The sequence below is a fragment of the Toxotes jaculatrix genome, chromosome 22 (genome assembly GCF_017976425.1).
Source record: "Toxotes jaculatrix isolate fToxJac2 chromosome 22, fToxJac2.pri, whole genome shotgun sequence".
Lineage (NCBI taxonomy): Eukaryota > Metazoa > Chordata > Actinopteri > Toxotidae > Toxotes > Toxotes jaculatrix.
Genome location: NC_054415.1, coordinates 2,658,124 through 2,713,854, shown reverse-complemented (window position 1 = coordinate 2,713,854; position 55,731 = coordinate 2,658,124). Strand labels below are relative to the sequence as shown.

The 55,731-nt window shown below is 41.0% G+C and overlaps 1 protein-coding gene across 3 annotated transcripts; it reads right to left on the bottom strand.

Annotated features, from left to right (window-relative positions):
• Positions 1-16,132: 16,132 nt before the first annotated feature.
• On the bottom strand, positions 16,133-55,469 carry sfmbt2 (Scm like with four mbt domains 2). Of its 3 annotated transcripts, none has more exons than XM_041030331.1 (21): positions 55,341-55,469; positions 49,267-49,440; positions 47,486-47,580; positions 43,299-43,539; positions 40,717-40,737; positions 31,462-31,550; positions 30,943-31,192; positions 30,480-30,577; positions 29,128-29,229; positions 28,477-28,707; positions 28,025-28,151; positions 27,738-27,851; positions 27,612-27,654; positions 26,069-26,136; positions 22,495-22,634; positions 21,907-22,016; positions 20,031-20,206; positions 19,704-19,873; positions 17,901-18,173; positions 17,578-17,700; positions 16,133-17,198 (listed from the first exon to the last, which is right to left on the bottom strand). In XM_041030331.1, the coding sequence occupies exons 2-21, from the start codon at positions 49,355-49,357 to the stop codon at positions 17,058-17,060; spliced, it is 2,703 nt and encodes a 900-aa protein (XP_040886265.1). In that variant the 5' UTR covers positions 49,358-49,440; positions 55,341-55,469; the 3' UTR covers positions 16,133-17,057. The 3 variants fall into 3 exon arrangements, with proteins under 3 accessions (XP_040886265.1, XP_040886266.1, XP_040886267.1); XM_041030332.1 differs by lacking the exon at positions 55,341-55,469 and adding an exon at positions 55,066-55,087; XM_041030333.1 differs by lacking the exon at positions 40,717-40,737.
• Positions 55,470-55,731: the final 262 nt, after the last annotated feature.

The following is a 55,731-nucleotide window of genomic DNA, read 5'->3' as shown; positions in this document are numbered from 1 at the left end:
ATTGTGACATTAGGCCATCTGCTGAATTAGGTCATTCTGAGAAAACAACAACAAACAAACAACTACCATCAACCAACTACCAACCTATCAGCAGGTGATTAAAATGTTTCCCTTCTTAGTCGTATGATAGTTTTGGTATCTACCCAGTTATAAGTAGGAAGTTGGCAGAGTTAATCTTCCCTGCTGAATCATACATGACATATGATCTTTCTAAAACCAGCTGTGAGAAAAACTCATTTTCTTCCTTTTGTTCGGCTGAAAACAGAATTTTTCACCCTAGAAATGATGGAGTGGACACAATAACAGTAGCAACATACAGTCGGTGTATGAGGCTGAGAAACTTCACAGTGTGCAGCATAAAAATAACCTGAATCTTGAATGTGACTTTATAGACTTTTGCTTTTTATTATGTTGTTAAAATGTTCTAGCCCGTAAACTGATAAGTGGCATGCAATAGTACAAAATGTGTTTTGTTTTCAGAACTTATTTTTCATAAATCAAGGAAATTTCAATTTCACTATGGGGAATTTTCCAGAAATGAGTTTTAGTTTTTTTCAGGACAAAAAGACAAAAAAATTGCTGCACTAATGAAGAGAAAATGGCCCAGACGCCTGAAAATAACTTGATTTGAACTAAAAACAGGTGAAGTCATCTCAGCCACACTGGCAATGTTGCCTTTATCTTTTTTATCTTATTTGATTGACAGTTGATTATTCAGCTGGGAATTGAAAGTCCTTTACATGAGACATGGAAAGCGTCGAGAAAAGAGACACAAAGCAATATGAAAAGAGGATTTGATTGGATATAAGGCAGTGGCAGACAGAATACACAGTAGACATACTTGTTTGTATTTTGTCCACCAGGAGGTGCCAGTGTTCATTTGGCTTTGCAGCATGCAGGGAAACACTTTGAGGTGGATGATGTTGGAGAAAGCAGTGAGAGAAGCTTATTAATACCTGGGGAACAAGAACAGTTTGACCCGATCAGTATCAGAACGTCCCACAATTGAAAGCAATGTATATTTAATCTATGTTTATAATAGAGGACTGGGTCTAGTTTTCTCGGCATCCATTTATCTCTCCATCTATCCATGCACTCCTCCATCCGTCCATCCTGTTCGGAGGCAGAGAGAGCAGTCCGCCTCCACAGCCAATCACAGATCAGGAGATTAGATCCTCCAAGTGCACATAACACAGCAGCAGATGCCAAACACCCATACTCCTCTTTTCAGTTTTTACCACACGTCCGTCACGTTTGTCACTACACTAATTAACGGAGCTTGATTTTAATTTTTTTTACATTTAAAACAGTCGTGTGTGCGTCTGTTAATTGTGTTGCTGAGGTCGCACTTCCTTTGCATAGCTGTGGAGTGTTTAGCACCTTTAAGTGTTTTTCAGTCAGTGTATTTGTTCTGACAATGCTACACACACACACACACACACACACACACACACATAGAAAAACACTCATAATTAGTAATTACAGCTCGCACAGAGAAGAATTATGATACACTCAATATGGATTAAGCAGAAACACAGAGGAAAACCCCAGATGGCCATGTTAGTCCTATTAGTGTGTGTAGCGTTGGATTTACTGTACACATACTGGGAGTCATAAATTGTGCTGTCATTTACTGTGCTGAACTGTCCTCTCATGCAATGCACTGTCCTTAATTATGTTATAGTGCATTTTACTGTATTGCTCCCGTCCTTCACTATGATATACTGTCCTCCAAAGTCCTTTATTAAGTTCTCCTGTCCTTTATCGTCCAGTGTGTTAGTATATTTCACTGTATTGTGCTGTCATTAACTGTCCCATTCTGTCTTCTATAATACCGTATCATCCTGTCCCGTGTGTCGTGGTATTGTTTACTCGTTCTGTCCTCCCCTGCAGTGGGTCGGTACCTCCAAAGGGGATAAATGAGATAAATCTCAGCTGATTAACAACATATGAAAGAAAGAGGAAAAACATTTCTGCTATAAAATGGTGTTTATTCTTTATGGCAGGGGGTGAGGTGATTCATAAGATAGAAAATAAGAGAAATAACGTCTGTGGTGGACAAATGATCTCTTTTCTTTAACTTTTCTCCAGTTTTTGAGTTTCTCCATATGAAGCACTGAAGAGTTTTATCACCTCAGGCCCATAAGAACTGTTAAAATGACTTTATGTGAGAAGGGAACATATTTTTCTTACTGCTCACAGACTCAGAGACATAAGGACTTTCAGGTACAGTCAGCATTGCTCTGCTTTAAAGGTAAACTGTTGGCAGAAGGTTCTCTGCTCTGCTGTGTTGTACTGTCCTTGACGGTCTCCAACTGGTCTGTCTCCAGTTGTCCTTTCCTGTTCTTTTTATTAACTTCTTGTAGGAACTTGTTGGAACTTTTTTGTCCCATACTGTTTTTGACTGTCCTATAATGTCCTCCTCTGTTTTTTACTGTACTGTGCTAACGTGTACTGTCCTTTATAGTCCATTAATGTCTTTAATACTTGACTTTAATGTCCTGTCCCAGTCTCTTATACTCTGCTGTGTTGTAGCTGTGGGCCTGAAGCAGCGTTTCGTGGGAGCTGTGTTTCCCTGTGCAGAACACAAGTTCCTTAAACAGCCAAATGTTGTTCTTGGCGTGCAGCCCGTCGTGTAATAGTTTGTTTGAAAACCTAAACTCTGAGCTGAGAAGAACTTTTGGGACTAAAATAATCTTAAGTAATTATTAAATGATGTTTTTTTATGCCACTGCATTGGCGACATCTGTGGCCAGAGGCTTGGTGTTTCCAGGTTTTCCGTCCATCTGTCCCGTTCTCACGAACACGATATGTCAGGAACGCCTTGAGGGATTTTCTTCAAATTTGGCACAAACATTCACTCGGACTTAACAGTGAACTGATTAGAATTTGGTGGTCAGAGGTCAAAGGTCATGGTGACCTCACAAGACACTTTTTGGACATAACTCAAGAATTTTGACAGTAGTTATGGCAGAAATTCAGACAGCTGTTTAATAGGATTTTAAACTGCAACTTGATTGGTTGGCAGAGTTATACATCAGCAGTGTGGTCGTTGTAGTTTGTGGTTTTAGCCATTTGCTGATATTAAAGGAAAATCCCTTCTGAATAATGTTGGCAGTGAATGTAGCGCAGGTGTCTACTGTACAACATGAAGCCTCAGTCTACAATCTATGTGCTGGCCGCTCTTACATTTCCCTCAAACTGTGTGCTGCTAATTCAAAGTAGTGATGAACATGACTGTAAACAGGAAAAGAACAACTTCCCTAAAATTTGTATAAGTTGTCTCTGTTCTGTGCCTGTGCTTGTATTTCTCAGAATTAAGTCCCCATTACCCATGAATCCCCTGGTTTCTGCCCCTCATTGCCTGTCTGTCTGTTTATTGGTCTTATTCATTCAACTGTTCTACATTTAAATTTAAATTTTATATGTCAAATTTTTATATGACAAATAAAAAAAAACTTTCATTCAAATTGATACCAGGTAATTTAAAAAAATGCAAGATGTAATGAAGAAAACCTAAAAATACCAAAATTTCCATGAAGAACATTCACAGTAAGATAAATCTTTTTATCCACACACACAGCATCACATAGTCTTTTATAGTGTCTACCTTTTAACGAACATATTGTAAGATACACTGCTGATTTAGGTAAACTTGAAATGTTTTTTGCATCGTACAGTGAGACAAAACATTTTTTTCTGACATTCACAGTTGCGTCTTTGGAAGAGTTTGGGTTCTTGTCTCTACAGCGTGAGTTTATAAAGCAGGTCATTCAATCTGACTAAAAAAAAAAATCAGTGATTTCAACACAAATCATCAATCATCATGGCTTTGTCAGCAGAGACAATATTACTTTTGGCTGCAGGCTTCACCACGACTTGACATCATTTCCTCGGATACTTTGCACTGTAGGTGTAGGTTCACAAAAATGCTGAACTATTTTTGTGAGTAGAACCACAAGACTCCTTTGGTGGGTTTCCCCGTGCATTGCACTAATTTAATCCTCCTGCGAGAGCTCAACGTGAGCAGCAGCAGCAGCAAATCCAGCAAAGGGGTTTTTTCCCGTCTAATCAGTCCTCTTTCTGTGCACAATGTGAATTTGCATGAGGAGATCAGTTGAAAGAAAATCTCCTTATTCTGATTTAGATTGGAGATGAGTGTCCATATATTGTCTGTTCATAAAACGTCTTCCATTTTTGTTGTTTTTTTTTTTTTAATATCAGTTTGAGTCAGGAAGGCAGACGGAGAGTGGAGGGCATGTGATTGTAAAACGTTATTCTTTTGTACAGAGCATCGATACGGGACTGAGGGACGGAGCCTGTACTCTTTTTACACACGTTGCCATGGAAACCAGCCCAGCAGCCAACCAGCTGCTGCAGTAACCCCTCCACCCCCACCCCCAAGCCATTTCTTTATACACACACGACCCCCCCCCCCTCCACCACCCTTCTCTTTTCTGCACATTCATATTGCATACCAGCACACAGATTTTTATACGCCGACCACTGAGTGTCTTCACAATAAAAAACCTACAAATTAAACTAAAAAAGGAAACACACACACACACTCACCTTGTACCTGAGTACAAAACACACACACACACACCTAAGTACACACTTGCAGTGCAGCGAGCTGATGCATAACTAAACTGTGACATGGTTGTGCTGCAGTTGATGATACCGAATGGAGGAAGGAAATGAGTCAGCTGTTTGAGAACACACACACACACACACACAAAAAAAAAAAAAATAACCACAATATTTAAAAGCAGGTAAAGTGAAATCAGCCAAAGCCTAAAAAATTATTGCAGGTGCAAGATGAGAGAGGCAAAATCAGCCAGTTTACAACCACAAAAACGCGTGCACACAAATAGAGCGCGGTAATTGCAATGCTTTGCATTAAACATCTGGGCAGAGTGCTCGATGTGTGCAACACAATACCACACAATACACAGCAGGAGGTGGTGGTGGTGTGATGAGGAGCGAGGATGTGTGTGTGCAACAGAAAAAAAAAGAAAGCAAAAGAATGTGAGTCAAAATGAAGTGTTTTAGTTAAATCTTATATTATTGTAATTATTATTGATGCATTGATTGCTAATTTGAGCTACATACTGTCATGTTTATACTGTATTAAACACAGCTGCCAAAAAATAACATGCAACATAACATTTTCCTTTGGAATATAGCATAGTTCCTCAGCATTGTGTTTCATTGCACTAATTGTATGTTAGTACAAAGTAAATGCACTTTACATTTCTTTCCTCCACTGTTTGCACAATATCATATAACTAACAAACAGTCCTGTATGCACTTCTCTATAGGTTCACTGTCTCTTGTTTGCTTTGAATGTAAACACCCAACCAAGTCAATAGAAAACAATAAAACACACTGAATGTGGAATTCCTGCTCGAGTGTAGCAGCGTCACTTCACAGTCACCTCTTCTGTACGGTGCACACTGTACCTCTGTTTTTACTTTGACTTTTGCTCATAATGAAAATGAATCATGATTCTATAAAATGACTCTAAAAAATTATTATTTGAAGCTTTTATTGTCATCAATATAAATATAATTACTTTGAGCTTTTAATTTAATCTGTACCAGCATGAAGAGTTAAATACCAAAGAAAGTCTTAGGGCAATGAAGGAAAACGTCTTTTCAGGTTTTACAGGTTAATTCTCAGTTTTGTTCAGTGTCATATCAGTTGATGACAGTGGCGGTCAGCTATGTGATATCGGATAAAAGTTCAGGATCAGCCCGATATATCGGCCCCGTCTTAGTTTGTTATGTGCGCTAATGTGTCGTCTGTGACTCCGGCGAGGTTTTGAATTTCCCTGACTCAGCAAGGAGGAGGAGAGCTGTGTTTAATCGACCTTCCAGAGATGGACAACCCCCCCCCCCCAACACCGACCATCAACATGAGTCTGGTCTCACATTACTGACAGGCCTGCCGCTCAGGGCCGAGCTCACACACACACACTCACAGTGTGAGTGTGTGTGTGCCCCCTCTGTGGTGCCATTTTCTATGACAGAGCGACACGAGATTACTGTCCCTGAAACTGTTGAAGTGGTTGATGGCTTCACTTCAAACATCTCACTGCATGAAGTGAAGTCAGACTGTGGCTTTGTGTTGGTTCAGTGATTGTTTGGGTTCAGAGGTGGAAAAAGGATCTTAAATTTCAAAAAAACAAGATTTTTACTTTTCCTTTACTTTGGTGCTGCTGTACTACACCTATGATTAAGAACTTTAATTCAACAATATCTGGGAGCAGTTTGATCTTTGACTGACACCAGATTTGTAATCAGCCAGTGTCATCCACCTCTGAGATGATGGATATGAGGCAGTTTGATTGATTACACACTGTAGGTATCATATGGATCAGTGATACGCTGGAAGACAAAGGGAAAACCTTAAGCCGGAGTCAGTTCTTATTGGAAATTTCAGTTCAGTTTATTTTATATTAAGTATCAGAGTGAACCTTAGATTTTCTTTTGTGGCCCAAGGCGAGATTTTTTACATCCATCTAAGTCTTAAAGACCAAATTAACATAGTGAGAAATAAAAAGCTCTGACTGGCAACGTCTCAGCTGCCCTCTGCTGTACTTACATTTCACACACAGTATCTGCTGCTGCGATGGTCAGGTTTATATCCAGATCGTTTTCAAGCGCTTATTGTCTGTTTTGAGCAGATGTTACAAAGTTGATCCACGGTGGATTAAGATGATAGTTTTCCTGGCAGCTTCCTCTCCTCAGACTTGATTATGGATGCAACCTTGGAAACAACCTTGAGAAAAAATAAGTTGCAGGTCTGAAGGGTGGGTATGTAGGCAGACAACAAGCCAGCCCAAATTATTATAATCCGTATTTTTTAAAACCTCCTTCAGGGTTTATGTGGAGTTCAGCGTCCCGTGTTCTAAGTCTGCATTTAATACATTTTTTTACCCTTTTATGTTTGAATTAAAAAAAAAAACAAATTCCCAGGAGGCAGTCAAGATGTCATATGAATCTGAGTATGGCTTTACTTTCAACCTTCATTTTACAAAAGAAAATTTAATCTATTTTCTATCACAAACTATGTCTCTGTCTACACATGCAGCCACCTCACATGGAGAAGCTGTGCTGAAAATTTGGTTAATTTACCAGAATGATCAAACTCTACAGGAACACTGAAACTCAGTTAGTGGATTTCTATTTTTTGCATGAATATGATAAATTCACAGTTAGTTCCTAAAATTAAGCTCAAAGTAGCTGCCGTTCCATTGCTTCATTTTCTGGTTTATTAAAGGTTTTGCCTACGTTTTGTTTTTATCAGTGGAAATGAAGATAAAGGTCTTAATAAATGACAAAACCAACGTTTAAATTTGAAAATGAAAACGTCTGTGAATCTTTTTTTAGCATTTCCTGTGTCAAATTATTCAATGTGAATTCCCATGTAGGCAGACTGCTCGGCCAACTCCTAATTATACATTTCTCTCTCTTTCTTTTTTAAATTCTCTCCCATGCCGCCCACCCGCAGCACTCAAACACACGTCTTTCTTCCCACACCAGTCCTGTTGTGTCCCAGTACTCTGCTGTCTCTGTTCAAAGCAGCAATTTATTTCCATTTTTATCATTTCATCCATTCCCCCAATGATAACATCAATGAATGCATTACCTTTTGAAAGAGAGATGAAGGGGAGCAAAAAGAGATGAATTTATACTCTCCCTCTGCTTCCCTCTCACCCGCTCTCCACATATCAGATGTATGCCTCACTTGGTCGAGCCAGGCATATGGAAATGGAGCTGTAGCAGATGGGAGGGAGTCCCACAGGCAGTCCAGATGACTAATGAATAATGAACAATAGAGAGGAAACCGCTCTGTCGTATAAACATAGGTGTGATGTTCAAGATAGGCCACCGTTCAGCCCCTGCTAAACATTAATCAATACTGAATCATGTCTCAGTGTCTGAATCACATGAGCACGGCATCAATTTGCCTCCACTCAGACGTCTATTAGCTTATCAAAAGCTCAGGCAGCGCATAATTTATGAGACATGCCTTGCTGGATTCAGATTGCGATCTGTTGATGCAGGGGATACATGCATCTCTCAGTGCAATTCATTAGAAATAAAGACAGATTATTCCCAGAGGGCAGGAATGTGGAGAAGTTTGGAGCAGTGGAAACTGTCCATGCAGAGCAGGTTATTTAAAACTGCTGCCGACGCACTTTGAATTTCTGGGACCTTTTTTTTTTTTTTTTAAAAACAAATTGTTTTTATTATTCCTGTGCATACTGGCCAAATGTGGAAGATCACGTGGAGAGATTCCATCACAGATATTGAATTATAGACTTTGCTCAGAATCTGCGGTCAAACAGCAGTAGACGTGATGTTTTTCCGTCTGTCCCTCAGCAGAAGACAGTCATCAAAAAAAAAACTGTAATGTTTTGCAACATCCCTTCTGCAAATTTTTGCAGAAACTGCAAAGGCCTTTTTTTTAAAGAGGAAAAAAGTAAAACAGAACCCATGAAACCACGTTAGTTAACCAACCTCTTTCTATCATTTGACCTAATCTGTCTACATTTGTTGAATGAAGACAATGAAATGTGTTTGAAAGCTCTGACTTTATTATTTATGTTTTCTCACTGTATATAGTTCCCAAAAACAAAAGTAGTTTCAACACTCAAACACATTATTCTTCTAAACTCTGTGTAAGTTTTAGGCTAATTTATCAGTTTCCTTTGCACTGTCTTTATGGATGTGATAAGATTACATAGCCGTCCAGGTTCTAGTAATTACCTAGTGACACTGCTGATTTTTTTTCATTCTTCATTTTAGTTTTTTGGGATTTCCAGTGGAGGCCTACAACAGTGAACAGCAGCATAACATGAACTTTGTCTGCAGAGGAAAAAGCAGAAGCAAAAGCAGGTGCATCATCAAGTTGTATTAAAAATGAAGTTTTAGCAGCCTCAATCAATTTTCTTTATTTAATATGTAGTATTTGTTCTTTTAACACCAAATTTATGGTTTTCTCACTCAGGTTTTTCTTCTTATTAAGATACACTTAAATAGAAGAGGTGTTGAAAACGTACCTACTCACTTGTATGTTGTGCTTACTTTTCAGTTTTCTGACCATTATTCCCACTTATACACTCCAGGTGTATATAAACTGCCACTAGGGGGCCACCAAACAAACAAATTTCTTTCATTTTTTCTTCATACTTCATGTATTTGCTAGACTATTATTGTCCCACATTTGGACTGTTTTCGCATTTGCGCTTTCTTCAGGAAGCCCATGTCTCTGTTTCCATGATTTCTGCGGCACGAATTTGTGACGTTGATCGTCCAGTTCGCTGTGGAAAAATCTTTTTCAAATATTTTTAATAGAAATGGGAGAACATGTTTTGATCTGGATGTTCAGTTTCCACCCGGGACTCAGTCCAACTTAGCCTGATCAGCTTTTGTTTTAAAAATGCAGATATAAAACCGTATCATCAGCATAAAAATCTTCACGTTTGACCAGCGATCGTCTTTTTCTAAGCTGGAAAAATGTGCTCTTCTCTTGCCGTGTCTCTGCTCACACTTCTAACCCACAGCTCACTGAAAGTACTTCACACATTTTCTCTCTTGTGCTACAAAGCATCAAGTCGTATCAAAGACGAGGCAGGTTGAGGGAAACTGGCTACAACACAGGAGAGAAAAACAAAAAAAAGAAAAAAAATTGTAAAAGGCTGTGAGAAGTGAAACACTGATAAAATCTAACAGTGTTTTTACCGAGCGTGAATTTAGTGAAGTCTTAGTTTGAAGTAGTTTAGTGGTGAACTGAGATCGAGCCTCGTCTTCGTCACATCTGATTGTTCTCTTTCTCTCTGTTGAACCTTTAAACACTGTGTGTATATGTGTGTATATGTGTGTATATGTGTGTATATGTGTGTATATGTGTGTGTGTGTGTGTGTGTGTGTGTTTCCATGACCTAGATTTCAAGTCTGCAGTGCAATGCAAGTGATGGTTTGTGTGTCTGTGTGAAAGAGACAGCTCAGTCTATGGTTAACCATACACCTTTGCCTTCCCCCACATCCACACACACACACACACACACACACACACACACACACACACACACACACACACACACACACAGTGAAATTACCTTCATACATCTGGGTCCTTTCACACACTCTGGGTTATTGGTGTAATTGGTGTAATTTGTGTTTTGCTTCGTTGTGTCCTGAATATTATTTATTATCATTTTTATTATTATTATTTATTTTTGTTTTTTATTTTCAGCCATGACTGATTAGAGCTTAAACTTTCTGATTGGTTCGAGATGGACGACAGTTTGGATTCGATGCCTTTGTTCCAAAGATATTGAGAGTTGACAGTTTATTGTTGTTCTCCCCATGGTGTGTTCGTTACCTGTGTGTTTTGAATTAACTGGTTTTTATTAATATTTGTCCGAGACAAGTTTTTCTCTCATGTTAATCTCCAAGGTTTTATTGGTTGTCGCTCCCTTTGGCTGTCCCATACAGATGATGTTGTTTACTTGTTTATGGCTGGAGGTGTGTGGGAATTCATTAACTTTCATTTGCAGTGCCAGTGTGTTGACACTTGAGGTTGTTTATATGTTAATTACTCTAAACGAGTTTTACCTGGTGTGACAAGTTTTAATAAAGTCTAAAAGGAAGCAGCAGTCCATGGTTAGAAAATAACGATCCTGTTAATCTGTTTTTTTTGTTTTTTCCATTTTTTGACCAACAGTTCCAAACTTAAATATTAAATTTACCATGATGTGAAACAGAGAAAAGAGATGCAAACTTCTGGTCTGTGATTTTGGGCAGTGAATGAAGTGAAACTAACTTGACTTCACACCTCCACGGTGTTGTTCTGCCATGGCCACATATCAGAGAATAAAAGCAGGTCCGTGTTTGACACATCACCTGTTTTAAAGCGTGTCTGTAGTCAGTTTAACACCTGCGTCTTCAGCATGGTTAGCTTCAGCCTGCTGAGTTAGGTGATGATGTTGAATGGAGCATAAGCGTAGTGTCACTCACAGGTTAGTGTACCGTGCAGACTGATTTAGACCTGAGATTAAACTGTTATCTGAGGTGTCCCGGCCCCCCCCATGGATGATTCAGTGTTTCCTGTGGCCACAGTTTAATAAGTTTTAACAGGCTTTTAACACATTTCAGTGGGTTTAATGGGGAGTTAGAGCAGATAAGAGGAGAGTAGTTAAAATGTGTCTTACTGCTGTTAATGTGAGACTCGTTTTAATGTTGTTTGATTGCACTAATCTAACAAATTAAATAAATTCAAGTACAAATGCACCTGTAGATTTATGTTGGCTAGCTTTGTGTTTGCCACTGAGTCATATGAAATGATACTGATCATGGTCTCTGCATGTATTGATTATTACATAAAGGACAGTGACATCATGTCCTGAATCCCTGGTAATGTTGTGGAAATTTGTGTCAGGAGAAAAGTGAAAGCAGAGGACAGTGAGACTGGAGGCCAACACGACCAAAACATCTGTAATCAATCAAAGCAAATCATGTGCATCATAGTTTAATGTAACGTATAATGTATTTTCTGTTCTGGTTTATTTGTATATAAACATAATTCTTAGGAGACAGGCTTGCTTGTTTGCCCTGGATCTTTTCAGCTTATCAAAGTTGAATGAAGAGTGGTCGAATGAGTGAACATTGAGATGAGATTGTTCTGTCAGCAGCTGAAACAGTTATTGACTTTAGGTTTAGGATTAGATAGTTGGGACTTCAGGAATCTCTCAGTTCCTCTTGTGCAAAAATGTTAAATGTTGTTAAAAATAGCAGATTTATTTACAAACCACATTTTCCGTATTTTATTAAAACACTTTCGAGCATCTTCTGCATCAGACAGGCAGGAAACCACTGAAGTTGCATGTTTTCCAGAGTCAGATCTGACGCTTAATAAAAAGAGAACATCAGCCTCGTGTTCAGTGTCTTAAGACTGATGCATGATCAGTCTAAACATTTTCTGTATCGTTCTCCTTTCCAACCACCAGACCTCAGCTCTCTTGCTTTCCCTCCCCCTCACTCGTCCTCCGTTGCACTCCTCCTCTCCTTCTTGAACCTCTGCCTCCCACCTTTTTCCTCTCAGACTCACCCACAGCAGAGTCCTTGAAACTCTTCACTGAGCAGCTCCAGGATAATGACCCGATGGCAGCTCTGCTATGTAGTTTGTTGCCGAACTGAAGCAGTTGGTGCAGAAAAAGAAACAGTAAATGCAGCCGTTACTCTGAGCGTTGTGCGATTTGAAAGCCAGAGCAGGTTCCTGCAGACTGTGAGGTATCAGGAATGTGTGGTGCACGTTAAAGTGATAGAAACGTCGTGTTTGTAAAGGCAGCTTTAACCAAAGTAAACTTTCAATTTTATCAGCGGGATCAGTGGTTTCAGGTTTTTGTATAACAACTCTGTCGTACTTTAGACACAGTCTGTGCTTCCCCACCATACCCAGAGTGACTCTAACAGCCCACAGAGAGGGGGCACAGGCTTGTTCCATTCAGCTGTGGCTTCAGTATGTAGGAGGAGGGAGCGACACAAGTATTTTTCCAGTCAGGAAAGAAATACATTGTCATAGATACCACAGAAAAGTCAACACGTCCTCTGACTGCTTTACATTCTTGGACTGATTGATTTATCAGTTTCTTTTTTCTTTTTTTCTTCATGACAGAGGTCTGAGATTAGCATCACAGCTTAACATTTGGTTTAATGATCAGTGTTTTTGATCGAGACTGAACTTTCATGCCATGTTTCTTTGAAGCAATTCTCAGTTCATTTCTTTGACTAGATCAATGAAGCTAAATCAGAATTAGCTGAAAAAACTGATGCATCGGTTCAAGAAATGGGTCATTACACCCACATATTTAATCTGTAGTTATTGTGGGATATATTGTAGATATATGTAGAAATGTTGAGTGAAATAAGCTCCTGCAGGATGTCACTGAGCCTTAAGCCTCAGGTGATGCCTAAACTGATGCTGTGTGTAAGAGTTTAAATGATCTGATCAGATCAGATCTGTTGGTTTTTTAAAAGCATATTCACATTTTGTTGAGTCCTTAAATTTGTGTTGAAAGAATTTGTTTTTTAACATATCTTCTGACTTATGTACATACCATTACTGATATATTTGAGATTGGCCAATATCAGCTGCATCAGGCAGTGGAAGCTTATTGTATACCATTATCAATCTGTTGGATCGATTGAAATATTGGAAATATTTGGTCATGACGTCAGTGCGTCTGATTGGCCCGTTTTCCAAAGATTGTTCTGTGTGATCAGTCAGAGTCTGACAACAGCCCCGACTGACAACGTGTCTGATGTCCTGTCAATATTGTTGAACAGCTACATCTGTCACCGCCGTTATAAGTGAAACTACTGAAACCACAGCAGCTGAAGATGAGACATGAACGCCCCGTCTGCTCTCATCCAGGGCTTCCCTTAAAATCAGACGTCTGCTTGGTCCTCTGCTGTCATGACTTAGTTTGTATTCACGTACAACGGGGGGGGGGGGGGAGTCATGCAAAGCGGACGTTTGATACCAGGTTGCCAGGCAACAGTATAAGGTAGCAGCCTCTCCGAGTGACTCACTACAAACTGTCAGAGTTGGGGAAGCACTGTTTGTGTGTGTGTCTGTGTGTGTGTCTGTGTGTGTGTCTGTGTGTGTGTGTGTGTCTGTGTCTGTGTGTGTCTGTGTGTGTGTCTGTGTGTGTGTCTGTGTGTGTGTCTGTGTCTGTGTGTGTCTGTGTGTGTGTCTGTGTCTGTGTGTGTCTGTGTGTGTGTGAGAGAAAGCTATTAAATTCAGCAGCGCCCGTACAGCGAGCTGGTGAGGCACGACACATCTCGCTGCTGAATACACTCTGAATGTGAATCGCTGCCTTTATGAATTTCTGTTGGCTAATGTTACACGGGGAACGGTGCGAACGCATCAGCGTGTCAGGTCATGTGCCGCACGCACGGCTAACACAGCATTACCTCCAATTATGTTGCTACATGAAACAGCCATCATCGCCACATACGGGGGGGGGGGGGGGGGGGGGGGTAATTGAGTTTATTTTGCCCCCACGAACCGTTCTGCCGACAAAACACCTTCCTAATGACTCCATCATTTCATCTGTACAGTTTTAATGTCACTGCTGATACTTTCTCTTCTATTTCTGTTTGTTTATTTGTTTATTTGTTTGTTTGTCAGCAGGGTTACACAAAAAAGCACTGAGCTGATTTGCAGCAGACTTGGTGGAGGAATGGGTCATTTTATAATGGACAGATGAAGACACTACATTTAATGGATCAATCGTTGTTGTTGTTGTTGTGTTGTTAGCTAAAAGACGCTTAATTCCACATGCAGCAGAGCAACGTTGGCATTTATTTGGAGTCATGTTTCTGGGCACCTGATTGAAGTCCAATATTCACTGTCCTCTACTGATCCTGAGGGAAATATCTGGGCCTTTAGCTGCTAATTGCTCCTCTTTGTTCACCAGCTAGTCGCTAACTGCGTTTGTCTGCAGTTTGGTGCTGAGCGGGTTGTGTGTATTTAGAGCTTTTTGCTGAAAACAGCTGGCTGCTGCTGGAAACGATGACAGGGAGAGCCGACAGTTTCAGGCCCTAAACACAGAACAGTGAATGGAAAGATGCTGTGAAAGTCTTCAAAGCTGAGGAGGACTGCAGCGTTGGGTGATAATCCTCTGTGCTTTCGCCACCTTGAGTGACACCCTTCACATTATCCATGGTCCAACCTGAGCCTGCTTTTCTTTTTCCCTTTGTTTTGTCCTGTTTGTGCCCAGTCTTGTTACATTATTCTGTTTATTTAACAGGGTGTTGCTGTAAAAGCATGTCTGCTCGGCCAGCCAGGCCTGTATAAATACAGCTTTTGAATGAAGGACTGTGACTTTGTGGCAGCATTTCTTTCAGGTGCCTTGTGTCTGGAGAGAAAAGAGAAGGCCGGCTGTCTCAGAGCCTGCATGGACACCCTTTGTTTCAAAAGACATTTTTATTTCAAGGAAAATAGATGAATCGCAGCTTTTGTTTACACACGTCAATTTCTATTTTTACTTTCGGTGGCATTTTTCTCCGTTTTGTTTTGAAACCAGCATCTCATTTCATGTGTAATTGTCTGGTTTCTGTGGAATGCATTAGTGCCTGTCAAAGCTTTTTTTTTTTTTTTTTTTTTAAACCGCAGAATAAGTTTAAAAAAGTCATTTTACAAACCACCATGTTTTACATTATTCATGTCCCTGCTGTTATTCTGGTCGCATTGTGAAATAGTTTATGTCTTAAAAACCAAACTGATTTTATGACCAGTTTTATGACTTCAGTGTTTGTTTCACCTTCGTATATTCGTCTGAAATTATCAGATATGTTAGAAACATTAGTTTTAAACCTGATGCACCAGTTATAATTAGATTACTTGGTTATTACTTCACACTTTTTACACCCCTTTCTTAACAGTTAATAATTTGGTCGTAATGTTTAAATGAAGGAGGTAAAACATTCCAGCGGGGTGTTTGATTGTTTTAGCAGAGCATTAGGGAGGAGTGTGGTTTGTCTTTAAACCGTGACTGTGTGCATCGTTCTGCGTTTGTTCTGTTAACCACAGCGAGGTCTGACTTCCTATATCTCACCATGCAGGAGGGAGCAACTGTTAACCCTTCAACGTCCCTGAAACAACTGTGGCTTTGTAAATGAAGAGCTGCATCTCAAATGTAGATTTAATTTCTTGCGAGATAGCGCAGTTCAATATGTAACAGATAGTAACACTTAAAAATAAATGCCGCTGCTGCTAAACATTAAAATGAGGCTGTAAATACATTTTACAGTGTTAATTAATTTGACTTCAGTTATGACTGATTACATGAAACCGGGGTTCTTCAATCTTTAAACAATTGTTGTGCTGTTTTACATTTTTAATTATAGAAATCATAGTTATATCTTAATAATTTATATCTCACTGTGAATAACTGTTGGTACAAACAGTTTGCTTTGCTTCAGTGATCCTCTAACTGTTCGTCTTAAAGCAGAATAAATCCAGCCGGTACAAACCTTAACAAACTAGTTGAAGCTGTAACAGAAAAAGAAAACAACTTGTCTTCCTGTGAAGGAAAGCACAAGACAAAAAGAGATAAAAATCAATAGAAATTTATTTTCTTACTTATCAAAAATATCTGCAACACCTTTGCATAGATGGACACAAAATAGCTTACGTGATTGTTTCATGTGATTGTAACGATGAGAACACAACTGGGTTCGAAGTGTTTTGGAGGCTGTTTTTCTCTCAAACGACACACAGGGCACTTTTTTTTTTCCTCTATGACCAGAAACTGAGGTGTGAATCTAAACAGATGCACATTGTGGTTCCTGTTGTGAAATAACTTATACATCCTTAATGTCTTGTTTCAGCAGAAGGAGTTGATGTTGACATTATAACGTTTCAATTCTTTCCTCTCCTTATAAATAAGGGTCGCAATAAATATTCCAAATATATTACTTCTCGGGTTGTTAAATACTTTTCAATTATATTTTTTTCAGAACCAATTATGTCACACAAAAATGGGGAAAAGTCTTTATGGTCAATAATTATTTTAACTTAAATGCTATAATGCTCCTTTATCACAAATAAAATGGGAATGAAAAGTAAGAAATAAACATAAAACTCCTCAGAAACGAGTCCTCAGCTTCTGAAAATGACTTCTTCACAGATCAGTGAAGCACATGGATCCACTCCGATGTGTTTCGTTTGTAGTTTATGTGGGTACTGCATCGCGCTTTCACACCAGGGGGAACCCCAGATATTAATCCTTCAACTTAACTGAACTCAGCTGATTCAGTTTGTTTTTGCTTAGTTTCTGCTTTTCCAGTGCAGCTGCCCGTTAAAAATATTCCTTCTTCTTGCAGGTTGGAAATCTGCAGAAACTCCATCATGCCAAATGTCCAAAGTTTTCCACCAGGACGCGGCTAATCCAACACGTCCACGTCGTGCACCAACACGTCCACGTCCTCTTCGCCGACCGGGTGTTTGGCGGCCGGCTTGCTGTTGCTGCTCCTGGATCAGTTGGCGTACTGTCTGTAAAAGGCAACCTTGACACGCTCTATCTGGTGACACAGTTTGATGGCAGGACCGAGCTTCAGGTCCATACACTCCTGGACTGTGGGCAGAGTCAGCAGCAGCAGGGCCTGACCGTCGATGTCCTGCACAGGAAGAGATAAAAAGAAATATTTAAACGGAGGAAAGAGCGAAGAGTTCATCTTGCCTGGTATGCATTTTACTTTACTTTTACCACTATTAAGAATGATGCTTTTTCTGCAGCTGACAGAAAACGAGGTCCTCCTGCCGTTAAAACCACGGTAAAAAAGTAATGAGAATAAAGGGGAAATTTTAAATGAGCCACTCCAAAGTAAAAACAATAAAAGAAATATGTTGTGGTTCAAATGGCATTTTTTAAAATCTAATTATAAAAGCCAAAATATACTTTCCATATTTATTACTGCAGAAAATAAGAAGCTGTAACCATCAAAGAGTAGAAAGGAGTTTGATCAGGATGCCGTGTGTGTGTGTGTGTGTGTGTACCTGCTCCTGGAAGATGTTTGCCAGGGACGCACAGTCAGTAGAGTTGATGAACTGAACGACTTCGTCCACCGTCCACTCCAGAGGGTTTCTGTCCAAGACCAGCTGACCCTCTTCCTCCTCCACCTGACACACACACATCAAAGACACAGTGTGAGTTACAGAACAACAGACCGACACCTGTGGAGGTGATGTTTGCACATAACGTGACTAATTCATGCTAACGCTCAGGCCGTGTCATATTAATAATAATAAGACACATAATGTATAACCAATACATTCACTTTGTGGTCAGAGCTGTTCAGCTAACTAAGTTAATGTCTCACCTGCATGTCTTGTCCTTTGGGCGGCTGATACTTGTTGCTCTGGCTGTAGGCTGACAGCGAGCGTGTCGACCTCCTGCGGCCCTCGGGGGCCTCCTGGCTGCCCGCGGGGTTTCCCATGCTGACGGCCCTGCGCAGCACCGCGGCCCGGCGAGGTCGGCTGCTGGTCACCTCCACGGAGGAGGCGTCGGTGTGGTCCTCACGAGGCTCCGAGCTGTTGCCTTCACTGCCCGACTGCAACGCCATCTCTTCATCCTCCTCCCCCTCATCGCTGTCCTGAGGGAAGAAGTAAAGCTCAGGATCAGGTGAGGCGCGCTTGTTTTGACTTCAGTCTGGTTTAGATACAGAGACTTGGATATATTAACTATAGTAACCAGATTAACTAGATGCTGTGAAAGTGAATTAGGACGATATATCAGATTATCAGCACAACAATAAGAGATTCACATATTTCAGTTTAACCGATTGTCACAACAATATGGAGCCAATGTGATCTTTATTAGACACTGTTAGAGCCGCTCTGCTACCACTCTGTGTTTCTGAAAAACAAAAAGGGAAGTCGTATCTAAACAGGAAATGAGTGTCAGCATCTTCTCACGTCTGTTGATAAACAGACAAAAGTTTAAGTTAAATCTACTTTAAGTGAGAAACAGCTTCTCCTCCCACCGCACACTTTGGTCAGTCCTGACCACTGAGGGAGAGACATCTGAGCTGGACAGGGAGATAAGTCTGTTTGTTTCCAATAGCTGATTCCAGTTCGGTACTGTACCCAGATTCTGCTAATCACTAATTAAATCGTCTCTTTCTTTTATAGCAAAGAAAAATGTGATAGTGAAAAAGTAAATATATACATGGAAAACGTGTTTTGATTCCTTGAAGCTCAGAGTTTGAGTTGTAGTTCTGAAATATAAAGTTTCTGACTGATAACTCTTGCGATTTAAAAACTGAAGAAAACTGAACATAAATAAATTTGATATAGAACTGGAGGGTTTGGGTTTGTTGAGCTAAAAGGACTCTGGTTTCAGATTTGATAAAACTTTATCAAACCCCATCTGTTTTTTTTTTACTGCAGCTCTACAGCTGAAGAGATCAGTGGATTAGGTGATTAGCAGGAAATCTGGGGTTTCGGTCTATTGGCTGAGGAAACAATAGAGCTGAGACTATTGATTATTTTATAGATTAATTCATCTGCTGGCCCTTTTCTTGACTAATCGATTAGTTGTTTGTTCTTTAAAATGTCAGAAAAAAAAAGCCCACCACAGTTTTCCACAGCCAAAGGTGACGTCATCAGATCAACAGTCCAAAGCCCAAAGATATTCAGTTCAAAATAATATAAAACAGAGGAAAACAGGAAATTGTCACTCAAAGAAACCACCTGCAAACCAGTGTGAGCAGTAAACTCTCCACATTTTAGTGCCAAAACATAAAAATGCCCCTAAAATATTATTTCATCACAGAGTTGTTAAGCTTTAGCTTTATTCTCTGTGCAACATCACAAAAAAACCTGACGGCCTTTAATTGTCGTGACGGAGATGTAAATTACGAGTGAGTAAATTTAGGCTGTCTAAACTAAATGAAAAATCTTTGCTTCATTTCCTGCCTGTGAAGCTCCTCGTCTTCCTGCCTGTGTCACATTTAGGGATGAGTTTGTTTATATTTATACACTTGATTATGGCTGAGCTCTCTGCCCGTCGTGTGAGCGGGAGCGTACAGGACACCCGCTGACACAATATAAGGGAGGACGGAAAATAGAGAAAGAAGAAAGACGAGGCGGAAAGTGAGTGAGGAGGAGACGCGTTATCTAACCTGCGGTGAGCCAGCAGGAGTGTAGTCCACAGCGGACGAGCGTCTTTTCTTCTGCACAAAGATAGCTTTCCTCTTCTTCCTGCGGCGCGTCGGCTTGGCCAGCTCTCCCTCTGCTGTCTCCTCTCCTCCCGTCGGCTTGGACAGCTTCCTCTTCTTCCCATAGTAATAGGCTGCGGACGCACAGCAGATGTTGAAAACAATGCACCCAAAACAAAACTTAGCTACTCATCAGAGGCAATTATACACTCTGCAGCGTCACAGGCCTTGATTTGGGTCTTCTTCATAGCTGTGGCGAAGGAAGTGACGCGTATAATTACAGAGACTCACTGTATTTGGTTTTTGTCTGAACGGAGCAGTTCTCCGGGCACTTGTCGGTGACGAGCACTGGGCTGAAGAGGTTCGGGCAGCACTGCAGCTTCACGCACACCTTACGGCAGAAGTCCGGGATCTGGTCTGCCAGGCGGACTATCCGGATAGTGGAGCGATAGGTTTTCCCTTTATATCTGAGGGGAAAAGACAGGGTGAGGGAGCGGGGAGGGGATGTCGTGACACTGTCAGTCAGTGATTACACTTTTATTTATGAGAACAATGGATAATTAAACTATCTGTCATCCATCAGAGCACCCGGCAGTGAATGATGATTGCCTGTGTAGTAATGATGTGAAAGCGAGCAGTTTCAGGAGAGCCGGCGTGAATCTGGATCGCCTCGTTGATGAGGCTGATCCAGGAGAGCGCAGTGTGATGCAGGGTCAATTTTCCAATCTCCCACCTAACGGCTAAGGTCAGGAGAGGTGAGCTGATCGGTTGGCAGCGCTCAAGGACAAATCTGACCCGCAGACCGAAGCGGCTTTTCTCAGTCTACGCTTCACTGAGATCACGTGACTTCTTCAACATTCAAACACATGCACGTCAAAGTTGGGATATTTTAAAATGAATTTTAAATCAGTTAATCCTTTTCACAAGCAAGAATTATGTTGTTTCAGCTTCTCGACTGTGAGGATTTACAGTTTTATTCCAATATAAACTGAATATCTTTGGGTTTGTTTAACTAAATGAGCAATTTGAATATGGGCTTTGGGCTCAGGGAGGTTTTTTTTTTTTTTAACATTTCACAAACCAAACGATTCATTGAAGGAAATAATCAGCAGATTAGTCGATAATGAAAGTCACTGTTAGTTGCAGCTCTAATAAAAAATAAATATATATGACATTTAACTGAGCTCGGTAAAAAAATGCAGCATGAATATGAGTTGGCTCATAAACTTATTAACCTATTAATCACTTATCAGAATTGCTGGGATTTAATTTTCTGTCGATCGACTGATTCACTTTTTTTTCCAGCTCTAATTCTTGTCCTAACAATCAATGTAAAGTCGTCCACACAAACAACAAACACACCATGACGCACACAGTGATCAGAGCTGATTGCTCAGATCCATGTGAGTATTGACACACAGAGCTGAGACAGATAAACAGGACAAAAAAAAAAAGCTGATAACTTACAGCTTATCTCGTCATGGTGATACTGACAAATGCATTTTCCTTTGTTTTGTTGGTTTAAATGAGTTGAATTGTGTACTGAACCTTCGTCACTGTAGACACCAGAGTCAGAAATAAATTGGCTCTTTAGGCCATAAATACCCCGGAAAATTAAAAGCGACCCCTTTGTGGAGAAATCAAAACATTCATGCATGGATGCGATCGCCGCGCTCTGCAGGTGACTCACTTGAACTTACGACCGGCCGATCCTTTCTCGTTTCAGCTGGAAAAATGGGGCAGTTTTTGATTAGAAAAACGCCGAGCGTGCAGCCCGAAGCTGTGGAATAATTTGGCTCCGTGCAGCCAGCAGCGCAAGAAAACGCAGACCTCACATAAACTACTGCCGCAGCAACAACAACAAAAATAATGTAGAAAATTCAGTGCATGGGTGCAAAAAGGACAGAGTGAAAAACACCAGGTTATTTCTGTGAAGCAGTCTGATGATTTTAACAGTGGGAAAGACGTGATGATTGGTCTGATTTATTATGATTTAGAAAACATTAAGCCTGAAATCCAATGGGGAATGAAATTTTAGGGCTTTTCAATATATTTGGCCCTGAAAATGACCAGATCCAGCAAATCACAAATGAAATGGGGAAATGATCTGTTCTGGCCCGTTGTGGTGCACATTTCACTGCACTTTTTTTTTGTATTTTGGTCTCACTTGGCTTTGAGGGTCTCCTCTTGGCAGTCCCAGCTCTGATCCTCCAGCTCCTGAAGCTCTTTCAGGACTCGTCCAGGCTTGTAGGCGGCGTTGATCAGCATGCTCAGCAGCTGGAGGCAAAAGCAGAACTCAGATTAAAAGAAAAGAAAAAAAAAAGCCTCCTGGTTCAACTGAACAACTCTAAAGAAGAATCAGAGTAACTGCACAAACATGAAGGAGGGTCCAAACAAAATTGAAAGGACAAACGCAGATCACACTTTACAAATCATGGACTCCTGCAAAACCACAAGCTCGCACACGTGCAGAAGATGCGTGTGCGCGTCTCTGGAGAAATTAAGAGGTTGTTTTGCTGAGCGCTGGTGATGGTGTGTATGTGTAAACACACTTGACTGACAGCTCCTCCCATTAAAATGAAGGCACTGCAGGGAAACTGCAGGTGGTTAACAAGACATCGCTGTCTCGCCCTCCATCTTTCACCTCCTCCCTCTTTCAATCTCTGTCGGCCCTCCTCTGCCTTTGAAAGTGTGTAACTCTTTGATTAAACCTGCTCCTCTCCGTCTCCCCCCACTGCTTTTGACATCAGCCCACCTCTTTGAGGACCAGCGTGCATTTTCCGGGTCCGACAGCCTGCGGCAGCTCTGCAATACGTCCCTTGTTGAGGTAGGGTCCTGAGAAACAGCGGTGGTTGACAAAAATCTTGGAGCAGCAGTATCTGCCATTGGCTGAGCCTGGGATGGAGGAAAGGCCATGAACAGGAATGTTAATCAGCGGCAGGTCAATCATCACCTCTTTTAAAAATTTAGACACAAAAAAAAAACCTATTAAACAAGTAATAAATAAACAATTTCTTTTACTGACATAAGAAAGGGAATTAATCATCACTACACTGAGTCATCTAAATAAAAGAACACACAAAGATGGAACGTGGTGAGTATGGTCTGAGATCTGCGAGTAAAATTAAATATCTTTTCAGTTCGTTGGACTAAAAATTAAGTGTCTCCTCTTTGTTTCAGTGTCTTGAGCGACAGCAGTAAAACGGCACAGGCTGACCTCGCACTAAAAAGCCACATCTGTTCAAAAACATTAAAAAAAACCCCCAAAAAACTGCGCAGTACATTTGAAAAAATAAAAGCCAGAAACACCAGGCTGCACCGGCGGGTTTTAAAAGTCAGAGCATGATCCAGAATTTGGGTTCACATGCTCCGAAATGTTTAAACTGAATTCTAAAGCCCCTGGAAATGCTGGTTTCAGACCAGTAGTATTTCTGTAAGATTAAATATTCATGACTTTCAACATTCAACAATCACATTTTAAGTTTTGATAAAATATGTAGTTTTTACTATTTTAAAAACAGTTCATAAATTCTCCTCGGGGTAAACAATACAGAAATATATGCATTTTTATTGCTGTTGATATCTTCAGTGTGTGACTCTCAGCATTTCACCACACAGGTAGTCAAGCTGCTGTGAGTGCGTCCTGTTTATGTGACTTCCTCCCTCAGAGGTGAACTGAGGGTCGACTGAATGATGCTGACTCCCGCCCTTCCTGCAGCCCCTGACTACCGCCGGCACCTGGAACCGCACCACCAAGGGTGAATAGCAATTAGGTAAGGGGATGAATATGCATGAGGGAGTGGGCGGTTTTTAAACGGGGAACTTGGAAAAGAGGGCAAGGGTTTCATGGAAACAACGATTAGGCCCCTGCTCTCTTTGTGGTTAAACATATATATATATATATGTTGTTTACAGATGCTGTTTACCCCAAACACAACCCTGCACCTTCCGGTTTCAGTTTGGCTTCTCGCACGCAGCCAGAAATACACCTAACCACCTTTGTCAACCAGCAGTCTTTTAAGTAAAACTAAAAATGCATTTTTACCTGGGCCTTGTTTTCTAAATGTTTGGCTTTGATCCTGTGGGTTTTGAGTTGACAGCGTTTTACAGTTACGGAGATCTGGGGATGCAGCTGCTCTGGTTGCCACAGCTTTACAACACGATTCACTGAGGCAGAGCAACCAGAGAGCTGCCAACAAAACCTCAGTTATCTTAGGCACTCGTATCAAAGTGAAAACTAACGGGCGTACTTGGACCCTGTGCGGCTGTTGGTTGACTGCCACACGCACGCAGTCGTAAAGCTGTGTTAGAACTGAAAAATAATAGATATGATGGATAAAATAACTTAAAATAAGACTCTCAGAGATTCACTTTGTTTTAGATTCACTGTAAAAAAAAAAAAAAAAAACGGATTTGTGCCTCTCATGCTTTGTTTGTGGGCGTATTTTTCCTGTTCCAGCTGATAAAAAGCCAAACGCAGACAAGAGCAGTTCCACTGCAGCTACAATAAAATTTGATAGCAGAGAAATGTCTCAGTTCTCTGATGCATTAAAGAGTCCAATAAACACACATGGAAATATTCTTCAGTTGTGTACAGTTCCAGACCATAAGTATTTGGACAGTTACACACTTGTTGCTCTCCAGGCTCTGAACTTCAGCACATTTAATTTGAAATAACGATACATTAAATTAAATTTAAATTTTAGTAGCTGTGCGTCAGTAAAGAAAGAACTGTGTGAGAGATCTAACACTTTTAAAACACTGTGCCCAAAGACAGACAATGCCACCTCAATCTGAATAGCAACTCTCAATCACTTCTTACCCGCGTGCGAGCTCGTTTGTGTGGAACTAACGCTGAAAACGCCACACAGCTGCCAATTTTATGTTAAATGTCCAGTTACTTTTGACCCCTTGAATTTGGCACTATCCATTAAAATGCCTCACACAGTTATTTCTATTATTTTATTTAACATTGAACGTGCTGAAGCTCAGAACCTGAAGAGACAAAAATATATAAATACTCATGATGACACATTTATGTGGTAATATTTTTTTTTTTTAAATGAGAGAAAAAAAACAAAAGAGGAAATGAGACTCAACGGGCCACAGAGCAAAATATAGTCACAAGTTTCATCTTGTTGTAGCTGCTCTTTGTATTCTTCAATAATCTTTTGAATCAAATCATGATGCACAGCATTGTTCTGTCTCTGGTGGGGCTTTTCCTTTGAAAGAGGTGAATTACGGCTCTGTCAGTAGAACTTTCACCACCTACATGTAAACGACAGTGTTTATCTTTCGGTTAGATTGAGTCACTTTTATGACCAGTAATGTTTCTGCCACGCCTCCAACATAAGGCACAAGTGTGATGTGAACACTACAACAGAGACAAAGCACGTCGCCTTTTAGGAAAACTTAAATAACTTTATCCCTTAATTATCATCTCCTATGTACAAATAAACAAAACTGGCTGAAGGAAAAAGCTGATTTCTAGTTGCTGAGGACGATCCATCCTGTCCTGTCCACGACACACTGCAGAGACAGCAGAGCTTGTCGTCTCTAACAGACAGACAACAAGCTGTCACGACGAGCATCTCAGGATTCACCATAACACTGTACAACAGCTCACCTCTGTGTGACAAGTGAACACACTGCTGCACCACCATCTGTACACACTGTCCGTGTATTAAACACAGAAATTTGCACAGCTCTTATTGCACTGCAACATTTTTTTAATTGGACCTGATTAATTTTTAATGTATATATTGTTTCTTCTTATTCATCTCTGCAGGCTATCCTGCTTGTTATCCTCAGTCTGCTGTAACGTGACGGTTTTACATCCCCTTTTGGGATCAATAAAGTATATCTGTATATCTGTTTATCATCATACAATCTAGTGAATGATTAAATCAGCTATCACTCACTGATTAAGACTTCAGCAGAAAAAAAACAGGCCAGTGTGAGAACAGAAACTCTTTCTTGATATCACTACTTTCAAACCCTCTTCTGGGCCATTTGCCAAATATCGTATATGTTGTAAATGTCCCGTCATGTCTAAATACAGACTTAAAGGACCTTTCCCTGATGTACGCCTGTGTCTGAATGACAGGAAGTCACCGCTCTCGGCAGATAAAGTCAACAACGTTTCACATTTCACGTCTGAAAGAAGCTTTTGAAGAAGACGAGGAATTTAAAACACGAACTAAACAACCTGGCGATGTTTATGAGCGTGGGAGTATCTGAAGAGCGGGGTTTCCCTTTCACTCGCATCACAGCAGCTCATTAGCATTAATTACTGGAGATAAATCATGTGTAACGTGGCTTTTGATTACCTGGATCCATGGCGACGGGCTGGCAGTGGTTGACAGGAGTCATCTCTGCCGGCTGGGACGGAGCCAACCTGCAGGAAAAGGGAAATCAGTCCCGTCAAACTAATCAATAAAATTATCCAGCTGATCTAATCAAACAGGAAACAACAGAGGAACCAAACGGCCGCTCGTTCAGCTGATCAATCTACACAACAGCTACTAGAGTTTGTGTCAGATGTAGAAGTAGGTGAGTTAGAAAGCAGCGGGGGGGACAAAGTGACGGGGGGTGGGGGGTGGGATGGGGTGAGTATTGATGAAAAGATTCCCCCGAAGGTGAGAAATGGAATTAGAGGTTAGATGAGAGAGCTGACAAAGTCAAAGCCATTTCCCGCGGCCAGTGGTGTAACATGTCATTTGTCAACAAAATCAATCAGCGCCCCCGGGAAAACAATTTCTGCTCTAAAAAGCCACTGTTTCAATTAATGGCTCTGGAGTGACAGAGACGGAGAGAGAGATAGCGAGAAAAGCCTCCAGGCTTTTCTGAAGAAACCTTCACAGAGTTTTTTTTTTTGGCTCACAGGTAGAAAGAGGGAAAAACAAAGAGTCATGAATAAAACTTTTTTTTTCCTGGTCGCACTGAAGGGAAGCAGACCGTGGCTGCGGTTGGGTTACAGTCATATATCGGTTTACAAATACACGTGGCCAATATTCCAGTTCCATTTACCATTTAACTGTCATTTAATACCTGAGAAACACATCTGAGGAGCAGGGACGCTCCATTTTCTCAGTGTAGAGTACGTACAAAGACAGAAATGATTCACTGTGTTCAGTGCTAAACCAAAGGAAGATGGATACTGATGCTTTTAATTCCTTATTATTTTATTTATCCTTTACAAGCTGCATCAGAAATCACTCCTTATTTACTATATAGCGCACTGTATTTAGTTTGGTCACCGTGAGACAGTGTATGAAAGACGATGTTTCAAGACACAAGTGTGAGAGTTGGCAACGCCGGCGTCTCCGTTGGCAGCTCCATCGGGCTCTGGCCCAGTTTAACCCCTGCTCCTGAGTAAACTGTTACACAGGAGGTTTGAGTGAATGAGGGAGTGATTTCAGGCACAGTCCAGGAGATTTTTGGCTCGAAACCTAATATTCATTCATGGTACGAGTCTGGAAAACTGCCCCGAATGTTTCTCACATATATATTTGTTCTGGAAACAAATTAATTAAAAAAAAACAAAAAAAAAACAGATTCGAGTAACAAAATAAGGCATTTGAAGATTTTTCATCTCACTGTGTTGAAACTGTGACTAAATGTTTGGGTGGAAAGATTGTAGATGATTTTTTCTGGGTTTTAGAGGATAATTTTAGCCAATGGGGCACAAAACGTTTATTTACCTTTAAATATAAACAGAAAACGGCTGAATGGTGCTGTTACAGCTGCTGGAGAAGAGGCTGTGTTGAGAAGGGACTGGATTTACAAACTGTGTATCAGCTTATAGCTCCAAATGCCCACGTGTCATTCACCTGTGACAAGTTTTGGTAAATAAAGGTTTGTTTTTCTTACTGTTTCTCTGGCTGGACCACAGCTATCTTCTTCTGCTTCTGGCCTGTGGGGAAGATAATTAAAGAGAGAGTTTGTATTGAGCTGTCACTCGCTGGGAAATATATTTATGTGTGTGTGTGTACATACAGACAGGTTTGAGTGGAGGGGTCAGAGGGTAAGCGTTGGCCTCGCACCAGCCGACAGGGAAGATGTCCATGGACTCGACGTCCACGATACACTCTGACAGGGGCTTCGCCACACCTGGAGACAGGTAAGACAGCAGAGAGAGCTGATGGGTGAGGGAGCAGTCACACACATACACACATATATACACGCACACACTGGTTTTACCTTCACTCTGAGACACAGCAGGAGTCCTCTGACACTTAATCCTCTCTACACACACACACACAGACAGACTCATTCGTATGTACCTTCCAGTCGGAGCCACAGCAGGCGTCCTCTGACCTGCGTGATCTGAGCCACACACACCTCCACCAATCGGTGAGGGTTCACTGCCTCCAGCCACATGTCCTTGGCAAAGGCTCTGTCCTGCCATGTCTGAACACACACACACACACAGGAGGAGATGGCGTACAGGAGAGTTGGTTTAAAGCTGGGCTCAGATTACAAGATATTCAAACTGATTTAACCCTGATTTTAAGGTTGTGTGATGAAAACCCAGTGAATCGTAACGTTATCTAGTTTCGTTTATTGGCACCAGTTGAATTTATATTCAAAATTTTAAAAAGGACAGAAGTTGTGGACTTAATTCTGTCAGTGTCGCTGGTGTCTTTGCAGTCCACTAACCTTTATAAGAAAAATAAAATAGGCTTGAAAAATAAGACTGTTTAAAAAAGGCGGCGTCTCATCACTGTTGTCTTACATCAGGAAAGCAGGCGTCAGGAGCAGCCTCGGTCCCGCTCTGCTTCAGGTAGTCGGCCCAGTCGAAGTCCTGGCCCTCGTAGCCACGGGGCCTCTCCAGACCCACGCCGTTCTTCAGACACCACTGGACGGGCAGGATGCCAGGTGAGTTGGCATGACACACCACTGACCGTGGCTTAGTGTCAACACAGAGATCATCCAGTGTGACCTGGAAGTAGGTGTCATTGTAGACCTGAAGAGGAAAGAGAGAGCAGAGCTTTTAACCTGTGGAAGGACAAGATGTTGTGGAGGTGCATCATGGGAAATGTAGGATTCAGGGTTTTTGGACTAAAAGTCAGGATATCTCTGACTCTGCTGCTTTAATTTTACCCTTTATTTTTTTTTTTAAACTAATAATTAAAGGATTCAGTCATCATTTACAGTAAGGAACATTAACAAAATATGACACATATGAGATAAAATACCCAAGAAACTCCAGTCACTGGAAAGTCCACTTCTCAACTTCCAGTCAAAAACAAAGCTACATAAACACGCCCGAAGATCAAGGCCCCGTTAAAAATGATGTCACATTAATAAAGGCAGCTGAGGAATGAGGAGGAGTCTTTTTGTTTTAGATAAGACTTTGTTTTCTGAACGTCTCAGTCTGACTCACCTTGGTGACAGAAACAGGGCAGATCTGGAGCTGCTCCCAAGGAGAAACCATCTCCAGCTTCATCCCCATCTTGAAGGAGTGCTTGGGCAGGTCTACGTGGTCCTGACACAGTAAAGTCAAGAGTTTTAGACAAATGTGCCTCATTGCTGATAATGCACACGAATCCAAGACAATGTAGGTCATGCAAACCCTTCTGGGTGGGCATGTAATGAATGAAGCGCTCAGTGAGGCAAAGTGTTATTCCCAGTTTAGCGGTTGATGAAAAGATGGATGAAGTGTTGTAGAAATCTGCTGCCGATCCTTAGACCACACTAAATGTTAATATTTTCTTTTTTTTTATTGATGATTTGGTAATTAATTGGCAATCTGTGGGATTTAGGTTTCCGTGGTTTCGGCTGTGATGTATTTTCCTTGCATTTGAGGTTTCCATTGTTTGCCTTGCCCTGTGGTCGCTCCTCATGCCAATTACCCGATTCTTCTTCTGTTCATTCTAAACCAACTGGAAACATAAACACAACACTTCGTGTACGGCAGAGATTTTTTGTTGTGTTTCAGGAGAGGCCTCCTGTACCAGACTGTGAGTGAGCACAACTGTAAAAGTAAGATCACGGTTCCTATGGAAACAGGTTTTTAATGAAAATAAAGTGGCTTAGTGATTTTTTTTTATGCCTTTGAGAGTTTGGTGGAGCATTGCAGAAGATTTTATTTGTGGATGTTGTTGTGATTAGAAACTTCTGGCAGTTTGTGTGGTTTCATCATGTTGTATTATGTCACAAACTTCCTCCTTATTCTCTCTCTGGTCTCTTTATTCTCTGAATCCAAACAAGTTCTTCTTATTCCAGCTTCTTTTTTTGTGGTTGGAGCAAGGTTTGTTATTTGAGTCTCATTTTGGTTCTTAAGAAGCTTTTTTCTTTCACCATCTCACTCACTTATCTCTCGCACATTGGATTTATCTTGTGCGCAGCTCAAAGTTCTTCCTGCTAAAACATAAGATGGCAGAGTTTTCTTGTAAAATCATGGGATTGAAAAGTTAATTTAATCTTACAGACCTACTCCAAATAGAGAAAAAAATGCATCAGATCAGCACAGTTTATTACCAAAGGTCGTGTCCTTATATAACTTAGATCAGTGTGATTCTAATTTATATTTTAATGCTTTGTTTTACAAAGCATTGTGAGGCCTGTAATTTATGAAGAAGAATTAAAAGGACTCTTTCATTTATTGCACAGTTCCTTTCACAACGCTTTCAGTTACTGACTTGTAAAATAAAGCGTTAGCATTTAGGCTGGCCGTGTGCCCACACTGCGCGCACACACTGTGTGAAAGGCAGAAATGTGTGAACCTTTACTCACCTTGAACACCTCGAGCGGCAGAGGACTCTTCTGTCCATCGAGTCGAGCGTCCTCCAGAGCCTGCTGCCAGTCGGGGGCGCTTTTCAGAGACATGAGCTCTGAAGGTTAAAGGGACGACAGGAGAAGTTAGGTGACGTTAGACTGGCCCGATTTCAGATTTATCCATCAGCTGACTGACAGAAAATGAATCTGGAACATAATGACTCATAATTGAAATAATTTTTTTAAAGCGAAAAAGCAGAAATAGCAGTTGGATCCGACCCCTGACATCACTGTTGGAGCCGACATAAATAAAATCAGGGCCAAATAAGAAAAAAAATGGCTCATTAAGTATCATTAACATTATCACACACACACACTGTAATTACGTTTTCAGAAAATCACAGTTCCTCATTGTCACCACAGTAGTTTCAGGTTTCAGGCTGATGGTAAATGAAAATATGCGAGCAGATCGGATGATCACCTATGGGCGGTTCTAAGGCGAGACGGTTCTCCGTGGCCCAGCCGAGGGGCCGGAGCCTGACATCCAGGTAGAACAACCAGGCGTCCTGATCCTTGTGGTCTTCGGAGAGACCGGCATAGCGCAAGCGTAGTCTCCCTCCGATGTTCTGGATGACTCTGACAGGCCAGTACCGGAAAGGATCCGAGACGTCCTGAAGCTCCAGGGCCGAGCCCTCGACGATCAGATCCACCGTGTTCTTACCTCTCAGAGGCTGACAGGGAGAGAGTTTGCAGTTATTCAAGAATCTCTTGGAAACAGAGCTGCTCTGAGTCAGTCTGTTATATATATTTATGAGGCCACAGCCAGCTGCTGGCATGGGTCTTCTCATCTATCTACCAGGGCAACCTGGACCCTGGAGGGGTTAGGGTCCCGAGGACGAACCGACTTTTATTCAGAACTGTCGAAAATATGAATGTTGCTCGTTCATAACTGATGCCCCTCTTCCCCACTGAAATATTCTCAATGTGAAAACACGCTCACCCCCTCCAGCAGGTTGGCCGGAGCCGTCCTGGAGCCAGTCAGGTCCTGGACCAGGAACTCTGTCCAGTCGCTGTATTTCTCCCTGATGGCTGCAAAGAGACAAAAACACAGCGCAGAGACTGTAAAACACGTGGACAATCAAAGTGAGGAAAGTGAGCACATTTTTGTGTTCTAGTGTTGTGGTAAATTATTTAATGTGTGCCTCTACAGAGCACTGTGAAGTGTGGTCACCAGAGAACAGCATGCGTGAGTAAGTGCATGCATGTACTTGAAAACACAAACACACAGCATTTCTACTAACGCAGGTTTTTCAAGGCAAACACTGATTTTTTCATCAAAACTGCAGATGTGTAATATTTTAACACTGAATGTTTCAGAATTCAGTCATTTTTTATGCAAGAGAAGTGAGAAAAGATTAAAGTATTCAGTGTTTTTTTCCCTGGAAAAGCATCTGAAGCCTCAGTGGCTTGATTCACACTGCAAACATTAATGCGAAATTCTGATTTATGGCTGAGATCTGATATGTTTAGGCTTCCGTATGCAAAAGAAAAGTGAGAAAAGACGTGATATCAGGCAGGCGTCTGCATCAGTAAACGTCAAAATTAAAAACACTAACTAATGTCATATTAAACTGTGTCACTGTCCCAAACAACAGCTGCAAATTTGAGAAAGAAATTTTAATTGAGCCTTAGTTTGTTTGAGGTATAGAAGGTTATCAGGTTACTTGTAACTTCCCCTGTGAGCAGTAAATGGGGCATAAATTCAAAGTGACTGTTGAGGCTGGTGTGGAGGTCACGCTGCCACAAATTAGATTTGTGTCAGGTTTAAGACCACATATGAAAACAGCCCCAATCCGATGTGAAAATGTCAGATTCAATGTGATGTTACAAAACAGATCTGAGGCACAGAAAGCACTGCAACCTTGATTAATTCTACGATAAGAATAATATTGATGGAAATAAAAAAAAATTCCCCGCTACATGACGGATGACTAACATACAAATATGTTTGCTGAACCGAATTTTACTCGTGTTACGGCTTCCCCCTCGTGTAGGGGTCACAACTGTTGGTTTTCGTTTGTCAGAATGAAAGCTGGAAACGTTTCTGTTTATAATATTAATGCTTCCCTTTGTTATTGTATCGGTCAGTATTCAGAGGCCTGAAAGACTTTCAAAAGGACTTTCCCTCAAAGGCTTAAAGAAAAACTAAAGTTGACAGGACAGGACAGGACTTTGGACTCAGACTTGGCTCCGGCTGCTTAACCCCGACCCTCACCTCAACCCGAGTCTGATTCTAAGAAATACCTGCCTACAGTGGGTAATCTCATGGGGACCAGATTTCTGTGCCCACACAGGAGGTGAATCCCCACAGAGATTCGCGTCCCCCTAACATGACTAATAGCAGTAGACACCATTGCACTAGCACACTAACACATATGCATGGTGGACCAGAGCTCTGTCTCCAGAGCCACACTAAAAAGCCAAGTTCCAGCAAATTTGCATGGGGACATGTGCTTTTTCTCTGCTTCCTGTTTCCCATGGTGCAACAGAGTTATATAATTTGCTTTTCATTTGCTTCTCCTGGTAAAAGCCTCCTGTTTATCTTTTCCCCTAATTGTCCAACAAATTCCAAGAAATTTAAAGAAGATGCTGATGCTAACCTTCAGTGTCCTGCATGCTTTTTTTTTTTTTTTCCCCCTTGTTAGTGACTTGCTCAGAAAACCTCCTCACAAACTCGGACACTTGTTGGAGTCACTGAAACGCTGCCAAATGAGTCACAGTTACAGAATGACTCCAACACGCTGTGAGAACTGACGAACCCTGCAGCACTGATTAGCATCAAGCTGAAGTGAAAGTGAAATGTAGACCATACATGCAGCGTGCCTCTGCCGCTGATGAAAATAAGTTCTGGATTGAGGTTTTTTTGGCACACCAAAGTGTTTTTGTTGGAACTTTTTTTTGGGGGGGTTTGTTTTCTTTTATTCGGTTTACTGGTGACGAGTGGGTGTGTTTCCACGGTAAAGAGCCAAGAGAGCACACTGGTCTTTGAGGATGTATACTGTGTTTACCATGTTTATCAAGCTCTTATTTGCTTTTTTTTTTTTTTTTTCTAGGTCTTCAGTAAACATAAGGGGGGAAAACACACTACAGAGTTTTTTATATGCAAAGGCTTAAGTGTGCATTTTCAAAAGAGCAAACAATCCACATTAACAGTTTATATCACGAGAAGTGCTTGAAGTAATTACCATGAAGTTAAAACTATGTTTATTTCATAACAGTATTTTCAGTCTCAACTGAACAGTTTTTTTTCTATAACGTGTAATGTTTTTGTTTTGTTTTGACATTTTATGTTTTCAGTGTTTACAATTCAGAAGACACTTTCAGTGATTACACTAAGGGATCCCGGGGTAGACCCAGAACACGCTGGAGAGAGATTCTCTCCTCTGGCTTGGAAACTCCTCACTTCTGTGCCATGACAGTTTCTGAGCCCTGATTCAAAATTTAGGACGGCACTGCATCCAGCAATTAAACCGACAACACATTGGAGGCCTTATCTCATCATTACAAGGAAAGATCTCATAATTATGAGCTCCAGATCTCACAGTAGACAGTAAAGTATGATTATAACGTTCACAACAGGAACGCAGGTGAGACGCCTCATCAGGTCACAGAATATACAGTGTCACCTGTTACCGGCTGCTGTAATTACAGAGCTTTACTCGCAATTATCAGATAGGAAGTCAATATTATGAGATATAGTCTCCAATTTTTGTCTAATTGGGTGAGTCCAGTACATTTCTGTAATTATTTGTGCAGCTGATTACAACGAGGTGTGTTCAGACAACAGACATGTTGTAGTTTGTTAAAGTGTACGTCCCCCTTCACACGTCAGCTGACACTCCCATCCCAGTCAGTGCTTCAACTTCAGCTGTGACTTCAATGCATTTCAAATGTTTTTTAACCCGTTTCTATTTCTTTTCCACTTCCCTTTAATTCAGTCAATTTATTCTTAAGACCAACGGAGTCTCTATCCTATTTCTGTTTTAGTTGTTGACTTTTTAACTTTTCTTATTTTTAATTTTTTTCTTTTTGTTCCTGCGAATGTTTACTTGAAGACCAGTGTGAATGATGTAACCACTAGTGAGAAATTGTGGTTTAAAAAAAAAACAAAACAAGCCGTCACGCTTCACACACATGCTGTTACACACCAAAATGTTCTCACAAACCTTCTTCTCTTTGTAAATGTAAAAATTCCGCCACACAGGAGTTAAAGTTTCAGAGCGTTAACCTTGAATGTGTCAGTAGAGCAGTTACACACTGTCTTATCCCCCACAGCAGCTGAAGCAAACATCTTCAACCACTGTGTAGTTCTTTAGAAAATGTTCCGCTTTACTGTCAACAACTGTTTCCAAAACAGAGAGACTAGAGAAAAACAAACTGTTGTATTATAGATTTTATAATCCCCTTTTTAACTCAGAGATTTGAGCAGATATAAATGTCAATTAGCTCCACAGAGGCTGCTCAGGATTTTAAACGTATAACAGACTAATGAGACCAAATCAATAAATCCCCTCATGGCTCCGGACTCCAGAGGTCCTGCCTGAATCAAATCAGCAACAGTGGAATTTTCTGGCAAATAAATCAATGTGTCAGAATGGGAGAAGCCATTTTCCTGTGACGGTAACGTGAACAGCGAACGTCTCTGTGGCCGGGACGCTTTCTGTACGCCTGTTTAATAATAGTGCTTTTTCCTGTGAGACTATTTTCTTTCCTTACTGCTGCTGCTGCTGCTGGCCATTTGCAAGCAAGCATGCACACACGCGCGCACGCACACACACTGGATACACACTCCTGTGTTGATCTTGGGTGTGCAGAAATAGATAAACTATTTTTACAGATCCTGCCGAGATTAGTCATGAAGCCATTTAGAGCTCAGCCAAATGGTAGCAGCAGAAGCTAAAACATGCAAACTTCAACCTCCTTCACCCCCTTCTCTCTCTCTCTCTCTCTCTCTTCTGCCCCCCCCCCTCCCCTCCCCCTGCTTGCGGTTTCATTATACTGTAGTGCTCTGTATATAAATAATTATCTATTTTTCTTCATTTACATCCCAAAGGCAGCACATAGACATAGACACACAGAGGTGAAAGCCTGACTTTCACATAACAATAAGTGCATAATTAACCTTGAGGGAGGAGATCTTCAAAAACACCCCCCGCACCCCCACCCTCGTTCTCCTACACTATCCTGGTGCCAACCTCAGCACTCCTCCCCTTCACAGAGGCCCAAGCTGCACCAGTGCTGGCTGAGGTCTACAAGCAAATATCAAGCATTTAAACAAAAACAAGCTAATAAGAAAATATGTATGTATGGAACTTTATGTTTGCATATTCGGCCAGCTCCTCTCCTCTGATAGAAATCCTGGCTCTGTGTACAAGACTTATTTAAAAGCTTTACTTTAGACAATCAATGTTATAATTAAAGAAGAAGAATCGCCTCTGTGTTTTAGCCCCAATCACAGCAGTGCAACAGATTCTAATCAGAGTTAATGGGAGCAAATTACGCTTGATTCCCCCTCTGTCTTATCCAGTCATTATACGCTGGCACAGAGATGAGCAGCCCTGAACGCACGAGGGTAGAAAGCCATTTTAATTTAACTCCATTTTAACTGACAGGATTTCCAAACAGGCCCTGAGCACGATGACTGCTGCACGCAGGCGCATGCAAAATGCCACACGGTGCAATTTGTGTGTTTATTGAGAGACGTCTCGCTGTGTGTTTGGCTGAATTATGCCTGGCCAGTTTCACATGCCTTATTGTTAACATTTTTATAGCGCTGGTCATGACAGGGCAGGGAATATTACAGCAATTTGCGTAAATATGAATTACCTTAGTGACATGTTAGCGGTAAGTGCTGAAGAGTCCCACAGTGTGCAGTATTGTCATTGTGTGCGCCTGCTTTGACGCTGCCTGCCTTTGATTCTGTGCTCCATTCATGAAAAAGCTTCTTAAGGCGCATACTGCTTATGAAAATGAAGCCTATTCGCACAAAAAAGGTACAAACACAAATACCTTCTTCTATGCTATACAAGACAAACACACAGCCATAGGCAGGATATGCAAATCTAGAGGTTGTGGCAGGGAGGGCTGATGAAATGTGAACTGAGCTGGAGCTGTCGGCCTCACTCTGACCATCTTGTTTCACATGATATTTGTGTTATTGTTCCAGGCTGATGCTTTCAGTATAAGGTAAAGGCTGTTCTTCACACCGGCGCCGGGTAAATGGTTGAAAACACGATAGTGAGAATGTATTTCCCAGTCAATACATATGGCATACATATGCAAACCCTCATATCAGATTGTCACTCAGTGCAGTGAACTATGTTGTGCTTTGTATCAGACTAATTCTTTCCCTGAGGAAAACAACAAATAATAATATTGAATTAGCTCCAAAAAAAAAAAACTTGGCAGGCAACGAACTACAAGAGCCAAGCGAACGTGTGACAACACGTTAATGTCTCTGATCTAACTTTAAAGTTGTCTATAATAGGTTGATGCATACTCATTATTATTTTGAATTTTAATGGTTATTAATGTAGAATTCAAAGATTTCTTGAATATTTTTCTTGAAACTTTTTCTATTTTTAATCTTTACTTGATTTTTTTGTCTGAGGCTGACTTTTTATCGACTTTACCTTTTTTAGGTTTTTAGCTTTAAACGCAGAGTAATTTGAAATGGTCATGATTGATTCTCAAACCATTTCTTTTGTTTCACAGCACGTGTACAACAGAAGCAGGCGTGTGCTGCTGTGGATGCTGACGTTTGGACCGTTGTTGGCAGCGTAACGCAGCGATGACGTCCAGCTCTAACAACCTGTTGCAGCTGAGGCGACTACAGCGATACCAGGTGAGGAAGAGCTGTGATTGGTCAGCATGAGATTGCATGAAAATATATATATATATATATAATATTTTCAGGTTCGGGACTGTTAGTGTTTCAGGGTTCAGGGGTCAGTTTCTTGTATTTTTCTCACTACAATGCTATTGTCAGTCTGAACACAGCCCAACACTTGAGGCACCACACCTCACTACACACAGAGCAGAGGACAGGTCTATCTCACAGCATCGTCTCCAGCAGGCTCTGGCAGGAAGCAGCGTGGTGAATTCATTATGCTGATGATGTCTGTCGGGATCTGCTCAGCGAGCAGCTACCTTACCACATGACCAAAGCTGTGATGTAGCCTTAAAAAGCTCTTTACATGAATGGCTGAATGTGTTTTACACACACACATGCACATGAGACACTGAGGGAATTCACAGCAACTCGACTCCGTCTGAACAAGCCCCATCAAACCATATGTGGTAAAAATGCAGTAAAAATACCATAAATATGAGTTATAGTTCACCGCTGTGTGAATTTAACTTTTTGATTTATAGAGAAAAAGATTTATTTTCCAATCTCTGCCCTCACTCATCAAAACTTACTCTGCATTTTTCATGCAATTTCCTGTTTAAAGTGTATATAATCTTTATAATAAATACAAAAACACAGGTTCATTATTTTGATCTAACCTGTAGTTTTGTAATTTAGCGGCATGTGAGGCGCCACATATGAGTTAAGAGTTATTTTCAGCTAATGTTCCACTTACTGTCTTTCAAACGACTTTTTAATTTCTAAAAATGAGTAAATTACGCAACAGAAGCGCTCGCAGTGCTGCAGACTCATGCGCTGTTCCTGCAAACCGAGACACTGATTAATTCGGGCGCTGATTTGATGAGTACAAAAGCTTTGCTGAATGCTCAATGCATCAGTTAGCAGGGGAACATTTGAAGTGGAGGAGCTGAGCGAGCGACCGTGTGTGTGTTTGAGTTTGTAAGTGTGTGTGTGGGTGAGTTTCACAAGTGAGTAAGCGGGTTTGACAAGGGATTTAGGTGTGTTTGTTGTATGTGATTTGTCCAATTCAAAAAAAAAAAAAAAAGGGAGAGAGAGGTGAGCGGTTTCAGAGAGAGTCCTGTAAAGTTGTCAAAATCTTTGGGAGCGAGCTTCATGGGAGAAACTCTGAAAACTTCTGCAGCGTTACCAGGCAACCAATCAAAAGCCAGTTTTATACCGAGTCATTGTGAAACTCCGTTTGAAGATCTGAGGGTGGAAAAGCTCGGTCTGCAGTAAAATTCTTCCCCTAATTAATGTTTTAATCAGTTTATTATTGTTGTGTTTCCCTTTTTAATTAATTCTGTGTTAACTTTTACAAATCTTTCATTTTATTCTGTATCAATGACACTTTGAAGCAGCTTTTCCAAACGTGCTAAACATAAAGTTTGTATTATGTTATTATTGTAACTTTTAATATTCATTTAAGTGATTTATCAATTGAGAATTCCAAGCATTCACTGGTTTCAGCTTGTGAGTTGTCTTTTAAAACCAAAACTACCCAGTGACAGCAGGTTTCGTGGGGACTGTGGCTTTGACCACATTTCAGGCCTAAATCCTGAATTCTGTTTTTCTTTTTGTGCTGTGCGGCTGTAAACAGATCTTTCTGAAACGTGAGCCGCCCGTGTACAAGGATAACAACAATAATGTCATTTGTTATTTGTCAGAAGACAAGCGAGATGATGAGACTGTCCAACAAATTTGAAACCTCCTCGTCTTTGCATCGAGTCGCTGTTGTTGGTCTCATCCATGTTTTTTTTGTTTGTTTTTTTTAAACCAGGCTGTGAGGTGCCAACACTGAACGATGACGAGGGTGCGCACACGCAGAGGATGTGGGACAAAACTAAAACCACACAAATTCAGATGTGACCATTCTGACAGCAGTCGCATAACCAGAGATCAGATATGAATCAGATCTAGGACCACATACGAGAGTGGCCCAGATGTGACGGTTCAGAAATCAGATCTGAGTCACCTGAAGGCAAAAAGGGAAAAAAAAAAAAAAACGGATTTGGGCCACTTCAGCATGCAATGTAAACGTAGCCTGTTTCTTTAGTAGGAAGTTTTATCTGCATAGTTAAATGCCAGTTGAGATAAGAGACTTTTTGTGAAATGGCTGAACTGACTCTTTAAGGAACAGCACTAAGACACAGTACCATAAGACTCAGCATCTTTAACTGTACATGCCCAAAACATGGATATTAGTCCTTTAAATGCTCAGAAAAGAAATCTACCATCTATCTATAATTAGGCAAACTGTGGGAAACTATCAACAGCAACTAATGGAACCTGTGGTCAGGCCGTTTTTCCAAATGTTGTAGTTTGTTTCTGAAAAACAAACACAACACTGTTGCGCCTGGCAGCTCAGAGAAGGCCCCTCACGTCATTTGAAAGAAATGTTTTGGCTGTTGGAAAACACGTTGGTCTCATTGGTTTTTTTAAAAATATGATTTTCAGTCATATCACAAGCTAAAAAAAGCACACATAACTACACAAACCCACACAGTCACATCCATATCTGGAAAAGGAAAAACAATACACAAAGAGACAAAAAGCAAGAAAAAAAAGGAGGGGAAGCAGTAAAGTCCAAAATAACAAGTTATCAAATTAGCAAATACGTCTCAGTTTGTCATTTAATTTTCCAAGACTATATATAAACACACATCTCATCTGGAATGTCTCAACAGAGCACTCTGCATAATGTTATTTAGATTTTTATAGACGACACAATAAATTGATTATGAAAGAAAAACATTTTAAATCCAGGAAAAAAGTGTTGTTAGTGTTTTCTTCAAAGACAGTTCAGCTACTGAAAAACTGAAACAAAGCTTAAAACTTTTTTTCTTTAAATTCATGGGAGTGTGTGTGTGTGTGTGTGTGTGTGTGTGTGTGTGTGTGTGTGTGTGTGTGTGTTGTGCACGAAAAGAGGTCTGTTTATCAAAGCATCACATTTCTGACTGAGCTGCAGCATTTTGCACTAGTTATCATACGAGCACAGCTTGGTCTTAGCAGGCACAAACAGCAGAGTGTGTGTGTGTGTGTGTGTGTGTGTGTGTGTGTGTGTGTGTGTGTGTGTGTTATCGCTCTGCTAAGACACTCACTCAGCACTCAGCTAGAAAGGAGTCACATGCAAGAAGAAGCAAGGCATGACAAGAGAGCTGTGAGGTCACTTCCCGTAGAGAGATGAAAAGAGGAAGAGGAGGAGGAGGAGGAGGAGGAAGCACACTGTACATGCAGCTCTGAGGCCTTAATGTTGGCACAGTGTTGATTTAGCCACTAGTGAGCCGGGCAGGCGAGTTAGTCAGAGGCACTGTTAGAGCTGCTTACCTTTTCTTAGGTAAATGTTATCTGAGAAACAAAACACAAACAAAAAGGAAACAAATAAAACAGGTAACTGTAACACAGGTGTGAGCACTCAAAAATACACTCGCTCTCTCTCTTTACCCCGCACTCGTATTCCAGCTGACTGAGCAACACACACACACACAAACACACACAGACACAAAAATGTGCATAAAATGATGCAAAGCCGTGAAATGAAGCAACAAAGGACTTTTTTTGGGCCGTGTTCGTAAACTGACGGTACGTTGCAGAAGCCTTATTAGAACTGTCTTCGTTGCATGAGTTGTGCTTCGGTTTGCATCATTAAACGCGCAGCAGTGTCAGCTGTCCATCTTTATTAAAAGAAAGAGAGAAGCATCCGGAGTGAGTGCTTTTCTGAGAGACACAGGAAGAGAGGGTTAATGTTGGTGGACGTCAGCGTTCAGTTACAGCATGTTTCACTCACTGAATCTTTTTATTTGACAATATGATCATTTCTTCATTATCTTCAGCTGCTATTTCTTTTTTCAACTGGAACTCTGAAACTTCTCATGACTGTTTTTTTTGTTTTGTTTTTTGTTTCTACATTTACTGACGTTGGGTGTAGCACTGAATGTATTTGCAAAGCAAAAATGCTTAAAATCCGCAGGTTCCAGCTTCTTAAATGGTTTTCTCCCTGGTTTTCTTACTCTTCTGTGATTCTAAAGTGAAAATCTTTGGGTTTTGGATCGTTAGTCAGACAAAAGAATATGTTAACTTGGACTATGGAAAATATTTTATGTAATTTTGTGGAGGATTTGAGAAAATTATTGACAGATTCATTGGCAGTAAAAATAATCACTTCCTGCAGTTATGTCACGTTTGGTGACTTGAAAAAAAAAAGCTTCTCAGCTGCAGATTTAATCCACTGAGATATGAATAAAGTAGCTTTTGAATTCAGACATTTATGAACCACCTGCTGCTGCTGCAAAAAAAGAAAAAGAATAAGCTGGTGAAAAGACCAACGCTGAGTGAAAAGGACATATGGAGCTGGTGTGAGGACGGGGACAACTGAGTCAGGTGGAAGCATATCCAGGTCGTCTCCACAACAACAGAGGCGCATGCTATCCATCAGCGGGGAAGTGTCGAGAAAAATAAATGGCCCGAGCGAGGCTGGGGAGGGTGAGTCATCTATCTGGGGGTGAGAGGGGCCGCTGCAGGTGGAAATGTCACCGCTGTAAAAGCTTTGGGAAAGTTGTGATAATGTGAGAGGGACGGCGGCTTGAAAAAGTTAAGGATGACGCTTTATTTTGAAAAGGTCGAGGTGAGGAGAAAAAAAGATCTTGGCTCTTAGAGGCTAAAGATGGTTGTTTTAGAAAAGAAAGGACCCGTCCTGCATTCAACCAGGCCGGGGTTACATGACACGGAGTGAAGGACGGGGAGGGTGTGATGTGACACACAGAAAAATGGCAGCTGAGCCGTCTCAACAGTCACAGCACTTGAAGGAAAACCTGTCTTTCCACTCAGTTTATTTAAAGTATTCTTTGGAAGGTGAAGATGGGAGGTGTTCGCGTGTGTGTGTGTGTGAGTGTGAGTGTGAGTGGGTGCATTATTGTCAGCTGACCTTTTGTGCTACTGTCTAATATCTTTAAATGTCCACTTTCATGCCAAATATTCCAGTTTTCAGTGTCAGGATGGAAAATCTTTTGAAAAAACTGTGTGTGATCGTAGCATGTTATGAGGCAAAGTTAAGGCTTATTATTTTCATCTTTTACAGAACTGTTTCTCTAAACATTTTTTCTTTTAGAATAAGATTTGAACTAATATTTAATCTCTAATATTTTATTCCTGATAAATGCATAGGGCATTCAAATAAAATCTCCCCCAAAAATACTGAAAAAATACAAATTTTAGCACAGTCACTTCACATCTAAAAGACACTGTTTACAGTAAACAAGTTCCTGTTTCTACAAGCACCACTCAGGAAATTGTCTTTTGCTTTTGTTTCTGTTGCTTACAGAAAGTGAAGAGAGAAATGGGGAAGAAATGCAAATTGAGCCGCAAATTATATGACAGAGTCTCTCAGACTTATTTAAAGAAGAACAATAAATGTTCCACACAGAGACTTTGAGCCATTTTTACCTAGATTCTGTTTTTTTTTTAGCAAAAAATAAATAAATATAAAAGCTGATAAATGTACAGAAGAAATGAGCCTTTACTAAAATACAGTAAAGTTCTGTATCCTCAACTGATATTTATTATTTCTATATTTTATTTCAGAAAACACAGTGTATTCTGATAACTTGCCAACACTGTGGTTTCATTATTATATTATATTATATTATATTATATTATATTACTTTATATTCCAGCGTGACTTTAAAGGAAAACTGAATGTTAACTCTGTCTCTGATAACCATCATTTTTTTATCCAAACCAAACCTGATGTGTTTTATGGGTTAATCTGTTCTGGTAATGATCAGGGCTTTTATTTACCTCAACTGTTAAAGTGTGCACTGCTCAGGGAGGAACCTCCGTCACATCAGGGATTTCATATGTTACTGATCAGGCTCAGATACATGTGTCTGTGTCAAAGTGTGTCTTCCTACCTTCAGGGGGCATGAGGGTCTTGTTGTTCTGGGCGCACCAGCCCACCGGATGCAGCTCGGCGGTCATGACATCACACCAGAAGTCGGCCTTGCGGTCCTCGCCGTAGCCACTGAAGCGCAGCAGCAGCAGCTGGCCACACGTGGTGATGATGGTGGCCACCCAGTACGTGTCCGGGCTGCTCTTATTGGCCACTTCCAGCTTCATACCGGGCTGGAAGCTGCTCTGCAGGCTGATCTCCACCTGGGAGGGACAGGGACGCAACAGCTCATCAAAGGTATATAATGACTAATGACTGTTTTTAAGATAACATTTTGCTCTGTAAGTTTATGATTGAAATCTGGAGAGTCATATCTAGACCACTATTTGAAGGTTGAGACTGAAATGAGTGCGCCCGAAATGGCAGGCCAAATGTGAACCAGGAAGGATGTTAATCAACAGATTGAGTAACAAGTTTAATATTTGCCTTTATTTTCTCTTTCAAACAGAGTTAGTTAAACTTGGCTCATGCTTCTTGCCCCGTTGGACTCTGTTCTACCGTTGGTTCTACGTCCCCATGTGGATCTCAGGACTGAATTTGGTGAGTAAAATAAGAAAATAATGATCTTAACTATGAAAATCTGACCTCAAGAGAAAACTTTCCTTGAATAAACTGTTGTGATCTGAGCTGCTTCAGACGTGGAACTAAAAGCTGGTGAACAGTAGAGCTGACAGATACCAGTTAAATAATATATTAAAATGTTTGTATATATAATAGGAAACAGATGCAAAGTGTAAAAGGGAACTCCACTAATTTTACATTTAAAGGTCAGCTTATTGGGAAGTAATACACAGCCTGTGAAAGCAGGTGTTAAATGTCTTCTGTGGCTCTGGAGGAGAAAGTAACACTGATCATGTCGTCGGGGTCGATTTGTTTTAGGCTTCAAATAAATAGGAGAAATTCTGTGTCACTAACATGGAGAGCGAAAGTCCACTTGGGCTGTGGGAAGTGTGGCGGGTACTCTGCTGACATTTCGTAGAGTAAACCAATTGAAACAATAGATCGATAAAGAAAATAATTGTTGTTTCAGCTGTAATTGCGACCGCAAATCCCACATGAGATATAATCACATATCAAAACATTTGAGTCAACAGAGTAGAGCCCGAACCAGGCAGGTGATTATTTTTGACAAACAAAAATAAACAAAACTGCTGTTTAATTTTTTATAATTAGAGTGCAAGTGTTAACAACCGCTAGGACCTGCTACCTACAGGTGAGATTTAAATAATCACCAAGCAGAATTAATGAAGCTGGAGACTTTTAGAGAACTGCCTAAAACCAGTCCTCCGTGCTGAACAACGGCCTTTCAGTTTGTCCTTGTGGACAGAAAGCGATAAATCTGAACGACAGTGAATGCAGCGCAGCATAATGCGTTTCCACCATAGCCACAGGCTTCCATACAATTCTTGAGAACACTACAAGCCCAACAGGATGTTCACATTCAGCACTCACACAAACGCACACACTCGCAAGTGAATGGAAAAAGCCAACATCTTAGAAATAAACACAATACAAATGGCCCCGTGACTTCCTGCTACAACAATGCAAACGTGCTGTATCACTCTGGTTGGCTTATGTAAGAGAGCTACGGGCAGCAAACACTGACTGTGTGTGTGTGTGTGTGTGTGTGTGTGTGTGTGTGTGTGTGTGTGTGTGTGTGGGCCCAAGAGAAATCACTGTTTCAATTTGTCCAGGCAGAGAGAAGGAGAGAGAGAAGGAGAGAGAAGGAGAGAGAGAGGGAGAGAGAGAGAGGGAGAGACGGTTGCACTTTACAGAATCACATTTTTCTGGGGAATTCATGGTCTGTTTCCCAGTGACTCAATCCACTTACCAACAAGGCAATTTAGCTCCCCGGGAGACCTCAGCCGCGCAAATCACAACAGTTTGTCGGACATCGGGACTCGCTCATAGAACCCACATATTCTAATCTTGCCCTTAATACATTCATCGCTCCAAGTGATGTAAGAACCTGAAACACTGACACACTCCTCCAACCAGCAGACACGTCTCCACCTTTGCACCCCCGTCCCGGCAGCAGCTGAGTGCTGCGAGCCTCATCGGGACAGACAGCTGCTCCGCTGGTCAAAGACAGAGTCAGCTGAGGTGGATAAAGACCTCACATCCTGGATCAGCTGCACTCGCCCATCTGGCCCTCCCCTGTGATGTAACACGTTAATGGAGGCAAAGCCTCGTAATTGTTTGGTGACAGGCTGAGGATTTTTGGGATCGCGAGTAAAACTGCATCAGGACTTGTCTGAATATTTTCTAATTAAGTGCTGATGCTTCACATTACAGAACAGGACATCACGGTGGTGCAGAATAACGGGACAATTAACCGAAACTGGATCCCGGGACAGATGCTGAAATGAACCTGACATTCAGATATTTCTCTCAGAGTAGAGACTGTGTGTAGATATGACGTTATACAACTGTTGTCACAAGTTGAGTAGTCAGTGTCAGTATTTTCTGTCTATGGCTGACTTTGACGTAAAATTGGTGGAGTGTCCCTTTAACAGAAACAGCTGTACAATCACTTTATTGAAAAAATAAATAAATACATAAATAAAATCAGGAAAGACTGAATCAAAGCTTAAATAAACAAGACTTTGAATCTTAGGTACAATTTCACCACTATCCTTTAATGTTTTCTGTATGTTTAGTGTGAAAAGTAGAAAAAAAACAGTAAACATCACATCTGGCCATTATGAATATATTTAAGCAACTTCAGCTTCGCCTTGGGAAGTAAATTCATTATCATTTTGGCACCACAGCAGCTCTGCTGGGCTTAGCATTTGGATGAAGAACAACAACATTTAACGGATTCAGTATTATTTTGGAAAATCCCCTTAATTCAGCCACCCACACGTCTTTTTTAACATGCAGCAGAAACTATCCGTTGAATTGAATCAGATAGTGAAAAAGGACGTTTTCACGTAAAAACAAATGGAAATATAGATTCTGATTTGCTCTTATAGGCGAGTGAGGTGGATCCACAGCAGCAGCAGCAGCAGCAGCAGCAGAAGAAGCAGCAGTGATTAAGCAGGTGAGTCTGACACGTTAAACAGGCTGCCCTTTCATGCCACCTCGACACTCTCCATAAAGCTTTACCGGTGTGTTTAACACCGTGTATTGCATCAAGCCTGATCGTACAGATGTGCTTGTCAATACATTTCCAACAAGTTTTAAGTTGTGCCTTGTTCCTTTTAAATCTGATGATTCAGTCTTCTAGAGAATTTAAGCTGTATGCCATTTCCTGACTCAGATATCCGAGATAAAGATCAGTAGAAGACACGTAACAGCCAGTAATCTGGCACTCTGCAAGACAAATTTGGTTTGATTCTGCAGAAAAAGCTCTGATTTTAAACACCTTGATGTTTACTGACTTTTCGCAATTTTATCAGGTTGTCATTCAACAAACTTCTAAAGAATAACTAAACACACATGGTAGTTTATTTTGACTTAGTGCCACGCGCAGTGTCCTGCTGCCCCAAATACTCACAAGAGAACAAAACAGTCCCAACAAAGCATTTCCTCCTGTTTGAGTAATATTTCCTAAAAACTACAGCTCCTAACTGATTTAGGAAATTGCTGCGCCTTTTTAAATAATGACTAAAGATTTACATGGACAAATAGGAAGAATAAATTGCCCCTACTGTGATCTATCCAAATATTATTATAATGTTTTCAACCTTAATGACCACACCTGCCTGAGAGAAAGGAAACAGAAAAGGTTGGGGATGATGATGAATGCTGAAATTAAAACGTGTGCCTCGGAAACCTTACCTATTAAATTCAACTCTGGAATTTCTGTCACTAAATAATTTTAAATGACCTTCCTCAAAAAAAAACAAAAAAACAAAAGCTTATTTGCATTCATTGTATTGTTTTCTTTTGTGCTTCAGTAATTGCCTACAACTGAGTTTACAAAAGCCAACAAAGGTTGTCTAACAACTTGTGCGTCATAAGGGAACAAAGCAAACGAGAGCGCTCTATTGAACAACATTAACGCTATGATACCAAGGCCCGGCTCTCTCCAATATGTTGTTAGAGGATTTCTGCATATGGTACTTATCTTAAGAGGCTGTATTTAAAGGATCACCCAGGGGATGGGATTTAAGTGCGAGGTGAAGATCATACGCAGTCACTCACATGTTTGAAGGTGGTGTGAGGGGCGGCGTTTGCCCCCGTCTCCTCCATGTACTCCTCCCAGTTAAAGTCTGCCTCCTCCTCCATGGAATCTGCATCTAAATAAACAAAATCTCCCGTCACTCATCACCAGTAAGGCAAACTGCCTTGGCTGCAGGCTAAAAATGCATTTCTCTCATGAGATAGCATGCAGGTAGCAATTAAATACACAGTCCTGATGTTTTGTAAATGTGGCTGATCTTGCCAAAACACAAAATTGATAGGTAATGATATGGAATATGTGTTTGTGTGCACAGCATGTTGCAAGTCGTCTTATGCAATTCCACTAATGTTTGTCCTGAAGGTGACAGTTGTTCAATTTGCCTCTGGGAGATTGATTCATTCAAGGTATTATATGTCAATTTTTTTTCCTCCATTGTGTTTCTGTGTGTGTGTGCGTGTTACTCTGTGTGTGTATGTATGTGTGCATGTGCGTGTTGCATCTCTGGAGACTCCTCAGTGTGAAGAGTGCGGGACTGAACCTGCTCTGTCTAATGAGAGGGAACGGTAGGAGGCTGATGTTTTGATGGAGCTTGTTTCGAGGAGAGTGTAGAGTCTGCTCGCTTCTTCTTCTTCTTCTCGTGAACATTTTGCTAACAGAGTTTAACCCTTAGCGCCCTGCTGACACGTTCTGTGTCAAAAACCTCACCCTTTCTCTTCAGTTAAACCTAAACACGCAGACGTTTGACACATGCTGCTGGAAAAGGACACAATTGACTTTTTCTCGGTGAGAGCAGCTGCGTTGGGGATAAATGTTCATGAATCTGTTCACAAATTGTCTATGAAAACATTTTTTTTCCAGTGATCTTGCATCAAAATCAATCAATCAATTCAAAAGTAATCAATTGACTGTTTTTCTATGACTACAGTGCAATCAGGGACTGCTGGTAGATACTTTTAATGGTGCAGATTCGCCAAAATTTAAACAAATATAGGTAAAAGCAGAGCTCCCTCAACACCTGTCCTAGTTCCATGCTAGATAATAACTGTAAATACTAAATACACATTGTCAGAGCATACTGTTTTTTACAGTGTACAAATAAAAAGATAATAATACTAATAGAAAATGATATAATACGTCATCAACTGGACTCCAAGTGTAGTTCCAAAACTATATATTATATAATTACATATTCGCCCCAATTGGAAAAACACATTACGTGGCATTGCGTCATTTCACACATATTGATCAGGGCCTGGAACAGATGCTGGATGTGTCATGCAGACAGAGGAATTACTGGAGGTGTAGCAGCGTAGTTCCAGAGACTTTCAGGAAAACTGCTGTGTGTGTGCTGCCCTTGACGCGCTCTTTTATCCATTCATAAAATGACGTTTGCATATAATGGCAATGGCAATAATGGCAATTAATTTATCCTAAAAATGACATTATATCCACCTAGTGCCTTTACCATAAGCCTTTAAATAAATGAAACCCGAGAAAAAGCAGCCCAGTGTAAAACCCGTACTGTAAACTTTAAAATCTACGAGAGACTGAACAGTCAGAATAACGTAATGAACAAACAGTGTTTTCTGTGACTCACAGACAAATAATAAACAGAGAGTATGATGAGGTTCCCAAATCTAAAAACACGTCTTTCCAGAATACTTCCATCGCCAGCAGCAGAGAGATTCCTCATATGCACTTTCATTCAGTCTACGTGTGCCATGCCAATCACTTGATCTAACGAGGGCGGGTTTTCTGCAACCGACCTGTCCACATTTAAGGTAAAGCTATAGGGCCTCACCTGTATTCACCGCTTCTTCTTTCCCATTGGTCGAAGTGTATGACTTGACCGTGGTAAGGGCCAATGGCTGCTCCTGAGTGCGAGACTGCATCCTCCACTTGTTGGTGAGCGTTGACTTTAGACCTGAGATGTTCCAGTTGTTCTTCACTGCATCTCTCACTTTCCTCAACTCCCCTGAAGCAGAAAAGATCAATTATTGTTAATGTTAATTAATGTTTTATCAAATACAGTCATCTGTTCTATCTTGTGTAGACTGTTCGGTCCGTGACAGTTCCCCCGATAGTAACTTTAAAACTTTCATCCAACAGTTCATAAAAGCTTTGAAGTTTGGTCCAATAAACAGCCACTATTTTGTAAGAATTTCCCTGGAAAAATCATCCGTCAGGACAGGAAATGATGCACTTTGCATTTCCAGTTTCTTTAGAATAAACAAAAGAAGAAGTGGGTGGTTTGCATGAACTGCGGCGGCATTTGTGGCTGAGCAGGCAAAAAGAAAAGAATGCCACCACCAGAAACTTTTAACTTCATCAACACAAGAACCAGGGAGAAGACAGCTGACCTCCGGAGCAGAGGCAAAGTGTATGAAAAGAAACAAAAGCAAAACCAAACAACTTGCAGATTTCAATACAAAACTAATTTTCAGCGTCATTAAATCCAAGTGAAAAGCCTGTTATTCTGTTAAATTGCAGAGCAGTCTGCGCCTCTTCAGCCTGGGCTCTGTAATATCTGCCAATGCATATTGTTTGCCTGCTGCATGTATTTGCATACCACAGCAAAACTCCATCAGATAACCAATCAGAGTCCAACAAAGTAGAAAAACTGGAATGACACGAGCAAGACAACAGGCCGATAAATGAGTGTGACTTGAAAATAATCATTCAGGGAACTGTGGAGGGAGAATACAGAGCTGCAGAGGAACATCACTGTAGCTTAATATGGAAGGAAAAAGAGGAAGTGTGACACCAAATATGTATTTGTGATATATACAAGAGGCAAGTTGTGCTATCTAGTTTTGGCTTGTAATCACCATGATATATTAAACACCATCAGTTTTACTAAAAGAGGTTATCAATTAAGTAGACTGATGTATTAATTTTCTAATATTTCTTTGTCAAAATGGGCCTTGAAGAAATGTCGGCAGCCTATTAATACAAACTCTTCCTGTATTAATGAAATTCCTTTTTGAAAATACTTTTTTTTCCCATGAAAACAAACAGGAAAAAAAAGTTGGGTATTTTTCTCACAAGTCAACACCTGATTGTGACTGATCAGGTTGTTTGTCTCATCTTTTCCCAGCTTGTAAAAACTCATAAGTTTTGTTTTTTCCCGACATTGTAACACTCTGCTCTGATTAATGACTGTGAAGCAAACATATGACTTGATCAATCAATCAATCACTTGCAGAGTTGAATCAAAAAAGATCCTGATGCTTATCATCTTGTTATTAATGCAGTTACAAGCTGAGACAAAACCAACAAATCCCCACATTGGAGAAGCTGTGATCAGAGAACTTTTCCTTGTAAAGGGCTTAAACAATGAATTAAATATCAGTATAGCTGCAGATTAATCTTCTATTGACTGACTAATCGTGTCACCTCTCGTAGAAATCACAGTATGTGTTACAGGTCTGAACCACTCGGCCACCAGACGCCCAAGCACATCTGTTTATTTACAAACAAAGCACATGTATAATCATTTATCACTTGATATCACATGTATATAACGGGCTTATTTCTCGGGTTTAAACCACTGAACTCAATAATTAACACAACAATATGTGAAAAATCATCATCCCCACAACAACAGGCCTTGTTTGTCACTTGCCTGGCAGTTGTCCTTGGTCATGCAGTCACATCACCAGTGACTCACTCACTGACTTCACCCACTTTCATCAACCTGGCAATTAACACTGAGGCACGCTGCTGTCACACAGCGATCCTCAATCAAGCCAAAACCAGCTCCAGATCAGGTTGTCACGCTCAACTTTGAAATCAATATCCAAACGAGCAGAAAATATCCTTAGTCTTAATTAAGTGACAGCAGACATGTACCCAGGCAGAAAAAAAGAAACCATAGGAAAAAAATAAAGGCGGGGGGGGGGGGGGGGGGGCACGTGAGAATCCAACAGTCCTCTGACGAACATAAAGCTATGTCCAAAAAAACCCTTGAAATCCTGAGAAAATGAAAGCACACAGAAACTGCTCCCGCTGCTGTTTGAGCTGAGTGTTATTTACAGAACTGTGAGGCTACAAAGGCTGTGACAGTCTCTCCAACCACTCCAGAGTATATGCATGTGTGTGTGTTTGTGTGTGCCACCCCCCACCACACACACCCCTGACGTCCCACAGTGGCTCCAGCATACATCCATTGCGTAAACAACAAGCTGAGCTAATTTGGCTCACATGATGCCGTTCGCTGCCCCTCTCCCCCCTCGCAGCCTATCAGTGTGTCTTGCCTAAGTGCCCTACAATCTTCAGCTGCATTGACACATCACTCTTGTCAACATGCAGTCCTCAACAGTGCTCATTAAAACTCATCAGCATGCACTCAAACACTCGTCTAAAATAGTATGAGGAGCAGTTCACAGCGGCTCTTGAACCTGGTCTTTCCCTAAAAATTCCCCTCGAGCGACTGTTTTTCCCCTCTCGCACTACAACTGTATTACACAGATAGATCTTCTGCATCTGCTTGTTCCAACACTGCTGTGCTAAAGCTCTGTAAAGATGCTATTTTATGGTCACATCAAGCAGAAATGAAGGTTGAAACCGTGAGTAAATTGATCAGTCGATTGATACAAAATGAATCGACAGTAAGTCGTTTATAAAGTAGTAAGTGATCAGTGATCAGTAAATGATGAAAACATTTGTCAAAAATATAATCAACAGATAAATAATAACTGAATGCATGAATGTCTTACATTCATGCATCCCTCATGGATATTCACCAAATTTTGTATTCTGGCTCTATAGTCCAGCACATTTGGATTTGAACTGAAACAATGACTGTGTGGTTGAAGTGCTGACTCCGAGCTTTAAATTTTGGGGTTTAAACAACCACATCAGATGAACAGCGTAGGAACTGTAGCCCTGTCATTGTCCTGCTGTGCTGTCCAGAAACTGGAGGCAATATGTATAAAAAAGAGCCAACTGATCCCACACTTATTACTCAGCACAGACGTGAACATCCTGAAAACTTTCAAACTGAAATTTGTTTCATTTCAAATCCAGTGTGCTGGAGTTCAGAGCCAAAAAAACAGGAAATGTGTCACTGAATACTTATGGACTGCATTGGTCATTTCCCCAAAATTCACCCTGACATATTTATGTTCTTAGTAAACTTTTGAAAGTTCATTGGAATCTAAACGGTCACATATTTTACTCTTTTATCATGTTAATATTGTTCCCAGAGGTCTTAAGGAATGCTCACATTTCATAGGCAAAGAGCTGAAGCACATTTATGTTCATATAAGCATCTAAAAAATGAGTTTTTCCCAATACTGGGAAAAGGTGGCTGTCTATTCATCTCAGTCTTTATCCCTGAGACAAGCCAACAGCGTTTGTTCTGGATGAATCTCACTGGTCTGCAGCGTCCCGCAGGAAACAGTCCAGATTGGGCACCGGGGGATTAAACTGGTCTGGGAGAGTTAATCTTAGACGCAGGACATTTGTGCCCCTGTGGTCTCAGATTGAGAGGAGGGGTTTTTTTTATTGATTACCCCCTGATGGGGCACTGGGCATCCACGTGTTGTCCTCCTGCCTTTCCCTAAACCCATCCATGCCAAAGATTTAATGGGGGATTTAGGAGATTAACTACCACTGCATGGGCTTGGGTTTTATTGCATTACTCCCTATTAGGTTCTCCTCTTTTAGACCCATCCAAGAGTTGTTTCCTCTTGGCAACGGGAGGCCTTGACATAACAATTTGTCCTCTGTTTCCTACAGTTTTTAACATAGATGTGCAGACAATGCAGCCTGTGTGTTCTATGCCCAATTACGACAATCTGCGATGCTCACTGAAATCAACTAACTGCAAAATGATGAAGGCAAACAGCAACAGCCCCTGGTGGACCACAAAAAACACAGAGGAGGAAAACAGTGCAGCAGCCAAGGGAAGGGAAGGGAAGGGAAGGGAAGGGTGGGGGGGGGGGGGGGGGGTCCCTCAGCCTGGAGCTTTCTTATTTCAACATCAATGACTGCAAACACCTTCCTGCAACACACACGCATATACACAACACTTTCCACACAACATGCTCACACTTTTTGTTTTCTAAAAACAGGAGAGGCCAAATCTGATATTTGCCTACATCCTCCCCTTATTCAAATACAGAGAGTTGGTTTGCCAACAGCAGAAAGAAAGAATAAAAGAAAGGAAGGAAGGAAAGAAAGAAGGGTCAACATTTCCTGTGGAGTGGCTGTTTCTGTTTCTTTCTGTTTATCTTGCCTTCCCTCTTTAATGGAGACATAAATGCACAATGTCTTATCAAAAGCAGCTAAATGATGAAAAATGACGGTTCTTGCAAAAGCAGCACAGTCCAAACCATCAATGATGTGCAGCAGGAGTCATATTGATCTTTATCAGGGGAGAAAATGGATCATATCTATTTTACTTTTGTGGTCACGTTTTCGTTTTTCCCTTAAAATGTGATATATATATATATTTTTGGCTCGTTTCCTTTATCTACGAGACTGCGCTCACCCATCCCCACTCGCAGCTCCACGGAAAAAAATATCTTTGAGAGCAACAATTTTTCTAAAAGCATGATTTATTCATACTGCACATGAACGTGTATCGTCGGCTCCATAACGTGCACTCTTTATTGTTTCTGCTCATTATGGTGACGGATTTAATCTGGACGAGGAATCCACGGGAATAATGCAAAGCTGTAAACCCCGGATTTGCAGACCGCCCGCAAAAAACGAAATAATAGAACAGATACGCGAGGTTTAACCCAATTATCTGCTTAATCATTGCAAATTTACCCGCAGAGAAACAATACACTTGGAAAGATGTCTCGCCGGACTGTCCAAACATCTACATATTAATCTAAGATTGCAAGCAAAAGGTGGAATCAAATCATCCTGCTGTCGGTTTTATTTGGAAAAACAATATTAATCTTAAAAAAAATGTGATCCAGAAACAGACGAATCGAATGAGCTACAGCATTTTTGATAAAAGTGAAAGAGGAAACGTAAAGTGCACATAAGGAAGATGAGGCAGTGAGGGGTGTAGCCGACCAGCAGGCTGGCTGGCACTCCGGTCATGTACTTTGCACACTCAAAACTGCAGCGGAAAAAAACTCCCACGGAGTTGCTAAATGCTCACTTTGAATTTAATTGATTAAACCTCGTGTATGTCCATCAAAAGAAACAGAACCGGGCGCGTTATCTGCCATCATTTTATTTTTTCCTCGTTCAAAGATTTTAAGGCACAGTTTTCCCCCACGAACACCATAACCCGCCATGTTGAAAGTGGTTTGACATTTTGGCAGTGTCCGGTATTTTCCGATGGCTTTTGCGCACCTAAGGGTGACGAAAAAAATCCCACATGACTCATCTGTGTGAAAGCGAATGACGGCAATCAGTCATTTCTAAGGTTAATCTGTAAAAACAACTTCGTGTTCACATCCAACAAACATTGCGCCGCGGTCTTTACACACAGCAATAAAACGCGTCAGAATAACGTTTCAGCTCAGACTCTGCCGGTTATTTGCTGCATATTATTTAAAAAAATTACGTTATTACAGTTAATTACATGATGCATGTGAACAGAAAGGAAAAACAACGCAATAAATGGTATTACCGAGAGTGCCACGAGACAGCGTCCTCTCCCCCGGTGAAAGCTGTTAATTACAGCGCGTGAGAGACACTTTGAACAACTTGGGCTCGTGAACGAACGCTCGCGACTATTTTTTCGTTTCTACAGAAACCGCCTCGGGAGGACTTCAGGGTTTTTAAAGCGGAGGAGGAGGAGAAAATAACTCTCCCTCTGTTTATTTCGTCGACATAACGAAAATAAGAAAACGCAGCTGCCACGGAAAAGCCTCCCGGGACCGCTGGAGCCGTCACCTGTCTTACCTGTCCAAGTTTTTTTGTCGCCTCTCCTTCTCGAGACCCCCTCTGTTTTTTTTTTTCCTCTCCTCGTTCGCGTGAGCCCGAGCAAAGCAACGCGAGCGACGTATTTCAGCTGCTGCTGCCCCCGTTCCAATATGGCATCTCCCATCTGCGCATGTCCAAAAACATCTACAGATATTTTCAAGCCAACTCCTTCATTGACCTTTTAGTGCAGTGGCAAAAAATGTTTCTTCATCCTGATAAAAAAAATAAATAAAAATAGGGAACTTAAGTTCAGTCGGCACCAAAACCAAACGCACCACGGCGGAAAACGTGTGTTACGCAACGAAACATTAGTTTTGTTCGCATTAAAGCTGATTCTGATGTAATGGTATTAACCTACAAATATCTACTT

Bases quoted from the DNA above. Each gene is read 5' to 3' on its own strand.
- sfmbt2 (XM_041030331.1), bottom strand. From the start codon at position 49,357: ATGCAGTCTCGCACTCAGGAGCAGCCATTGGCCCTTACCACGGTCAAG. The intron at 47,581-49,266 runs GTGAGGCCCTAT...TTGTTTATTTAG, and splicing joins AGAAGAAGCGGTGAATACAG to ATGCAGATTCCATGGAGGAG. The intron at 19,874-20,030 runs GTGAGTCTCTGT...GTGCGTCCGCAG, and splicing joins TCAGACAAAAACCAAATACA to CCTATTACTATGGGAAGAAG.